This window comes from Vulpes vulpes, chromosome 2 (assembly GCF_048418805.1).
Source record: "Vulpes vulpes isolate BD-2025 chromosome 2, VulVul3, whole genome shotgun sequence".
NCBI lineage: Eukaryota > Metazoa > Chordata > Mammalia > Carnivora > Canidae > Vulpes > Vulpes vulpes.
Window position 1 is genome coordinate 65,621,017 of NC_132781.1, and position 68,903 is coordinate 65,689,919.

The following is a 68,903-nucleotide window of genomic DNA, read 5'->3' on the forward strand; positions in this document are numbered from 1 at the left end:
ATGAATGATGTCTAAACAGGCCAGCCTTCCAGTACAGAAAGTAGGGTAGAAAAAGGTAGAGAGAAGACAATGGATTCAGAGGGGCAAATAAAGGTGCACCACAGGCAGAGAAACTATAATGAAATATCTCATTTAGAGAGAAAAAAATGGAAGAAATCTTCTCTTGTTAACAATATATACTATAAAAACCGTAAGAAATATAATTCCATTGCCCAGACACCATTATATGGTAGGATTAATTTTCTAGTCTACTTATAGACAGAGATTAGATATTTTAAAAATTATATTTGACTCTCCAAATCATTCCATATTATTCTCCACTGAATTGCAATACTCTTGTTTGGAAAATTGACTTTAGCTCAACCAGTGAGCCTAACTGGTCTAAAGACAATCACAGGCAGGGAAGAGGATAAGGTCACAATACTTATCTTCTTACAAGTTTGCCTCCTGTGACCTTCACAGAAGGTCATTGATCTGCTCAAGCCTAATCACTCTGCGTGACTCTCTCTTTCCTTTGGTAACTTCTGGCCTAGGGGTGATAGCTCAACTGCTACAAAACCCTGGGTTCCTGTGTTCTACCTTGTAATTCCCACATCTAATCCTTAGTAAATAGTCCCTTTGTAAACAGTTCCTCCTTGAAGTTAACCTGTTTAGTTGTGCCATCTATATCTTTTTGGGACTCTGATTGAAAAATACTGAAACTCATTCTCTGACCCAAGACTGGTATTTTGAAACTCATATTAGAGTCTGATTCAACTGTACTGAAGGAGATTATACAGAAAGTTTGGACTTTAAGAACACTTGCCACAGGACATTATAAAGGTCTAACAGACAGGACTTAGTTTAATTTCCCATTTGGAAAGGAGATGGGTGTTTGTTTTTGGTGGCACATGGTTATGCATGTTGAGGATATTTTTGGAGCTAGAGGTGTGTCTTTGGATATGTGCGAGGCAACTGAAGAGTAGATTATAGTGAATATCCACTGTGGTTCTATTTTATGCCAATAATTTTAATTTTCTATTCATAAAGTAATCTGAGTTAGGACCATTGCCAATTTGGCAACACTATTTTATTAGAACAAAGGAGTATAAATAGGGCATAAATTAACCTATGTAGAAAATAAAAAGTAACATGAGTATTTGAGATTTTGGCAAACCACCCGAAATTAAAGGCCAATAGCCAGGTAAATTGGATCAAGTGCAGTCAAGTTTAGTAGAGCACTGATATTTGCAATATTTATGGTTTAACAATGTTCTTTTAATCATTATGTGGTTTTTGATATGATTATTTATTGAAGTGACTATTCATATATGAACTATTGCCTCTTTTCACACTTTCCCTACCCGTATTAGGGGTCCTTGATACAGATAGGAATGCTACAGCTAAAATAAATTATTGTCTATTCTCTTTAGATAATCTTAATCCTAATATGGTAACACGATATCCTTTTTGAAAAGATTGCATCCAGTCAAAGAATAATTGGTTAACATGACATAACAAGTTAAAAAAAACAAACCCGAAATGGGGCCCTCTCAAAACCTACCTTTCCCTACAACACCCAGAATTCCTCTGGGGGCACTATTTTTCTTTCAGATTGAGTTTTTTTGAACATTTTATAAATGTATTGTGCATTTTATTCAAGTCTCAGTACTTTTGCTTATGCTACTGCTTCTTCCTGGAATGAATTTTCTTTGTTATCCTGGTGAAATCTTAATTATTTGTGAATTCTTGGCCTTCTGTAATCTCTCTGCCAAGCAGAAGCATTTATTTCATTGTCTCTCTTCCCTTAGCCTTTTTTTCCCCATGTCACTGGAGGAGCATCTACAGTTTCCTCTCCTGCTATGTCTTCCTGCTAGTGGAAAACAATTAATCATTCCATCTTCTAACCTTAGAACTCAGTACAGCACTTAAATACAATAGAAATTTTAATGCACATATGAATTAAATGTATTCATATTTTATTTTATTTTCATAGTCAACTGATTACTTTATCATTAAAAGTCTATACTATCTCAGTATTTGGAAAATTGAGGTTTATTTTCCCTTTCTTTTTTCTCAATAAAAGAATGAGACAATGGTGGTGACATTGGCATTTGTTCTGAAATTGTCTTGATTAGATGAATATGATGTGAGACTCATTTCCTATTGAGTAATTCAGTAATAAACAAACCCAATCATTGGTGAACTCCTCTAAGGTGGAGAGAAAGGGATAGGCCTGTCCACACACAGTTGATCAAGCAAGGCTGAGTAGAGGAACTGAATGAGAAAACTAATGAAGAAAAGCCCCTACCCTTTCCATGCTCTACTATGGATATTTAGTCCTGTACTTCAAGCTACTTAAACAAAAGACTGATGTCTAGACTTTCTTTTCCAACTTTAGCCCTCCTTTTTTTTTCCCATTTCAGGTGTGTCCTTTCAGACACAAAAATATTATAAGGTGACACTTGATACTGAATATTCTCCCTTAAATATTTTCAGGGAGGTCATATGCATTCTGACAGCCTATTTGGGGGGGTTCCATTTTTAATGATTATTTTCCCACACTTTCAGGTATTCCACACATAGCGCAGGGTCTCATTCTTACTTGTGTATTTTGTTTTAACTTTATTAGACCCAACAAACTAAGACTTGCCAATAGGTAGAAAAACATATTATTGTATTTGGGATGGTAACAGGAAGTTGTGGCTTCCAGAGATCAAAACAGCCTTGTTTGTGACGTTAGAAGGAAACCAAAGGAGTTGTTCACTTAGGTCCAGTTTTAAACAAGCAGAACAACATATTTTACCATAATATTTTTGGTCATTTATAAATGCTTTTGGGTGAGTCTGCTGTTCTAGGCATTATGCTAGATGCTTTGAGGAAAAAAGATGAATAAAAACAAAGTTATTTCCTTAAAAGAGGCTCAATAGAAGTTAGCCTTTTCCTTTATTATAATTAAAATCATTTTGTAACTTCCAAACAGAGATGTATGTGCCAAACACAACTTGCTAAAACTTATTTAAATAATCATTGTCAGGTTCTATGGTTCAATTTCACCACTTAAGCTCATTTAACTTGGACACTTCTGGTATTAGAAGTGTCTTTTATATTATTATCCACTAAATCATTAATATTGTTAAATATTCATTCCTATCTTTTTTTTTTTTTTTTTTTTAGAATGAGGCATTATACAAAAAAAGAGGTAGGCAAGTTTAGAAAAGACACCAACTCTGGCATTGTATTTTTGACTGGATGTTGAGTGTGAATGCCTCCTCTCAAGCAATTTAGATAATTTATATATATTCTGCTTCTGGTTAGCCTTCTAGATTCAAAAGCTGCAGTCTTTCAGGTCTTTAGTTTAATGACTTATCAAGAATACATCAGTGCTGGAAAACCACCAACCTAGAAGTTAAAGATGTACTTTAAAGTTTGTTAGTTAGTAGGTCTGCTTATAACCTAGAACTAGACTGATTGGGCTCACATTCCAGCTTAGGCAGTTACCAGTACATTACCTAGGTTAAGTTACATAAGTCCTGTTGAAAACAAACAAAAACACCTCAAAAATAAATAAGTGGGACTATATCAGAGAAAATGTTTGTAAACCACTCATCTGATATAAGGTTAATCTTCAAAATATAGAAAGAACTCCTATAATGCAAACAAAAACACTAATACCATGATTTTTTTTTTTAAAGCATTTTTTTTTAATTTTTATTTATGATAGTCACACAGAGAGAGAGAGAGAGACAGAGACATAGGCAGAGGGAGAAGCAGGCTCCATGCACCGGGAGCCCGACGTGGGACTCGATCCTGGGTCTCCAGGATCACGCCCTGGGCCAAAGGCAGGCGCCAAACCGCTGCGCCACCCAGGGATCCCTAATACCATGATTTTTTAAATAGGCTAAGAACTTGAATAGATATTTATCCAAAGAAGATATATAAGTGACCAAAACACCTCAAAACAAAACTCTGTATCACTAACTATGAGGGAAATGCAAATCAAAACCAGAATGAAATATACCTCATACCTGTAGGGAAGGTTATTATCGGAAAAAGGAAAAGAACATTGGTGATAATGTGGAAAAACTGAAACTCTTGCACACTGGGAATGCAAAATGGTGTAGCTGCTGTTATGAAAAATAGTATGGAGCTTCCTCAAAAAATTAAAAACAGAACCACCACATGATCCAGTAATCCCATTTCTGGATATTTATCCAAAAGAATTGAAATTAGGATTTTGAAGTGATATTAGTACTCATATTCATTGCAGCACTCTTCATAATAGCTAAGACATTGAACCAACTAAATGTCCATGAACAGATGACTGAAAAGAAAATGTGGCATATAAATAGCATTTCTCACAGAACTAGAACAAATAATACTAAAATTTCCATACAATCATAAAGAATTCCAAATAGTCAAAGCAATCTTGAGAAAGAACAAAGCTGGGGCATCCCTGGTGGCTCAGTGGTTTAGCATTGCCTTCAGCCCAGGGTGTGATCCTGGAGACCCGGGATGGAGTCCCGCATCGGGCTCCCTGCATGAAGCCTGCTTCTCCCTCTGCCTGTGTCTCTGCCTCTCTCTCTCTCTGTGTCTCTCATGAATAAATAAATAAAAATCTTTTTTAAAAAAAGAACAAAGCTGGAGACATCACAATTCTAGATTTCAAGATATAATGCAAAGCTATAGTAATAAAAAAATATGGTACTGACATAAAAAAAGACACACAGGTCAATGGAACAGAATAGAGAGGTCAGAAATAAATCCACATATATATGGTCGATTGATCTATGACAAAGACATAAGAATATATAATGGGGAAAAGAAAGTCTCTTCAACAAAGGGTGCTGGGAAAACTGGACAGCTACATGCAGAAGAATGAAACTGGACCTTTTCCTACATCTTACACAAAAATAAACTCTAAATGGATTAAAGATCTAAATATGAGACCTGAAACCTAAAAAAATCCTAGAAGAGAACACAAGACAGTAATTTCTCTGACATTGGAAGTAGCAACATTTTTCTAGATAGTCTCCTAAGGTAAGGGAAACAAAAGCAAAATTAAACTATTGGGACTACATCAATATAAAAAGTTTGTGCAGAGTGAGGGACATCATTTACAAAACAAAAAGGCAACTTACTGAATGGGACGAGATATTTGCAAATGATATACCTGAGAAGGGGTTAATATCCAAAATATATAAAGGATTTATACAACTCAACACCAAAAAACCCAAATGATTTGATTAAAAAATGGGCAGAGGAACTGAATAGACATTTTACCAAAGAAGATATACAGATGGCTGATAGACACAAGAAAAGATGATTAACACCACTGGTCACCAGAGAAATGCAAATCAAAACCAAATGAGACATCACCTTATCCCTGTCAGAATGGCTAGAATAAAAAACATAAGAAATAACAAGTGTTGACAAATATGTAGACAAAAAAACCAAACAAACTGTTGTGCACTGTTGGGGGTGGGAAACAGTATGGAGATTCCATGAACAATTAAAAAGAGAGATACTATATAATCCAGTAATTCCACTACTGGGTATTTACCCAAAGAAGATGGAACACTAGTTTGAAAATATATATGCACCCTATGTTTATTGCAGCATTATTTACAATAGTTAAGATATGGAAGTGTCTGGCCAATAGATAAATGGATAAAGAAGATGTGATATACACACACACACACACACACACACAGGAATACTGTGCAGCCCATCAAAAAGAATGAGATTATGCCATTGTGGTAACATAGATGGACCTAGAAAGGATTATGCTGAGTGAAATAAGTCATAGTGAGAAAGATAAATACGATATGATTTCACTCATATATGGAATTCAAAACACAAAACAAATGAATAAACAAACAAAAAGCCGAATCAGACCTGTAAATACAGAGAACAAATTCATGGTTGCCAGGAAGAAAGGGAAGGGAAGAATGGACAAAATCAGTGAAAGGGAGTAGGAGATGCAAGCTTCCAGTTATGGAATGAATAAATCATGGGAATAAAAGGCACACATGGGGAATAGAGTCAAGGATGCTGTGATAGGGTTGTATGATGACAGATGGTAGCTCCACTTGTGCTGAGCATAGATAGCATGACATACAGAGAAGTTGAATCACTAAGGTAAGGGAATAAAATTTAATATTTTAATAAAATTTAATATTTTAAATATTTTAATTTAATATTTTTAAAAAAATATTTTATTTATTTATTCATGAGAGACATAGAGAGAGAGAGGCAGAGACTCTCAGAGGCAGAGGGTGAAGCAGGCTCCATGCCTGGAGCCCAATGTGGGACTCGATCTGGAACTCCAGGATCATGCCCTGAGCCAAAGGGAGACACCCAACTGCTGAGCCACCCAGGCATCCCCACTAGGTTGTACCCTTGAAACTAATGTGTCCACTGTACTCAAACAAGTTTTTTTTTTTTTTTAATTTTTATTTATTTATAATAGTCACAGAGAGAGAGAGAGGCAGAGACACAGGCGGAGGGAGAAGCAGGCTCCATGCACCGGGAGCCTGATATGGGATTCGATCCCGGGTCTCCAGGATCGCGCTCTGGGCCAAAGGCAGGCGCCGAACCGCTGCGCCACCCAGGGATCCCTCAAACAAGTTTTTTAAAAGAAACCTTTTAGGGCAGCCGGGATGGCTCAGCGGTTTAGTGCCGCCTTCTGTCCGGGGCGTGATCCCTGGGGACCCGGGGTGGGTCCCGCGTCCAGCTCCCTGTATGGAGCCTGCTTCCCCCTCTGCCTGTGTCTCTGCCTCTCTCTCTCTGTCTATATGAATAAATAAGTAAAGTCTTAAAAAAAAAAGAAACCTTTTAAAAAATTAAAAAAGGTTACAGTAATACCATTCCTTTTGCTGAGATGAAATAAGTATTCATATTTTTAAAGGTTATGATGTAATGTAAATTTTCTGATGAATATATTTTGAATTTTGCTTAAGAAAAGTGGGTATATTAATATAATAAAATACTATCCAGCCTTAAAAAAGGAGGGAATTCTGAAATATGTGACAACTTGAATGGACCCTGAGAACATCATGCTAAGTGAAACTGGCAATCACAGAAGGATAAATACTACATAATTCCAATTATATGAGTATCTAAAATAGTCAAATTCACAGACTTAAAAAGAATGGTCGTTTCTTTCCAGGGACTGAAGGGACGGATAGGGAGCTTCTAGTCAATGGGCATAAAATTTTAGCTAAAATGAATAGTCTTTAGAGATCTGCATTGTATCTATAGTCGACAATAATTCATTATACATTTAAAAATTTGTTAAAAAAGTAATTTCACATTATTCTTAAAACAATAAAATAAAAATGAACAAAAATTATATGAATCTTTGTATTGTACTTCCCTTGTCTGCAAAATGGACGTATAAATAGTGGCTACTTTACAGGCTTGTTGTGAAGACTAAAACATACATGAGGTGCCATGAAGAGGCTACGGCACAGGCAAACACTCTATAAGTGTTATCTATTATTATTATTATTATTTTTTAGATCTTTATTTATTTATCCATGAGAGACACAGAAGAGAGAGAGAGAGGCAGAGACATAGGCAGAGTGAGAAGCAGGCTCCATGCAGGGAGCCCAATGCAGGACTCGGTCCCAGGACTCCAGGATCACGGCCTGGACTGAAGGCAGGAGCTAAACCTCTGAGCCACCCGGGCGTCCCCCATTACTATTTTTACTTGAGTGTAAGAACCTGCTAATTATACCAGTGGTTTCCTATTATGACACAAAGAGATTGGGTACAAAGAAATGTTCGATAAATAATTCCTTCAACAAGTATTTTGAGCGCCCATATGTTTTAGGTGCTATCTAGGTCCTAGGGATAGAGCCAAAGAGAACAATATAAATTTCTTAGTCTTAAGAGTTTTCACTCTAATGGAAGAAACTGAAAATAATTTTAACTATTAATAAATACTCTGAAGAAAAAGAAGGCAAGCTAAAGGATGGAGAGTGATGAGAGATATTAGGGAGACAGATTGTTTTATTTATTTTTTAAAAAGATTTTATTTATTTATTTGAGAGAACCAGAGAGAGCATGAGCAGAGGGAGGGGCAAAGGGAGAGGGAGAAGCAGGCTCTCCATTGAGCAGGGATCCCAAAGCAGGGGTTGACCCCAGGACCCTGGGACCATGACCTGCACTGAAGGCAGAGGCTCAACCAACTGAGCTGCTCAGGTGCCCTGGGACAGACTGTTTTAGATGGAATGGTAGGGACTCCCTTAAGGAAAGGATTTTTGAGCATAGACATAGGTGAAGTGACAGAGTAAGAGCTGGGAAGATCAATGAGAATTCTAGAAAGTGGAAACAGCAAATGTAAAGGTGATGAAGCAGAACTGAATTCAGGGGTCAAGAGCACGTAGGAGTGACATCTAGTATTCTGAGATAAGGTGGGAGGAGCCAAATAATTTTGGATTAATAGTAAATACATTCCATGGGTCAACAGAAATGATGGAAATCATGATTAAAAAATACTCCAGGAAGATAAGGACCATATGATCCCTTTTTAAAAAGATTATTTATTTATGAGAGAGAGTGAGAGAGAGAGAGAGAGAGCATGAGTGGGGGAGGAACAGGGAGAAGCAGACTCCTCTCTGGGCAGGGAACCAGATGTGGGATTCAGTCCCCAGACTCCGGGAGCATAACCTGAGCTGAAGGCAGACACTTAACCAACTGAGCCATTTAGGTGCCCAAGAATCATATAAGCCTACAAATAGATGCAGAAAAAGCATTCGACAAAGTACAGCATCTGTTGAGGCTAAAAAAACCTCAACAAGGTAGGGATAGATGGAACATATCTCTATGTAAAGGCCACATATGGAGGACCCACAGCTAATATCCTCAATGGGGAAAACCTGGGAGCCTTTCCCCTGTGGTAAGAAACAAGACAAGGATGTCCATTCTCACCACTACTATTTAACAAAGTACTGGAACTCTTAGCCTCAGCAATCAGAAAACAAAAAGAAATAAAAGACATCCAAATTGGCAAGGAAGAAGTCAAACTTTCACTATTTGCAGATGATATGAGACTCTATGTAGAAAATTCAAGGACTCCACCAAAAATTTGTCAGAACTTACACATGAATTGAGCAAAGTCACAGAATATAAAAATCAATGTGCAGAAATCTGTTGCATTTCTCTACACCAATAATGAAGCAACAGAAAAGAAATAATGGAATCAATTCCATTCGCAATTTCACCAGAAATAATAAGATACCTAAGAATAAATCTAACTAAAGAAGTAAAAGATCTATACTCTAAAAACTATAGGACACTTATAAAATAAATTGCAGAGGACACAAAGAAATGGAAAAGCATTCCATGCTCATGGACTGGAAGAAGAAACATTGTTAAAATGTCTGTACTATCCAAGGCAATCTACACATTTAATGCAACCCTTATCAAAATATCCCCAGCATTTCTCACAGAGCTAGAACAAACAATCCTAAAATTTGTATAGAATCACAAAAGACCCTGAATAGCCAAAACAGTTCTGAAAAAGAAAAACAAAACTGGAGGCATCACGATTCTGGATTTCAAGCTATATTACAAAGCTGTAATCAAGACAGTCTGATACTGGCACAAAAACAAATTCATATATCAAAAGAATAGACTAGAGAACTCAGAAATGGACCCTCAACTCTATGGTCAACTAATCTTCAACAACAGAAGGAAAGAATATCTAATTGAGAAAAGACAGTGTCCAAGAAATGTTGGGAAAACTGGCCAGCCACATGCAGAAGAATGAAACTGGACCACTTTCTCACATCACACACAAAAATAAATTCAAAATGAAAGGCTTAAATGTGAGAGAAGAAACCATCAAAATCCTAGTGGAGAACACAGACAGAAATCTGTTTAACTTTGGCCATAGCAACTTCTTACTCCACACATCACCACAGCCCAGGGAAACAAAAGCAAAAATGAACTATAGGGACTTCATCAAGATAAAAAGCTTCTGCACAGTGAAGGAAACAATCAGCAAGACTAAAAGGTCTTGGAATTCCTTCCTTTCCTATGGAATGGAAGAAGATATTTGCAAATGACATACCTGATAAAAGGTTAGTATCCAAAATCTACAAAGAACTTATCAGACTCAACATCCAAGAAACAAATAAACCAGTTAAGAAAAGGGTGGAAGACATGAATAGACACTTAAAAAAAAAAAAAGACATCCAGATAACCAATAGATACATGAAAAGATGTTCAACATCTCTCATCATCAGGGAAATACAAATCAAAACCACAATGAGATACCACCTCATACCTGTCAGGATGGTTAAAATTAATAACACAAGAAACAGGAGGTATTTGTGAGGATGCCAGAGAGGGAAACCCTATTGTGCTGTTGGTGGGAGTGCAAACTGGTGAAGGTCCTCTGGAGAACAGTATGGAGGCTCCTCAAAGTGTTAAAAACTGAATTACCCTACAATCCAGTAATTGCACTAAGTATTTACCCAAAGGATAGAAAAATACAAGATACAGATTTGAATGGATACATGCACTCTGATGTTTATAGCATCATCATCAACAATAGCCAACCTTATGGAGAGAGCCCAAATGTTCATGGACTGATGAATAGATAAAGAAGAGGTAATAAATAAATAAATAAATAAATAAATAAATAAATAAAAATATAAAATATGGTGGTATGTTTTATATATATAATATAATTATAATATATTATTATAGAATCATATTATATATTATTATATAATTATTAATTATATATAATAAATATATAACATATCTTATATATTATAGAATATTACTCAGCCATCAACAAGAATGAAATCTTAAAAAGAAAAGAATGAAATCTTGCTATTTGCAATGATATGGTTGAGCTAGAGTGTATTATGTACGTGAAATAAGTCAGTCAGAGAAAGACAAATACTTTATGGTCTCACTCATGTGGAGTTTAAGAAAGAAAACAGGTGAACATATGGGAAGGGGGAAGAAAAAAGAAGAAGGAGAGGGAGAAGCCGTAAAAGACTCTTAACGATAGAGAACAAACTGAGGGTTGATAGGGGGAGGTGGGTGGGGAATGGGCTAGATAGGTGATGAGTATTAAGGAGGGCACTTGTGATGCACACTGGGTGTTGTACGTAAGTAATGAATCACTGAATTCTATTCCAGAAACCAATATTACGCTATAGGTTAACTACTGAAAATTTAAATTAAAATGTTGTATTTTGTACCTATAAAAAATGAAATAAATAAACAAAAATACTCTAGGAAGTACTAAATGTTATGGAAATTAAGGGCCATAATTAGATATATTTGTAAGAAAGATTTTAGGATATTGAACAGAAGGACTTTTTCTGTTGTTCATAATTGAAAAAAATAGCTAAGTAACACCCTTCCTATGAGAAAGTCTGAAAAGATGCCAAAAACTGGGGCCAGACCCTGTTCCCACCAAGTGTAGATACACTATGAGGTGAAATAACTTGTTCTCCTAACAGCACTCAGCACCCAGTTGTGAATATGTATAAAGAGAAAAGAGTGTAAAAGACAGCAAACTCCTGGAGTGTTCACAGATAAAGCCTATTGGGAGAAACATGTGTAAAGATCACGTGTGTGTGTGTGTGTGTGTGTGTGTGTGTGCAAGAAGGGAGATTGGCCTGTCCTTCCTTAGCTGGATGGATGATAAACTACTGAACACACAAGTGTACCTGGATCTGTTATTTTAGAATCATGTGGGAAGAGTCTTCTTGGAGAAGTTAAGCACTTGCCACCCAAACTTGGGGAGCCACTTGTGAACCAAACATGGCTGCTCACTTTTAGTCTTCAGATTTTTAAAAATATTTTATTTATTCATGAGAGACAAAGAGAGAGAGAGAGAGAGAGGCAGAGACATAGGCAGAGGGTGAAGCAGGCTCCACGCAGGGACCCTGATGTGGGACTCAATCCCTGGTCTCCAAGATTACGCCCTGGGCTGAAGGTGGCGCTAAACCACTGAGCCACCCAGGCTGCCCTTGTCTTCAGACTTATGAAGAAGAGCTCACTGGAGTAGCTCACACTAACAGAGCAGGAAGGGACTACAGTCTAGAATTTGTTACTGACAGGGAGTAAATAGCCTCCTCTACTCAACCCTGGTGTTCTGTGGTTCTTGAAGTTTCAGAAAGTGATCTCCCTGGTTACCACAGATATATGTAGAACAACATGAAGGAAAGGAAAGAGGGAAGATAGCTCCTAAGTGAAGGAAAATTCCAGCCAGAAAAGGAGTTAGGGGCAGAACTTGTGTCATAACCCAAAGTGGTCATGGTTGATTCTCTCTGAGGATTCCTCAATGACTGAGAGGGCTAGGGTAAAGCTGAACACCATCCAAGGAAAACTAAACACATCCTCAGCACAGTGCTCTCAGTAGTAAAATCTATTAGCCATAGACAAAACCAGATTGAACCAGAGAAAGACCTGGGACGCGACTGCAACCAAAACATGGTTGACAAGGTAAGATTTCTTACTCCTATCACCCCTCTCTGACTCCAAAACTAGAGGAACTAAGTAGTGAGGAGAGAGGATCCAGACCTTCCAACTTCTCTACTCCAAGCAGCTGGCAACACGGTTTAAGCTTATGTTGAGGGGAAAGAAAAGGTGATCGTATTTACATCAGATTCCCAATTGAAGTTTTAAACTAGACAAAAATCCTAATAACTGAAATTAGTAGAAGATGATGCAATGTGCCAAGATTTTACAGAGAGTTATGAACTGGAGATTCAACAATTATGGTTGGAAGCCTTGATTGAAAAAAACTATTTGGCGTTTATGCTCCTGTTGAGATACATGATACAAGTAGCCAAGCAATAAAACATAATAATACAAACCACATCAGATCTACTAAGGAGTCAAATGCACTAATCTAAAATCATAGTCTCATGGAATCTTCAAAAAAATTTAAATGTAAAATTTCATCCAATTCTTCAGTTTAAAAGAATATTTTGTTTGTTTGATTATTTATTTATTTTAGAGACAAGGAGAAAGAGAGCAGAGGGAAGGGCAGAGGGAGAGGGAAGGTGTGGAGCCCAGCATGGGGCTTGATCTCATAACCCCGAGATCGCTACCTGAGTTGAAATCAAATTATGTCCTGATCTAACTGATTGAGCCACCCAGGCACCCCTAACTCCCTTTTTTTTAAGATTTTATTTATTTATTCATGAGAGATAGAGAGAGAGAGAGAGAGAGAGAGAGAGAGAGGCAGAGACATAGGCAGAGGGAAGCAGGCTCCATTCAGGGAGCCTGACGTGGGGCTTGATCTCCAGGATTACACCCTGGGCTGAAGGTGGCTCTAAACCACTGAGCCACCAGGGCGGCCCGCCCCCAACTCCTCAGTTTGGCAAAGTATTGATTCTGTCAACTGTCTTTTTGGTTTAACAAAGTACATGTGATCTTCCCTTAATCAGGCCTTTGTCAAGGCTATGAATTCAGACTATTTCCTATTCCGTTCATTTAAAGGTCTTTGGAGAGAAGTGATATTTTGGAAAGTCCATCTAGGGAAACTAGAGTTCTATGAGTACCTCTTAAAAATGTTTTTCAAAGATTAATTGCAAAAAAACTGCTTTAAAATGAAAATGGGGGCAGCCTGGGTGGCTCAGCAGTTTAGCGTCGCCTTCGGCCCAGGGCCTGATCTTGGAGACCCAGGACCGAGTCCCACGTTGGGCTCCCTGCATGGAGCCTGCTTCTCCCTCTGCCTGCGTCTCTCTCTGTGTGTGTCTCTCATGAATAAATAAATAAAATCTTAAAAAAAAAAAAAAGAAAATGGATCCAGAAATCTTCATTCACTAACTAGTCTGTATTGTATATTCTAACAAATTAACAGTAACAAGATTGTTTTAGCTTGTTTTGTCTATTAATTATAAAAACCTATCTCTGGTTTTTACTGTATGTATCATTATGTATTATAAACCTTAGCAATACCTCACATCAATACCCAGAAAAACTATCCCCAGCATCATGAAGATAGTTATAGCAGAATATTTTACTGAGGATTTAAAAAAATATTTTATTTATTTATTAATAAGAGACACAAAGAGAGAAGAGACAGAGATACAGGCAGAAGGAGAAGCAGGATCTCTGTGGGGAGCCTGATGTGGGACTGGATCTCAGGAACCCCGGTATCACCACCTGAGCCAAAGGCAGATTCTCAACCACTGAGCCACCCAGGTGCTCCGGGTAACTAATTCTTTAAAAAAAAAAAAAATGTATTAACATGATTTCTTGCCTACTTAACTACATGACAGATTTCTTATCCCAGTCCCCTTCCTCAAAAATACTTCCAAATACTTGTGGGAAACAAGCTTGAAATAAGGATTCTTCCTTGATGAAGTTAAGGGAAGGGGAAGGACAAGAAATTTCTTTGGCAAACGGTTCCATCTATGGCCAAATGTGTTTGACTACTTTGCTTCAAGTATACAAGAGTCTTTGCAGAGAAGGCCAGATGTTCAGAATGGGAGTGGTACTCTCCAACCAGCTGAAAGTGCAGGAAGTCATCTGTTGTCATTTGCCCCCTTCCCTTTAAGTATGATTGCAGCCTAACAGCAATACCAGAAACCCTGAGTGCAATGCTGGGTTAAAAGCCAATGCTGGGCTAGCTGGTATAGTCTTCTCCATTGAAAAAGTTGTGGATGAAATGGACTGAGAAACAACTACAACATGATGACACTCAATAGAAAAGGCTTGGGCAGCCTGGGTGGCTCAGCAGTTTAGAGCCGCCTTCAGCCCAGGGTGTGATCCTGAAGACCCGGGATCGAGTCCCACATCAGGCTCCCTGCATGGAGCCTGCTTCCCCCCTCCCTCTGCCTCTCTCTCTCTCTCTCTCTCTGTGTTTCTCATTAATAAATAAATAAAAAAATCTTAAAAAAAAAGAAAAGGCTTAGAGGGGCAAAAGAAAGAATTTCAGAGACAGGTACTGACCGGTTAGTGAAAAATAAATCACATTTTGGCTAAGAAAATAAGACAGAGAAAAGGAGACTCAGTGATAGCTAGTTCTCCAGCAGCATTCTTACATGATCTCTTCTTACTGGATAGAGTCCAAAGGTTAATTATACTGGTGCTCTTTGTTTTCTCAGCTTGAAAAAATTAAGGTGCATGAGTACCTTCAAAACAATACATGATGGGAGGAAATGGAGCCACAGATAACAATAGATGTGTCTACTCTGATAACTTGCTCATTCACTTGTTTAATATTGGTCAGTCTGTAATGCACAACCCAATAAATTGACCAATAAAAGGATTGCTTTAGCATTACAGAGACATAACCTAGGTATAACTTTGAGAGCTTCCATAAATTAATTATATTATTATATATAAGCATCCATATATTACCAGACATAAAAGAACTTGATTCAAGCTAGGGGATATTTAAACAATGATAAAAATCATCCATGACTAGCCACACTGGCACTAGACTTCTTTACTATACTCATGCTTATGGCCATCAGATGCCTCATTGCCATGACGCTGCTAAGTATTGGAAGGACTATGCAATAGTTTTTTGGGTAGTAAAAATATCTGTGGTCAACTTGTTATTTTACTAGTTATGCAACGTAATGTATTTACTGAGATTTTCCAAGAGATTCAAGGCCACAAATATATTCCTCCTGACTCTGCTTCCACACTGCATGGAAGGACACGGGAGACAGACTGCCCTGATCTCAGTCATGAAGAGGAAAACTATGAATACATTTTCTTTACACCACGGTTTAGAGTTAAAGGATTACAAAATAAAATTTATGATTTTAGACAAACAGCAATGAAGAAAATAAATATTTGAATGAAAGACAAACTTTTGCTCTAAAATCCTTTTTTTTCCTCTTAGAGATCAATAAACTTAAAGACAATCGACTTTGCCTTTGTATCCTACAACTCTAAGAATAACTATTAAGAAAATACCTAAATACATGAAATGCTCCATTTGGTGGATAATTCAGTCTGTTTCATTCCTCCTTCTTTCTCTATTCTTCAAATGTCCACTAAAGTATAAATAATAGCATGAAATTTGATGACACATGCAAATGGTCTTTGAGCAGCCTGAATGAAGGTCATTAACATAGGAAGGATGTACTTAATGATTATCTTTTGGTTGATATCCACTCATCTTCTCTTTGCATATCCTTAATCTCTAGTTTTCTATAATTCTAGCATATATCCATAGGGTTTTAAAAAAATCATGAAAGTCCTCTCATTTTCTGCATCTACATCTTTAGGTGTGCATAGCTCTAAGTATACACGACCATAGGACCATATAAAGAATTTATTTGAGTTTGGAATCTGGATTTTAGTGAAGAAAAAAAATCATGAGATTCTGTTACAATGAGTCTGACCAGGTCTTGGCCCAAAGTTATACTCAGGAGGGATCTGTTTTTCCTTGAAAACAAGAATCTAATAAAAATTTTCATCCAATATGAGATAAAATAGGGGCACCTCGGTGGCTCAGATGGTTGTGTCTGCCTTTGGCTAAGGTCATGATCTCCATGTCCTGGGATTTGGCCCCGGGTCGGGCTCCCAGCTTATCCAGGAGTTTGCTTCTCCCTCTCCCTGTACCTCTCCCTGCTTGTGCTCTCTCTGTCTCTTTCTCAAATGAATAAATAAAATCTTAAAAAATATGAAATAAAATAGAATGTAGCATTATTAAGCCAATATTAACATCTTATTAGTGAGGATTTTACTTTTTAATGGCTGTATAATAGGAATATTTTAATTTTATAACCTGGAAGTTTTTACTTCACTATTGCTGCCTCTTTATTTTTGGCTAAATTGTACTTTCAAGTGAGTAGACAGAAACCTGGTACTACATGCTCGATAATTTCAAGCAAATGTACACGCTATTCTTCAATGTTAAGTGATCCATTGGCCAGAATAAAAAGGGTAGATTTGATGCTCTTTCTAGTCCCAAGAAGTATGTCCCAACATAGGTGTTTCTTGAGTTACTGCTAAAGAGTAATTCTAATTCTTGGTAGCCTAATCCCACACTTCGTACAGACCCCAACTTCCGCATCCATTTAGATGAGCCACTAGCTAAATGGATGCGTGGTAATAATATTCAACAGTATAAATAAATAAACAGATAGATACATAGATAGATAGATGATAGATAGTTAGATAGATAAATAAATAAATAAATAAATAAATAAATAAATAAATAAATAGCAGTGCCAATCTGCCTTCTTTATGATGAGTTTTAGGACTGGTCACACATGCCCTCTTCCTCCTTCCTTCCCATTCTCTTTCTATGCATATTTTTATGATCCCATATATGTTAAGAATATGGTTAGTATCTGTTAAGAATTCAATTTAGTAGGGATGCCTGGGTGGCTCAGCGGTTGAGCGTCTGCCTTTGGCTCAGGGCGTGATCCCGGGTCTGGGGATGGAGTCCCCCATCGGGGTCCTGGCAGGGAGCCTGCTTCTCCCTCTGCCTATGTCTCTGCCTCTCTCTCTCTGTGTCTCTCGTGAATAAATAAATAAATAAAATCTTAAAAAAATAATTTAGTCTAGTAGAGTTGAGATACAAAAATTCTAGCTCAATACAGTAAGCGTCAAGATGCCATGAGAGCACAGAGAAGAAACACCTACTTTCATTAATGGGGATTAAGGAGGTGATTTAAAGATTATACCTAACACAAATACACAGATATCTGCATATACATGTATGAACAGACATTTTTTTAAATACATTACTTACTTTTCAGAAGTAAGACAGTAATGACTCATTGTTGGCTGATATGCCTGTCTCCAGTATAATGAAAGAAATATACTATCTCAATTGGGGGTTAATATCTATAAACAACTTGACTTCTCTAGAAAAATGATGTCACATAATTTTAAGATATTAATACTCTTCTAGTCTCTACTGTATTTTCAACAGCTGACTTTTAGTCTATAACAAAGGAAAACTTTCATTATATGCAGGATATAGTGGAAAGCATGTTAGATAAATTTGAAAAAAAAATATAGGTATCACTCCTGGTTTGGTGGATTATAAAGTATGTGATTTTGACTGTTATTTAACTTAATTAAATCTGTTTCTTCACTGAAAACATGAAGGAACATGAAAACATGAGGAAGCTGAGCGATATGATTTTAACATTTCTTTTTAGATTTAAACATCTGGCTTTATACAAATTTGGTTTACATTAACATTTTTAAGATAGTGCAATCTTAAGGCAATAGCTTTTAAGTTCCCACTCCTAGAAAGTGCTTATAAATTATTTATGTTCTCCCACTCCTTATAAAATTCGACTTTGTCCTACTACTCACACAAACAGTTCCCACCACACTAGCCAAGACCTGTCAGACTGGTTCTATTTAGATCATTAGTGACTTCTTTCTTCACCTCAATCCAGCCCACAAAATTGCTGATATAGCCTGGATGTACACACTAGACTGCAGACCTCGGTCTCCACTGGACTCTCTCCTGCTGGTCAGCAATGTATCGGTGAGTTCCCTTTTCTTTGTCTTAAGTTCACTTGTAGTTTAAAATACCATGAACCACACCAGGGAATGTGTAGATCTCTAATTTCTCATTTGCTTAATACAGAAACATACTTTTGATGTTTAACATGAAATGTGTCAAGAAATACCTTTCTCTTCTCTCTATATTACTGCTCCCTGTCATCCTAGGTTTCATCCTCAAGTATTTTTCTATATTCTTTCAGATGAGTTCAACAAAAGATAAAGGTATATCCAGTTTGACAGCTGTCTTTTTAGTTAGCTAAGTTAGTTTCAAGCATAGAACGTGTTTTTAATTTGGACTTTGTTTTATTGAGAAAATACTCTTATTTTCAGAGGTATATATGAAAAAAATAAATCTGAGATCATGCAGATCAAAATTACATTCATTTCTGTTTAAATAGCTTAAATTTTTAACAAACTGTAGAGGTTTGAAAGAATAAGAAATAATTTAAGAAGACAATATGATTAAATTATTATAGTTGATTTAAAAAATAAACCCAATGATGTACTTGGCCACAATCACTTCTCTAACAGGTAAGTCATAATTATTTTGAGGTTGTTTTATTCAAAGTTAGAAACTAAGCAATAATAAGGTTTTCATGTACTAGTTTGGCTCTGAAAAAAAATTTTATCTTTGGCTAAAATTTTATTTTCTCTCATTTATATATTGGTATATCATTTAAAAAAATATTCTACTTTGAGAAGGAAATGGTTTGGAAGTGTACAATTTCCAGTGGAATCATAATAGGGAAAAACACTCAAGTTCTGTCATTGAAAGAAAATTCCACATACTTATTATGAAAAGTTTAATACTCTTCTATACATGTTAATGAAGCAACTAAGAGCTACAGACCTAACAAATTTAGTCAGTTGCTCAAGGTACCCTGTCTTTTGTGAGTACTTCTCTATAATCCATGGTGATTTTTCTGTCCCACTGTTTTTACATTAACTTTAAGAATATTACTATAGAAAAGAGTGGTTTTAATTTAAATTTATAATCTCTATCAAACTCAAGATACTAAATAGATTGCAGGCTTTGTCTATGCTAGCTATGAATGAGTCTAGAATTTGTGTAGAAGAGCTATAATAGAGTGCATTTTTTCTGAGAATAGTCTCTAATTTGAAGTAAAAGATGTATCTATTTTTTAATCCTACTTTAGAGTAGAGGGAAGATATCTCTCAAGGAAAAAAATAAAGAAACAAATAACTCCTTCTTGATCTATAGCTGCACAAAAAGTGGAGCACATCTACGTTTGTCAGTCTAGGAGATGTTAAGAGAATGGGTTAGGGTGGAAAGGGATTAAATTTACTGTGAACATTTGCAGGACCAAGTGCACCAACAGGAGTGCTTTGAAGAAAGAGGTGTAATTGGAATATGTAGACAATTTCTTTTTATTGACTCATAACTGGGAAGACATATAAGAAGCACTGAGGGGTTTTATCAAATGGCGTGTTCCTTCCTCTTTCCCCAAATTTCTAAGAGCCCCGTCCCTTACTTCACCTGTTCTAAATGAAAACCACCATTTTAGAATTTTAAAGTAAGAAGAAATTTGGACCAGGTAAATAGTATTCTTTATATGTTACCATTTCCTCCAAACTCTTACTTTATACTATCCTTTCAGCATGAAGAGAGTAACATATGGATTTTATGAAAATACACAGAGCAGAAGGTTAAATAAAACGTTATCAAGAATAAGTTTATAGGGAAGAGATTTGGGAATAGAAGAATATATTTATTAAATAATAAATTTATTAAATAAATATTTATTGATGATTGGGATATATGTTAACTCTAGTCCTCAGCAACCACTGAATTAAAGATAAGCAGACTGAATTTATGGACAATATCTACACAAATTTAGATACACAAAGATGATCTGAGTAATATGCAAAGTTTTAAAAATGGACAACTTTAATTTTTACTCAGTAGGGTGAAATCTACCACTCAGTCTATGTGTGGCCCATGGACCACCTCCATTAGAATCACTGAGTTCTCATTAAAAATAAAGTCTAGTTCTCATCCTAGAAATTCTCATAACTCTCTGGTTCAGGCATGGGAATCATACTTTTAAAAGTACAAGATAATTCTTATTCACACTAAAGTTTGAGAAGAACTGATACAGTAGTATAAAGCCATAAAAAAGAAAGGAACTTGAAAGACAGAAGGAAAATAAAGCAGAAATGAAATAGGCCAGCTTTTAAAAGAGGTAGCCATTTGTTTTATTTAAATTGGTATAATTATATCTTAATGGGTGGTGATCTCTCCCTAGTCACCTTTCCCTCCAAGGGAGAAGACTATTCATTTATGCAATGTAGTGATGATTAAGGAAGAGAGGATAATTTCAGGAAGTATGGTAAACTGAAGGGAGGATAAGACATGATTTGAAGAGTTTGTGTCTAACACGGAGGATCTTAATTTGGATTAAAATCTGTTTATAGGGGCACCTGAGTGGCTCAGTGGTTGAATGTCTGCCTTTGGCTCAGGTCGTGATCCTAGGGTGCTGGGATCAAGTCCCACATTAGGCTCCCTGCATGGAGCCTGCTTCTCCCTCTGCCTGTGTCTCAGCCTCTGCCTCTGTATGTCTCATGAAAAAAATAAATAAAATCTTAAAGAAAAAAAAATCTGCTTACAGGGAAACTTTAACATAAGGCCAATCAAGCATATGTTCCCCCTCGCTGCCCCCCACTGGAAGTCAGTCAATAGTGATACAGAAGGATTGTATTGACATATTGACGTTTAGACCCAGAGCTGCTATGGGATTCTGCTCCAAGTTTTGACAAGGCCTCACTTCTCCTTCAGCTACGATCAGTCCTGGTCCATGTAACAACTTTTAGTGAGTTCTCATTGTATACTAAATTTTGTGTGGAAGAAAACTACCTGTTGAGCACCTGTTATGTACAGTACATTTTGTAAATCCTATCTAATTTAATTTTGAAAATACCTTGAGAAACACTTCCTGTGATTGCTCCATTTAAAAGATGAAATCAGTGCAGCTCACATTGTCCAGTGTTAGTAAGCGTTGGATCTGGAATCTGACCTTGGCCTTCCTGGCTCTAAAGTCTATGGTTTTGCTACTGGAACACATTGTCTATCATGTGCGGGGAGCTAAAGGAAGAGTCTTTGGAAAGTTTCTGTCAGCATTCTGACAGAGAAAGGGAAAATACACACACACACACACACACAACACATGCACACAGATAGAGACGTAGAGGAGTTGTGTATGTATGTCTATGTAGGCATAAATGGGTGTATAGTGTCTAGGCAAAGAAACAGATCGTGTGCAGATTGATATGAAGTAACGTACATACATGCTGAAGGAGGAAGATGTGGTGGTGGAATTTTACTTTCACTGATAGGTTTTTAGAAACATTTTAAGGAATGCTTGGACGGCCCTTTTTAAGCTTTTTTACAACTGTATTTAAACAAGGTGAAAATATGACCTAAATTTGCTGCACTCTTTCAAAGGTGATCAGTGACTGAGAGTATTGCGTATCAATTGCATCCTCCTTGTTTTCTAAAGAGGATTGCAACATTTGCTATTGTGTGAAAATCAAGTTCACTTAGTGCAGCATATCATGGAAGAAAATAAGGGTTTGTGGTAGCTGGAATTGTCTCGATGGACCTTATTGTTACTTTTTCATTGTTGTCTGCTTTCCTCCAAAAATATGTTATTTCTGCAATACAGAGAGGGAATAAATAGAAATATTCAAGAAAAAACAGCAACATCATATACTTCCATATCAGCATTGAGACTTACAAGTATGCCTGATGTGTTTAGTACTTGAGAGAGGGTGACATGGGCAGCTGTGGAGCAGGTCTTCTAAGATGGAAGGTGGTAAAATGGGTGCTCTGGGTGCCTTTCATGGCTTGGTCAGCATTAGGTGTTAGAGGAAATGCACAAAGAACTTCTCGAAGCACACTCCTTCACACATATTCTCATAGAAGATGATGGGTGAGAATTAGGAAGAATGCTCTCACCGTTTCAAGCATCATTAAATACGTTTGAAACAAGTGGATTAGAGAATAGGAAAGTTTTAAGAGGTTGAGGGGGAAAATGGGTGTAGAGACACCAAGTCATGCCAGAATCTGCAAGCCCAAACTTCTCGCACTTACATACATGGTCTGTGCGGTTGGGCAATTTGTGAGATTTTTTTGAATAGTAATTCTGAGATAATAGAACTAAGCTTAGGGGAACCCAAAGTACCATATATCATCACTAAATTCTATCCTGCAATCTTTCATCTGTAGATGTCAGATGATATCTCTTTTTCAAAGCTACAAAAGTAGATACAGAGGAATTTGGCCCTTTGTTTAAAGTCAAACTGTGAGTCAGTGCAGAACAAAATAATAATTGCTGTCATTTGTTTTACATGTTCTATGTGCCAACTACTGTTCTAAAACATGGTGTTTAATCTTTAAAGCAACCTATGGTTATGTTATTATACCCATTTTATAAATGAGGAAATTGAGGTTCAGATGGTAACCTTATTTGCCCAGAGGTAATATGTGACAGAACTGGGAATTAATCTATGTCTATCTGACTCCAAACCTATGCCCTTAACCACAGTGTTGTACCATCTTCATGTCCCCTGTATCCACCTCAGTGTTTCCACTGGTAGGATGCCTTAACTGTCTCATTGTGTCAAAAGATACAAAAGTTATATTTACAAAAAACAATGCTCTTATTCAATGGATAGTCTTCTCAGTAGACTTTCAAGGCTGGTAGGCAGGAAGTATTGCTATCTGTATTCTATAAAGTAGGGGATACAACCTTCAAAGATTAGGTAATTTGCATGTGGTTACAGGAATGTGTGAGTCAGTCATACTAGAGATGAGATAGAGTCTGATCTTCCTGTTCCCCTGCAACCTGAATCCAATACTGTCAAGTAGAAGAGTTACATTGACACAGGAAATATGTTCCTACATGACCCAGGAAATACTATTGTTATTGTTATTACCATTACATTTGAGTATGTATAGAAATATATGGCCTTTTAAAAATTAGTTGTTCACTTTAAAAGCTTGTCAGGTTGCATTAGCAAAATTCAGAGAGGGTACATATAGTAGGAAAAATATGTATATATTCCATATAGATGATTCCACTATTTATTTTCTTATTTGGTACTTATCAACAACCCTTTAAGGTAGATAATTTTAATATTACCATGAATTTTTACATAGGAAGCCAAAGATTAGGAAGACTGAGATTTCCAAATCTCTGAGTAAGTGATTCGTAGAGCTGGAGACATACTCCAGAGGTATGGGAACATACATCTTTCTCAGCTGAATTCCTTTTTGCACATAAAACCTAATGTAAATCCCTGACAGATCATGTGCAGATTGATATGAAGTATCATGGAGCAGAGTTGCTCTGGGTCGAGTGGCACTAAGGCTTGGGAGCCTCACTTCTCTATCTTCTCCTTATCCTCTTAGGCACACAGGAGGCAACTTGAGGGATTTTTCATCCCACTTTGAAAACAAATTAATTTCTCATCATGAAGTAGGAAATAGTGACAACAGCCAACATTTGTTGAGCAGTTACTGTGTGCCTGGTCTGATGCCAATTGCTCTGTGGGTGTTTTTTCATTTAACCCTCAGAAGAACCCTATATTTAAGCCTATTAGCCCCATCTAGAGATGGGGAAATGTAGACTCAGAGAGAGTAATTTCAGAGCCACCTAGTGAGTGAGAGGGTGAGAGGCAGAGCCAGAACTGAATCTAAACTGATGCCAAAGCCCAGACAGATCTTTATCTCCCCTAAGAAGTAAGATGGAAGTCATTTGCTAAAAGTCATAGAGTATAATCAAAAGACTATCTTAAACTCAGCTGCTAGAGAATATTAAGTAAGGATATTTTATCATCTTTCCCATATAAAGTATAAAAAAATTAGTTTCCCAAAGATAATTTTTTTCAAAGATAATTACATAAAAGTGGCATTTACCTTGATTGCAACTCATCTGTTTTGCATATTGCAATAGCATCCGATTTAGCTATGTATGAGGGACAAGAAATTTAGGGTAATAGTGGTTTATAAAAAATGGAATTAATATAAACAAGTCTGGAGGCAGGCAGGCCTGTAGGGAGATTCGCAAAGTAAATCTAGGCTTCTACCTTTGCGCTGTCCCATCAGCAATGAATATGTGTCCTCTAAATCATGGCTCAACGTGATTGCCTGAGCTCCAACTAGCACATACGCATTCTAGCTATGAAATGCACATCAAGATTCTACCCTCTGGAATAGAGACTCCATTAGTCAGAAATTATTCACATGGTAACTCCTATGGACAAGGGATTCTATTTTCCAAGATGGTCGTGTGCTCAATCAAATATCAAACCAAATCAAAAATCAAACATTGTATTATTTAGAAAAAATATTTGGGGTAGACACCTATAAGTATCTACAGACATATTAAGTTTGAATGATGAGAAGTATATCCTACTGTGATCAGCAGTAGGCAGTAGATAGATATATGGGCCTGAAGATTTGCCATGTAAATTGAGCTGCGGATATGAATTAAGGCCATGAACACTGGTAACTGAAATTATTTCATTCTTTTGGATAAAATAATACCTCTTTTAGAATTTTATGGTTCTAATTTGGTATCGCATTCAAAAGTTAAGACTCAATACTTCCATATATTATAGGCCAGCAACTGGGGCAGGAAATTTATTGATCAAGAAATCTCACTTCTGGGGCAGCCCTGGTGGTGCAGCGGTTTAGCGCTGCCTGCAGCCTGGGGTGTGATCCTGGAGTCCCGGGATCAAGTCCTACATCAGGCTCCCTGCATGGAGCCTACTTCTGTCTCTGTCTCTCTCTCTGTCTTTCATGAGTAAATAAATAAAATCTTAAAAAAAAAAGTTTATGACTTCCTTATATGAAACTTGTATTATTTAAAATCACTTGCAGTTCCTTATTTTGTTCCAGTCATCTGGCATGTGGCAATCAGAAAAATGACGCATTTGAAAAATTACGTTAAAGCTAATTGTTTAGTAAATGTTGAATTTTAATTATAAAAATGTTAAGCATTTTTAAGTTAGGTGAGGCATGGAATACTAACTCTGGTGGAAATTAAAGAGCATCTAGATCATTTAAAGTCCTCATCATTTTTTAACAGATGAAGAAAATGAAAGCACATTTCAACATCATACAAACTGAGGGTTAAGGGATGCTGGAACTTATGTGATGTTGAATATACTTTCAGTTTTCTCACCTAAGAAACTTCAGACTTTGATGAAAGGACGTAATCCTTAAGCTAAAATCTTTAGGACTAAGATGTAGGTCACTGGTCTTACAGTTCAGAGCTATTGCTACTATATAATGCCGATTGTAATAGGAGGCAACTAAACGAAGTCATGAGAAAGATTTGGTAGGAAGACATGTAACATTACAAAAAGTTTCTGAAAGTCTATATTAGCAGCCTCGAAAGTGTCTCTGAGCTTAGGTTTCTCAGCTATTTTTCTTCTGATAACACCTGCCACCACATACATACATACTCTGTTAATTTTTATTTTTCTTACATGTTTTCAAGTGTGTATAATTCCTTATGACTAGCTGCAATGGCATCCCTTCTCAACATTTCTGTGGGAAACCATTGCTTTTAAAGTTCCTTATTGAGATCATGCCAATTTATTATCTTGAAGTAGAGTTTGAGGAAAAGAAAGCAAATAGAATTAAAGCAAGTAGAATTAAAGATGAAATAGCTCAATTTATAAGTCTATAAACCCATACATAATTACTTAATAATATCTTTAAACTTTGTTGTACCATATCTATCTGAGATTGTACATTTCTAGAGGTCAGGCAAAGTGTCAACCTGAATCTCAGTTTGTAGATTCCTGTGTTACACCGTATCTGGCTGGGAACTTAATAAATACCTTGATGATCACACAGTGGAGATCAGAGACATTCCTTACTGTTGAGGTGCCACTGATACTTGCCAGTAATATAAATCATATATTTAACAAAGTCTTATGATTGCATACATGATCTTCACAACTTCCTTTTAAAGTAGGTGGAAAGAAAGATATTATCACTTGAGTTTTATGGTTGATTAAATATAGGAATGGGTAAGCTGTGGGCTTTGCTTAACTTAGCAGTTAATGAGTGGTAGGGTCTTCTGTCACAATGTTCATTAAAAACTTACTACTGTACCAAATAATACTCTATTTTTGTGCCTACAGTTTCAATAATCTTTAAATACTTTATAATGTGAAGATACCATTAAGGAGTCATTTTAATAATAATTAAGGAGTATTGTCAGATATTTAAAAATATTATCATAGAGATTGGTATGAATGATTCATGTTGCCCCTTCCCCCACACTATCAAATTGCTTTTATTAAATAGTAATTAATGCCATTTGCCTATATTGAAGGAAACACTAAGAGTATTATAAAACTAATTTTTGTTTCAATATTAGGAATATTGTAGAGAATATAGTTCATTACATTACATAGTTTTTTTTTTTTATGAGGAAAAGAATTGTATTGTTACTGAATAATTGCTCATTGTTTATCTTATGGTTGCCATGAAAAATGTACCTGAACGGGGTTTGCTTGTTTGCTTTGTTTATTTTTGTTTTTGAGTCGGCTGCTGGAAAGCTACAAATTCTGTGGCTTGACTTAAGGAAATGTCTAGATGGGAATTAATGTGGTTTTAGTATTGCTCATTCATATATATATATACACACACACACATATATATATATACACACACACACATATATATATACACACACACACATCTTTACTCATATGTATATATCTCCTTATAAGTAGTTACCTTAAGCTAATCTAGAACAGGGTGGAATATAAATTAAAATATTTATAATAAAAACAATGGGTTTCTTACCACTTATCTTAGTGCTATAAAGAGAAAATGGAAATGGTTTTCTGGTAATTAGACAACTACCTTGTTGTAATTGTAACTTTTCTATGAGAACCATTCATAGTTTTCATTCTTGAGAATGCACACATAGTTCGGTCCAAAGGCCTGGCTGATGTTATTAGACACTTTATTGGTATGTTTGTATAGCAATTAATAGGACAGAAATATGTTCTTTGCAATTTTATGAGAAGTAATTTGTATTTCTTTAAAAAAATAACCCAGCAATGAAAAGATATGATCTATTCACACATACACACATTTTAGTTCCACCCTGTATATTTTTATAGTCTCATTCAACAAAATATAAGAAAGATTAAAGGTCTCTCCAACGCCTGCTGGTTTGAGTCTTTCACAGAGGAGAAAGTACCTGAAGTATTTGTGTGGATAGGAAAAGCAGGCACAACTCAATAAGCTAAAGAAATAAGCTAGTTGCAAAAATGTAACGAAAATTGAATATTTATTAATTGACATTTTAAGTCCTAAGCACTGATTTAGGGGATTAACAATGTCATAAGGTACTAGGTTGTTACTTCATTGTAGTATCTTTCTTCATGCTTTTGTTTTGATATTATAATATGCAGACATTCAGTAACCTCAAATAATCATGTGTTTCCTGATATTAATGTGCCCTCATTTGCATTTGTCACTTTCTATACTATGATAACACTTTACAGTGGATAGATCAAATAACAGTTGGAAAATCATGTATTTTAAGCACAGGTGATATAGAAATATTAATTACAAAACTTGACATTATATAAAATGTTTTCTGGAGATTGGGTTTTACTTAAATAGTAACTATAATCCACAATGTCCCACCTGTCTTTCCTTGTGTATAATATGCCAAGATAAGGCAAACCAGAAGTGCTTTGAGAGATATGAAAACCCATATTGTGGTGTGGACAAATGGTCAGTTTAATCTGGTTTAGTCAACTTCAATTCAATTCCTTCTATGAACATATCTTGAGCATGTGATTGGAGAATATAGAGATAAGTAAGGCTCAGTCCCTGTCCTTAAGACAAATGCCAGGCTAACTAAGGCCAACTTGGGTTTCTAGTAGTCTCAGACATTGGCTCCATCATTTCTAGAAAGACAGCTTACTGTCTGGAATGGAGAATGATTTAGAGATTATGAAGACAGAAGAGAAACCTGTTATTAAGTGATAGGACAAGTTTTAGTGAGAATTCCAGAACAAAATCAGTGGCAATGGGATTGGAGACAGACTACATTAAATTTGCCATGCAGATGAGACTAGAAAGTGAAAAGATTATTATGGCTTCCCAACACAATTAGCATTGACTTGCAGGCTATTGCTTAAGTCAATCATCAGTAAACTATGGTCCACCACTTGTTTTTGTACAGTCTTGAGATAAGAATGATTTTTATACTTCTATGGCTGAAAAGAAGAAAACTATTCATGACAAGTGAAAATTATATGAAATTCAAATTTCAGTGTACAGAAATAAAGTTTTATTGGAACACAGCTGGGCACATTTGTTTGCATATTGTCTATGGCTGCTTTGTGGCTATACGGGCACAGCTGAGTCATTGCAAAAGAGAATATGTGACCCAGAAAGCCCGAAATAGTTACTATCTGGAACTTTATAGAAGAGTTTGCTGACCTAGATAATAATGCTTTGGAACCACCGGCTTTATAGATATCATGTACTTTAACATGATAAGATGCATGTTTAAAAACATCTTAGCTGGACTGGGTTGACGAAACCTGTAGTCTAAGAATATCAGTGCTGCTTGCCATTACAGAGGATGAGCAAAGAGTTTGAGATCCACTGTTAATCAGTCTACGATGGTGGTGTTATGTGGGGGTTTGTTCCAATAAACTTTCCTCTGCAGCACTCTGAGCCATGACTTACTCTCCATGCTTGCCAAGGGGTGTATTTGCCTTAGTATCTTTTTTTTTTTTTTTGCCCTTGCCTTTTTGTTGTAGTTGCTATTTTTCTTTTTCAGTACTCTTATTTTTATTTTTAAAGATTTTATCTATTTATTCATGACGGATCCACAGAGAGAGGCAGAGACATAGGCAGAGGCAGAGGCAGGTTCCCCACAGGGAGTCCGATGTGGGACTCGATCCCAGGACCCCGGCATCACACCCTGAGCCAAAGGCAGACATTCCACCCCTGAGCCAGCCAGTTGTCCCTCGTACTATTCTCAAAATGAGACGTTAAGAAGTGATACTGATAATACAACTCTGAGCACGTTACTTGTCTTCTGGCAATTTTAGGCTTATAAAAATATACCCATATTTTAACTGCTATATTCATCATTTAATCACACATGTCTTTAAATTGAAAGGAAAAATCATAGAAAAAAAGACATTTGACACCATCAAAGCTGTAAGAATTTATCCAATCTGTCTGAAGGTGATTTTACCTGAAAAGATTAAGTTTCAACAGGGTTTATATACAGGAGGGGTTAATCGAGGGTATATTGATATGTAATATGGATTTACTCCTCCATTTTACCTATTTTTTTGAGCACACTTCTACCACATTACCAGAGTATTGAATCTCTTTCTAAGAGAGGAACAAAAAAAGTAATTAAGAAGCAGTGTGATTCGGTTTGAAAAGCAATGCCATACAGACTGGAAAGGGAAGGGATAATGTTTCAAAGGACAAACACCTCAGTAATGTGGTCATTACCATTATTATTAATAATTAAAATAATGATCATAATAATAATAGTCCTTGCTGATGATTTTCTGCTTGTGAGTTCAAAGTAATAAAAAAAACTTCATCGTTTTTATCTCTACATAGCTAATCATGTTAGGTGGGGTCTGAAATTATCATCTCTGGTTTAGACATGGAGAAAATAAGAGAGAGAATTGAATCTAGTGGTATAAGATTATACAGTAAGTAAGTTGGTGGCAGGACTTAGAATAAGACTCTCCTAATTGTATATCAAAGTGTTTTTGATGGATTTTTTTTTCTTATCCCATGCTACCCATCTTGTCTCCTCAAAGCCACCAATGACAGCATCACTAAAATAGTTGTGAAAGGTGGGGGTCAGGAAAGGAGAACACATCAATACCTTGGATATAGTTGTGATGGGAAATCCAAAAACAAGATGTAAAATCTTCTTTTCAATTGTTTTTACCTTTTTAAAATCTCTCTTTTGTTCAATTCAAAAGCTGTAATGATTCTGGTTAAAAAAAAATGAATCCACAATCATACAGAAAGTAAATAAAATTAAAGTTTCTTTCTTATTTCTGCTCTTACAGTTCTTGCTCTTAGTAATTTTGTGTCTGTATTTATTTTGCTATGTACATACACAGTTTCATTATTTAAAAAAAAAACTGGAATATACAATGCATATTCTTCTGCAGTATTTTTTCCTTAAATAAATCATTGGCTATTTCCATGTTAATATTTCTAAATTTATCCCATCATTTACCAGCTGCTCTGTTTTACTTTCTGTCTTGATTAAAAGTTATAGAACAATTAGAACTTCTGCCATATTTTACAACTCTACACAATGATCATACATTTTTGAAAATTGTAGCACATTTGCTACAATTACAAATTCATATTCTTTATCTGGCATGTTGTGATGTCAGTTGAAAAGCTCTTCCCTTCCCGTATTTCCCCCAAAGTTTTGCTTACATCTGCCATATGCATCTCCTTTCTCTGCAACAGGTGAATGGCAAGCATTCCGAGAAGAAGAAACAGGGATCAGTTTTTAGGTTTCTTAGGCACATTTGCACATAAAAAATTAGTAACTCCTCATGGAGCGATCTTTTCATCTTGCAATAATTGCCATTCTAGGATCAGGTGTTTGTAATATCACTCAAGGGAGCACTGAAGATTGAAGAGATGGAGGAGAAGAAGATGAAATGTCCTTGGCTACAGTCCCATTGGAAAATCACAAGAACAAGGCAGGAGACCTAAGTAGAGTCTCTGGAGCCTTTCCCTAGATCTCAGTGCCTTCAGGAGGAGCAGAGTCATGTAGCAGGAATGACAATATGACTTCTGTGACAATGTTCCCGTAGAACAAAACATCAAGGCAGAGCCAGGGTGTGATGACGGTGTGATAGGGACCAAAATGATATCACATGTTGGTCCTACATAACCCAAAACAGAGTCCCCTTGATTCTTGTAAGCAAAAATTATTTATTGCAAAAATAGCTTTGCAGTTTGCAAGAAGTTTTCACACTCACGATCTCATTCAGGATCCCACAATCAATCCTGTATTTTAGACACAAGGGCTATACTGTCCCTTATTAACATATAGAGAACTTAGCACAGCATTTAAATGATTTGTCCAAGTTGCACAGATGCTAAGGAAAGAGCTGGATTCAGAATCTTTCTGGTTCTGATTGAAGTCCTGTGCTCCTCCAGGATAGTACTACACTTCCTCCCAGTCCTCACGTAGCGGAAGGTGCTCTGAAGATAAGCCTACATGCCAGGGATTGTACCAGGGTGATAAACACCTCAAGAAATGTAAAATAACAGCTTCATATTCACACTCCTTAGCCAACTCTGACTTATTATTCTTTATTCTAGCTTTTGAGTTCGCCTAGTAACTATTATAACACAAGGGAACAGCAATCATACTAATTAAACAGAAACCCAGCTGACCAACAGTTTTCAGTAACATGTTTTTGAAGGCAGAATAAATGGGAGAGGTTGAGGGAATCTTACGCAGAAAGGATTTCCTGTAGCGTTGCTGAGGTTTAGAGTGCAAGCACTCGGGTTCTTCAGAAAACAGCTCTGGTTATCTCTTATGTGTGTCCTCAAAGTTTGTTTGTAAATAAATCAGACAAATAGAGGGTAGAATTAGAAATTCTATCCGGAACAGTATGGCTCAAGCTGTAACGTATTTTGTAGGCCATTTAAGATTTTAGAGTGGTGGGATGCCTTGGGTGGCTCAGTGGTTGAGCATCTGTCTTTGCCTCAGAGTGTGATCCCGAGGTCCCAAGATCGAGTCCTGTATTGGGCTCCTCGCAGGGAGCCTGCTTCTCCCTCTGCCTGTGTGTCTGCCTCTCTCTGTGTTTCTTTCATGAATAAATTAATAAATAATTTAAAAAAAAGATTTTAGAATGGTAAAAACAGGCTTTAAACATTGGCATAGCTCCAACTGTGCTACACTTAGTATTTTGGATAGCCAGCTCAGTAAATCACAGCTAACACATACATGGTACTTTCTACATGTCACACACTGTCGACGACACTTTATACAGAGTAATTTATTTAATCCTTATGACAATCCCATGAGATGGGTACTACCATTATTATCTTCACTTTATGGAGGAGGAAATAGGCACAGGGATGTCAGATTACTTGCCTAAGGTCAGGTAACCAGAGCCAGGACTGGCTTCAGCACACTGCAAACCAGGATGTGTTCTAAACCAAAATGGGACTCTACCCCGAGCGTCCTGAATTCCCCGGACATATCTGCTTTACCTAAGGGGTAGGTGGAGTGCACCATGTGATATAACCCATTTATTTGCTTTCTTGCTCAGGCCAGCTGTGGTGAAGAAGAGGAAGAGAGTTTGTTTGGAGCCCTGGGTTATTGGCCTCATCACCTTTATCTCCCTGATTGTTCTGGCGGTGTGCATTGGACTTACTGTTCATTATGTGAGATATAGTAAGTATGAGCTGCCCTAGCACCATGTGATTTCCCCCAAATATTTCTTCGTGTGCACTCCTGTTTTGATTTTGTCTCAGGCTTATTCATTCATGACTGCAACTCATTTGCATAGCTAGTTCAAAGAATCCTTTACCTGTCTTGTTTTTCTCAATCCTCACAAGCCAAAGAGGATTTTTTTCTTCTATCTTTGATGGAGCAATGTTTCCTGCTGGGAATAGCATGCTAGATTTTATATTCATTAATAAGCGATAATCAAATATTACATAGGAAAAGACCATAGGAGAGGTAGCGTTGAGTTGTTTGAGGATGTAGGGCAATCGCCTTGATTTAAAATTATTCCAACTGTTTGAAATCCTGAGAGCCCCCAAGTTAATTACATCATCAAGGATCATAGAAAAGTTGACTCTATTCTGTACTAATAAGCTGGAAAAATGCTCATAATGATATATTGTTTAGTAAGTGCCTATTTCTGTTATTTTAAATCTCATCTTGGGTTGTACTGCATGTGATTAAAGGAGATAGGATATGCTGAGAAGGTTAATTATAAAGAGGTTAACTCTGTGGTAATCAGGTATCTCACAACTAGATGAACCATGAGTGCTCTGTTATTAGAAAGGTCCCCAGGGTACTTTAGGACTGTTCTTCCAGGGTGTAATAACCTTTCTGAAGTTTCCCTCTACTCTGCCTCAAGTTATAATTAGTTGACTCTACTACGACCTATTGGCTTAATATCTCCCTTAGTGACTAGCTAATGCTTTGATGTTCAAGACACTGTAACCAAAGAAGCTAATTACTTGATTCTAATTTAATTGGGAATTTGCACAAGTTGCTCTCCTGTAAAAAGACATAATGATCTGTAAATTGGTTATCTTCTTCCACTAGCAGACACAATCTCAATTCCAATCTCAATTTCTAAAGCAAGGTAGATCATTTTTGGGTAGTTTGAAGAAAAAATATTTAAAGCAAAGACTTTTTTTTTGGTAGAACTTACCCACACACAAGTCTTTAAACTTTGGAGTATCTACATTTTGGTTATTTCTCTGGAACATGTTTTTAATTAAAAAGAAAAAAAAAGTGGCTAAAATGACTTTTTAATTCTACAGTTCTGTTATGAATATATCATCTCATTATACTGTAAACATCACTGTTCCTCTCCACAGATGCCCAGCACTGTATTTTGTTCATTTCTGTATTTCCAGAACTTAGCAGGATCCTGGCACATATTAAATAATTAATATGTATTGAATACTGAATGATAAAGATTAGTGAATCGTACTATGATATTTTCATGGGGGCATACTTCAGTTTGCCTGGCTTCACAAAGGATCCCCTAGTAAAGCTAGAGGTCTCATTACCTCAGTGAGAGAAAATGTTTCTTACTGCTTCTCCCTTTGCCTCTTCCCAAGCCATCTTGCTCACACACATAACAATGAAAACCTGGCAAGATTTTTCCAGTAACCTGCTTCTGGGCCCTATTGTTTGGATGATCAGTGCAGCATTATGGCACACCCAACATCCACTGCCCACACAGCACACCTGAATAAACAATGATTGTTGTGATACGTGTTACTGTCTTGCATGTGTGATCTGCCCTCTGTTTGGAGATACAAAGAATAGAGTGAATATAGCATATAAGCATTTAGGAGTTGGCATAGCTCGATAACCAAAGTAAACTAAAGAGTTACAGAAATAGATTAAGATGGAGGTAACTCATCTTGAAAAAAACCCACCAATTTGGCATAAAGCCCAGGGCAGCATAGAATTGTGTGTGCAGCTGGTGTTCAGGGGCCTTTGGGGCTGCATTTCTGCCCCTCTGAGAATTAAATGACAGAAGGTGACTCTATTATGAGCAACATCCATGTAGGTTACAGATTCACAAACTTTTTAGAAACTTATCAGCAAACTAATGTTCATCCTTATTTTTCTTACTTTTCTGTTAATATTTCCCAGTAATATTTTCTGGCAACTACACATGCCATATAATTCTGGCAACTGGGAATATGTTTTGACTTAGTGACCTGTTTGAGTCTATTGAGCAAAGTAAAATATTGACTACAGACAAGTTGTTCATTTGGTTGAAGCATATGAAATTGTTGGTATTTGACCATTTTTGACTTATATAAATGGCAGTTTCAAATATATCGATCTAATAATTTAAAAGAGAACAGGACCAATATGTAAGAGTCAGTTCTTCTCTCTAAACACTAACTTTTCAGTGAGGGATTAGGTCCCGCCACCTGCAGCATCACATGGGAGTTTGTTAGCAATGCAGATTCTTAGGCTCAATTTAGACCCAGTGTTCAATATTTCCGTAAATTAAAAACCTTACTCGAGATTATGTGTATTTCCAGGGTCTTGCCTGCATTTCAGGTCTCTCTGGCCATTCAGGTGAGGGCCATTTAATGAAAGGAAGGTAAGGAAAGAGGGAGAAAGGCAAAACCTCCTTAGCCTCTCACTTTGGTGGCTAATTCCCAGGAGGCCCTGACCTTTCAGGCTGCCATCCATCTCCTGTTTGCATCACTGGCCATTTCCTAGCCTTATCAAATCCTTTCCTACTCGAACCAAATCCTTTGGATGGCCAGAATGTTCTTTTGAAAATTTCCAGTAGTTTTTCCCACCCCAAGAAGTGGTATGTAAAGAGAATTTGTGCTCTGAGAGCTGGACCTTGACTTGAAATCCAGTTCTGTCTTTTCCGGCTATGTCATGTTATGGCTGGGCAATTTACTTACATTTTGGAGACTGTAGTCCTTATCTGTTAAATGTGGACAATACTGCCTTCTCATGAGATATGGTAAATTAAATGGGATACGTGAGTGTACTTGGGACACAGGTGCCCAGTGTTAGTTTCCTTTTCCTCTTGGGTTCAAGTGATGATGGAAAGAATGAGAAGCAAGAGAGAAGAGGAGAGAAATTGAAGATGGGTGAAGTACATTCCATTATCCTATATTAACTACACAAACTGTCTGGATCACCATTATATGTCTTTTTTTAAAAAGATTTTATTTATTTATTCATGACAGAGAGAGAGAGAGAGAGAGAGAGGCAGAGACACAAGCAGAGGGAGAGGGAGAGAAGCAGGCTCCATGCAGGGAGCCCAATGTGGGACTCGATCCCGTGTCTCCAGGATCACACCCCGGGCCAAAGGCGGCACCAAACCACTGGGCCACCGGGGCTTCCCACACCATTATATTTCTAATACTCAATACAGAATCATAGAAAAGATAGTCAGCATTAATATTTGTTGAATGAATGAATCTTAGGGTTCCATGCTTTCTTCATGTATAGAAGGGTGATGAATGATGCATTAATTTTCAGTGGGCCAAAAATGTGGGCTGCTTAAAATGGGTACAGAAAGTGCAGCCAGTGGCAAGACAAGACAATCCCTGTGGCTGTTGGGAGAAAATAAATGGAGTGACCATAACTGACCATAGCCAGGTAAAAACCAAGTGTCACTTTAAGGTTATGTCAGATAGTAGGTCTAGCTCTCTAACTGAACACCAAGCATTTTCATCTTCTTTACCCCAAATAAATTTTCTTATATGACAGTTCTTGTGGCCAGAATTGATATGGTTTTATGGTTTATTGAATTGGGAGAAATCTATTTTTGGAATATAAAAGTACGTTTATTCTTGGGAAACTTCCAAGTCCATTCTTGTTTGTATGCTCAGACGGCATGACTTGCTGCCTCTCATGCTAATTCAGAAATGGATAACACATGACTAATTAGCCTGCAGGAACACCAGGCATAACTTATGGCTTTTACACTCTAAATCTTATGATGATGAATGTTGGTGTCTTTTATTCTTAGATAACCATGAACTCAGGGCAAGATGATGGAGATGTTGACTTGGGGTAGGGCCATTCTCTCTAGTCTCAGTCTTTCTAGCAACCACCAAACATAGAAATAATGATGCTTTACACACATCTGGTAAAACGTATGATGGTTTTCTCCCCTCTCTTCATAGATCAAAGAAAGACCTACAATTACTATGGCACATTATCATTTACAAGTAACAAACTGTATGATGACTTTGGAAAAGAGGCTTCTAAAAATTTCACAGAAATGAGTCAGAAAATTGAATCAATGGTAAGCACATTTTCCCTCCATTTCTAGGGCATTTGCTATCACTTTATATGGTATTTTTTGGTACCTAGGTTTCAAAACATGCATTCAATTGATCTTGCATACCTTTGAAAAATGGGAAGCAGCCCTGCCAGAGAAATATAAAACAAAAATGACAATACATGACTTGGGAGAGTATGCCTTGCAAGGTTGAACCAAGTGAACTTTATCCCTTACTACATGTCCTTCCCACTCACTCTTCCATAGCTAGTGCTATAATCTTGATCAGCAGAGTCCAGTTCTGGGAATGTGAGGGTGACCCAAATATGACTGCTGTATCTCAGAGAAGACACCTTTGAGCACAAGATTGAAACTATTCAGACACATACTTGACTAGTATTTTCATATTCAAATTTTCTGACCTGGGGATCCCTGGGTGGCTCAGCGGTTTAACACCTGCCTTCAGCCCAGGGCATGATCCTGGAGTCCCAGGATCGAGTCCCACATTGGGGTCCCTGTATGGAGCCTGCTTCTTCCTCTCTCTCTCTCTCTCTCTCTTTCTCTCTCATGAATAAATAAATAAAATCTTTAAAAAAAAAACAACAAAATTTTCTGACCTTGGATTACTTTTGGGTACATAAGTCTATAGGAGACACATGGATACTCATCTCTATATTTAAGGCTTCAACATTCATCCTCAGAGATGAATTAAATGTTTTAAAAAGTAGAAAAATGATCAGTATAGGCCAAGAGAACAAGCGCCTGGGTCATGATTTCTAATCACCATCAGATTACTTAGAGAATCATTTGGACTTTTCCTGACAGTCTGTGAGGTAATTAGTGGTATGATGTGATGGGAAACAGCCTAACCTAGAAGTTGGGATACTTAGTTTTGGAGCCATCTACTACCGATTTTCATTCTTTCACGAAGTTTGTGAAAATTAAGGCATTCAACTAATTTCAAAATTGTCTTCCATTTTCCATATCCTGAGTAAGAAAATAATGGAAGTTACCCACCTAAAAACTACTTGATAGACTAGAAGTCTGAGGATTTCAATACCTTGATAAGAAGGAGCTCAAATTCTGGTTGAATACAAATTCAGTATGTATAAGCACTGAATCAGGGAAATACCTGAATAAACTCTTTTCTAGAGCTATATATATAAAATAAAGGAAAGAAAATGGAACTAATATGGTCAAGAAAAGATGCAACTATTTTCCTTGTCTTTTATGCCATTCACTAAAATAAATTTTATAACATCCAGAATGATTTATGTATAAAGGAATAGGACTCTAACACTCTTCAAAATTAACAATAATTTTGAAATTATTTGATTAAATAGAAGCCCTTAAATAAAAATATCCAAGTGAATGTGGTCATTAGGGGACTCACTTGTACTATGCTGATTTGTCCCATAATTGAAGTAACTCCCCTTGGGCACAAAGAAAGAGGAGTCAACAAAAAATGTGAGTAAAAGGGCTCATTGTTTCTGTAGTCAATCACCAGCTTGCTGTAACTGTGTTTGGTCAATAGTCACACACGGAAGTCAAGAAATCAAGTAAACTTGACATGTTTAACTAAAAATTTAAGTTGGCTAGAATTCTTAATTGTAGTAGTAAGAAATATCTCCACAAGATACACTTTTCTACCTTATTAAAGTAAACCTTACAGGGACGCCTGGGGTGGCTCAGCATTTGAGCATCTGCCTTTGGCTCCAGGTGTGATTCCAGAGTCCAGGGATTGAGTCCTGCATCAGGCTCTCTGCATGGAGCCTGCATCTCCCTCTGCCTGTGTCTCTGCCTTTCTCTCTGTCTCTCATGAATGAATAAAATATTTTTTTAAAAAATGAGATAAACCTTACTTACATAACATATTAGGCTAAGTATCCTAGTTCACACAGACCTTTTTAAGACCATTCTGAGTCCTGAATTAGGTGCAGGTTATGCCAGGATGTTCAGCAACTTTTTCACTGGTTTTAAGAACCATGTGACACTTGTCACACACTCATGTCTATGACCCAACCATCACTTGGCAGAATTATTTCATTTCTTTTGTTTATCTATAGTAGAAGTAAGTCTGTATCTCAGGGCATGAGATATAGACTTCCTCTTAAAATAAACGTGTTTATTCTTTTTAGCATCTTTCTGAGTGTACCACAGCAAATAGCACTCTTGGCCTCACTACTATCGTTCCCAGAAACTGTAACTCCTAAGACAGGATTCATCTGAAATCACTGAGTAGAATACCAGAAAAGATTCTTCGAGATTTTTCAAGTTGAATGCATTGTAAAATGTTGGTTAATGCTTTCCGATTTGTTTTTTGTTTGTTTTGTTTTATTTTTAAATTTTCCATAGAGCTTAAAATGACTTGCAGGAAATTATTCTTGTTGACTTATTTTGAATATTTTTGGAACAGGTGAAAAATGCATTTCATAACTCTCCATTGAGGGAAGAATTTGTCAAGTCTCACATTATCAAGTTCAGGTATGTAGATCTAAAATTACAATTTCTGAATATAAGTTAAAAATAAAACTGTTAACTTGGTCAGTAATAAATACTATTTGAAATGTTAATGATATGATATAATTCAATTAAACCAACACTCATTTGACAACTGTTCTAAGACATGGGCTATAAATTGCTTTACTAATTCTCTAAATCCATAAGAAAGCATTTGCAAGGTGATGGATTTCCAGAGACAGAGGTATATTATTGAATTGTATTTTTGGAAACTAATTAGCATAAGTAGGAACCTAAACCGTATTCCTTAGTTTAATAGCCAATTGTCCCCTATATAAAATGATTTAGTAGATGATATTTGTCTTAAACTCTTAGTTGTTCTCTTTATCAGTTTTATTTTTTCTTTTCTACCCCTTTCTGCTCCAAATATTTACCTAAGAAAATTCCAGATCTAATAATCAACATCAATAAATAGAAGTTCAGAGCATAATATTTTAAGCAAAATACTATATGAGGGTCTTAATTAATATATTGTCTTAATACAAATTATTTGTATTTTTCAAAAATAGAATGAGAGCTGTTTCCAGTATTAGTTCAATGACAAAAACTCCAAGAGTTCCTTCTCAATCTATCACTTAGCTGACATCTGTGGTGTTACTTTGACCACTGTCTTCTGAAAAGTCTATATTCTCTGGCATTTGAAATACTATTCTCTCTTGGATCTGTATTTACTTCTCCAATCCTTAAATTTCCACTCTCTCAAGGAGACTTCATGCACCCACGTGACCTCATATGTTACTGAAATCCAAATTTCTATTTCCAATCTAAACTGCTTTTTTTGATTTCCAGAACTATATACTTGCCTATGCACATCTCCACATGGAGATTCCACAGAAAGTTCTCTAACTCAGGTAAAACCCAACAACACCAATGGGAAACTTGGACATCATCCTATACTCCTCCATGTTCCGGGCTTCTCACATTTTATGAATAACTAAGTTCTACCAGTTTTACCTTCCAAATCACTTTCCAATTTGTTTACTTTTTCATCCCAGTAATCTTTCTACTCAGTATTTCTTCTGCAATCAATAGAAAGAAATGCAAGTTTGTAGGAAAGATGAAATCAATCTTAGAGATGCTGAATTGAGATAGTAGGAGACACATGAGCCTAAAATACAGGTCTTACTCAGGGAAGGAAAAAGGAACTGAGTTCAAGATGAGCCTTTGCTCATTATCAACTCAAAATACTGAAAAGTGTGGAGGTAAATGGAATTTCTCAGAAAAAGGGTAAAGCAAGGAAAAAAATGATGATGAAGAAAATCTGAAGGGGCAGCCCAGGTGGCTCAGTGGATTAGCACCGCCTTCCGTCCAGGGCCTGATCCTGGAGACCGAGGATCGAGTCCCACGTCAGGCTCCCTGCATGGAGCCTGCTTCTCCCTCTGCCTGTGTCTCTGCCTCTCTCTCTCTCTGTCTCTGTCTCTGATGAATAAATAAAAAAAAATCTTAAAACAAATCCGATGAAAACAAAACCTAAGTATTTGGTGTTTGGAGTTGGGGGAAAATTGGAGCCTACGAAATAGTTAGGGAAGGAGAAGGGAAAAAGAGAAATCATGAGAAAGGCACCACTGACATGAAAGACAAAAAGTTTCAAGCATGGAATAGTCAGCATTGACAAAATACACCTGAGAGACCAAGTAATATGATTGGAAAGAATTCATTGGATATGTTAATAAGGAAGCCATTTAGTGTAGAAAAAAAGACTCAGTGGAATGGAAGAGGAGGAAGCAGTTTGCAAGGAACTAAATATGAGGCAGAGTGTAATTTACCCTTTCAAGAAGGTTTGCTGTGATAAGAAGGTGAGACATAAATTGAATAGCTGGGGTAGAGAGAAGGTTTTGTTTGTTTTGTTTCTATTAGCCAGTATAGGAATAGTTTAAGAGAAAGAAGAAAGAATTGTTGTACAGAGTTGCTTAGTCAGTGAAAGGGGGTGAGATACATAACAATAATCTCATTAAAGCCCTATTTGGGGGGATCCCTGGGTGGCTTAGCGGTTTGGCGCCTGCCTTTGGCCCAGGGCGCGATCCTGGAGTCCCAGGATCGAGTCCCGCGTCAGGCTCCCGGCATGGAGCCAGCTTCTCCCTCCTCCTGTATCTCTGCCTCTCTTTCTCTCTATGTCTATCACAAATAAATAAATAAATCTTTAAAAAAAAAGTCCTATTTGTTTTTTTCAGATTACAAAAACAGTACAAACTTCTATAAAATTCAAATAACATGCTATTAAATAAAATAGAAAGCAAAACTCCCTCTCCAATAATTCCACTTCCAGAAATAACACATATTCTTAACAATTCATTGTGTTGATTTAGCCAATGACTTTTGATGGACACTTGGATTGTTACATATTTTTTTCTGATATTTAAAAACAAGGTTATGATAAACCTATATATAAATCTCTTTGCACACACAAGGGTATATTTGAAGAAAGCACTGTTTCAGAGAGAATGGATCATCAAATGGTAACAGATTTATAACTGGTAAATAAAGCTGACCTCTAAAAATAAGGTTTTAATTTATATTAATAATATATTAATACTAATAATATTATATTAATTTATGTTAAATGAGAAGTCAACACATTGTATGGTGAGGGCTATATCTCCGAGAACTAATTGTATGTGAAGAAAAGAGGCTAGAATAGAGAATGAGAAAGAGAGGTCAAAGATGATTCCAAGTAATTCATTCAAACAATGCTAAGGCTAATTAATGCTCTACCTTGAAAATATAATCACATGAAGTCAAGATAATTTGGTTAAGCTTCCTAATATCCTTACGACTAGAAGTTGTTTAGGAGAGCATGATGTTGCTTAGGAGATATCATTGGATTTAAGCCACTGGGAATTAAGCCTGAAAGCCAAAGCCAGAATTGATTTCATATTGACCATACGTTATATTGGATAGTACTGAATGGTTGACAAGAGAGTGTCTTTTTATATTAATAACTAGATATTTTGGTGTTAAGGGAGACTGTAAACATGCTAGCTTACTATCAGGGAGGCTGAGTTGGAAATTTTATATGTGGTAAATGATAGGAATATAGAAGAAAATAAGTTGTATCTTTTCAATTACATTATGGATTTGTTTTGCGTATGTGTTTTAAATGGATGATAAAGAAAAAATAGATTGTGATATTACCATAAATCTAATTATGAACTATATCTTTTAAAACCATATTTTTCTTTTTTTTCTTTTTGGTCCACAGTCAAGAGGAACATGGAGTGTTGGCTCATATGCTGCTGATTTTTAGATTTCGCTCTACTGAGGATCCTGAAGCCATCAATAAAATTATTCAACATGTTCTACCTGAAAAGCTGCAAGATGCTGTAGGACCCCCTAAATTAGATCCTGAATCTGTTGAAATTAAAAGTAAGTTTATTTCTCTTATTTAGTTTAATTCTCTTACATATAGAACAGCTCCATGTTACTTTTGGTCTTAGGCACTGATTTTTTTTTTTTTTTTTTTTTTAGGGGAAGATGGGAGGGACAAAGGGAGAGAGGGCTTGATGTAGAGCTTGATCTCATGACCTGAGATCATGACCTGAGCCAAAATCAAGTCAGATGCTCAAGTGACTGAACCAGTGAGGTGCCCCTTAGGCACTAATTTTTAAAAATTGTTTTGGATGTCCTTTAATTATGGAGTCTTGCCACAACAGAACATTTCTTTTGGGCTTAAATTGGTACTAATGAAGTATTTTAATACTACCCTAAACTTATGCTTCCTATGCAAGTCTGTCATTACCTCTGGGCCTGGGTTCTTTCCTGTATTGGGCCTTATACTTCAGCTATAGCATCCAATTATAAGTGAAGAAAATGGCTTTGTATATTCTTCTCCTTCTTCCTGTCACTTCCATTTTATGTTCTGAGGGTATGATGTGTGGAAAGGGTCGTGCCATCCACATGTTTGCCTTCAAGTTTCATTGATACATCTTGTTACAGCTTCTTCCCTTAAACCATTTACCAATGAAAAGTTTATAATGTATTTTCAGTTATTTTTGGTATATTTTACAACTAATTTAAAAAGTCTGAGTTTTTTGTTGAGGGTAGGGGAACAAAATAAGCAGGGATAGGTCCTTGTTACTAGAAAATAAGAAACAGTAGATCCTCAACGGAAGTAAAGTTTGGTTAAGAGTCAAGTTGTGTGCTATAGAACAATGCTAGTCAATAGAAATATTATGTGGACCAAACATATGATATTACATTTTCTAGTAGCCACATTAAAAAAGTGAAAGTAAATGTGAAATTCATTTAAATAATTTGATGTTTAACCCAATATATCAAAGTATTATTTCAACAAGTAGTAAATAGAAAAATTATTTCTAAGACATTTCATTTTTTCTTTTCTGTACTAAGACTTTCAAATTTAGTGTATATTTTATATTTATAGCACATTCAGTTTAGACTAGCTATATTTCAAGAGCTCACTAGACAAATGTGGCTAGTGGACACAGTAGTGGATATGGTATAAGTAGAAAGTAGGAACATAAGTTGCTAACATCAACGCTGTTAGACCTAACTAGAGACCCGACCTGATGATCACCTACCCTGCTTGCTTAGGAAGGAAGGCTTGAGTAATTAGGACCAACTGCATAACTTATGCAGCCTGGTACAAAATTTTGGACTCTTTTCAAAAAACAACAAAAAAATACTGTTAAGAGTATTAAAATATGACTTTTTTCTACAGTCTCTCTTGACTTGCCATGGTGTTTTTATTTGCTAATTAACACCATTCTAAGTGAAAAAATGAAAATTTTAAATTACTAGCAAGAATTGTATTATTCATCTTCATATTGTAAAATATCAATTACATATGTAAATGTAATTTCATCTAAGTATGCAGAATTATGAAAATTATACAACTGTATTTCATAGCTGACACATGCATGAATTTGGCTGCTAACAGATCAATGGAAACAGTATACACAGCTGGCTTGACAATTTTTGTTTCCCCTGTTGATATGTGCACATTTTACCAATACTATCTACCTTCAGCTTAAGTGAGGAAGAATTAAAAAGTCCTTCTATGTCATTATTTTCAGCAGAACCTATTGGCTTATAAAAAGACATAATGGGAGCAAGAAAGGATATAATAGGCTCACTTGGTGTGTGTCTAGTAGAATGCTTGCCTTCTTTCTGTGTTCTAAGCAAGTTGTGCTTCAAATAGGACTGACAGTGCTCCCTGGTTCTTTAGTGGTAGACATCACACATTTATCTTACTTTGAGTTTGCTGAACATTGTGGATTCACCAGGATTCTTGAGTTCATAGTGTATCATGAATGATACATGCACACGGAGAGCTAAGAATTCATGGACACATATTGTGTGTAACTCTTCTGCTCACACCATGCCCCATTATTCTATTATTCTATTTTTAAAGCACAAGTTATGAAATAAAAAATATCAAGAACTTTAAGAGTGTGCATTTAATGAAGTGCAAAGTCATGCTGAGTTCAGGACCCAATGTAGATACACATCCATTAAGCTGACCCTGTTAGTAATATCAACATGCAAAGCCAGAACTTTCTCTAGGAAGAGGGTGAGATAGAGGAGAACAGGTTATTTGAAACAGGGAGATTAGTGGTGATGGTATTTAATATTTAATGAGAATAAATGGTCACTTTCTTATTTGAGCCATTTCCCCCAAAAACAGCCAGAAGAGAAAGTCAGAAAGAAGTACTTCTAGAATATAGATTTCTAGCATATCAACACTTTTAAATACTGAAAGAAAAATTAACATTTACATTTTTGTATTTAGAATTCTTATTCTGCCATATGCAAAGAAAATAGTTTTGGTCTTTGAACTCTACTGAATCAGGACATTAAATGCATAGAGTTTTATGTATCTGTTGGTTGGCTTAGTGTTTGCATAGGGTTAGGGCCTGATCGTTGAGAAGTCAATAAGCTAAAGAGCCATGGGCTAGAGTTGAAAAGAGGGCAAATTGTCTTCCTAAATTTGCAGAAAGAAAAATTAGAAAAGGATAACATTATTTTTAAATGGGGGACAGATTTATAGACCTGCTACTCATGTGTGTTATACAAATGGGGCTATGCCTATGAATTCAGTAAAGGAAAAAATCTGAAATAATGGTCAGTAAACATATCATTACATTTAGGGAATCAATACTATGATTTAAAGTAGTATTCCCCAAAAGGAGGAAATACCACATCTCATTTTCTGGTATGAAACTCAGATTTCTGGGTTTCATCACAAAACTACTGAATCAGAATTACTGGGAAGAAGAACGGGAATTGCCAGTATAAAGATGCTCCCCATGTGACTATTATCCTCGTTAAAGTTTAAGAAACACTGCTAAGATCGTCCTTTTCCCAAGGAATGACCACACTGTCTACAATAAACTGTGTTGCTTTTTTTGTTTTGTTTTGTTTTTTGTTTTTACAACCTAGAGGTTCTGTCTTATAACAGAATTAACCACCTTTCCTATTTGAAGTACTCAGAGGCATTATGAAATTCTGATGTGCTGGGCCTGTTCTATTCACTATTTCTGTGTATTTCAGAAATCAACAAGACAGAAACAGACAACTTTATAAACAATTGTAAGTGTTATATATTTTTAAAAATTGCATTAACTGAATGTAAAAAGTTAACACTGGGTCATTTAGGTTTACTTTGTAAATACTTTGTGTAATGTTATAGGGTCGGAATAAAGTTTGGTCTGTGCTCAGCTCGGGATGCTTTAACTTATCTTTGAGGCACATTTTCTTACCAAAGAATAAAAAAAATTGGGAAAACTTTGGAGTGGATATATAGTTGCCTGTGACAGATGTGTAAAAAAGTGACTTGAACCATTGTTAAAGGGAGAAAAGACTCAATGTTCTTACTGCAAATATCTACAATATATTCTCACAGACATTTTCTAAAGATTATGTAAAAGTAATCTGTATGTTGGAAATTTTCAGCTACAGGCAGAAACTTATTGTTATTCTACACTAAATAAAATCTTCAAAAATTTGGACTCAGATAATATTTTCACTTATGTTTTAAAAGTACCGACTGCAAATATCTACAATATATTCTCACAAACATTTTCTAAAGATTATGTAAAAGTAATCTGTATGTTGGAAATTTTCAGCTACAGGCAGAAACTTATTGTTATTCTACACTAAATAAAATCTTCAAAAATTTGGACTCAGGTAATATTTTCACTTATGTTTTAAAAGTACCGACTCTAGGCCTGGTATTTCCCTTTCCCTAAAGCAAGGTACCCACCCCCCATGATCTAGAGGATACATTTAATAGGTATAAAATTAGTAGATAATATATTTATCTTAAAAGATGGAAAGAAGTACACTACTCACCAGCTTAGAATATTGGTTAATTCACAAACTTGATTAAACATGGGACCAAAGAATAATCCTGTTACCTAAATAGTGTGTATTCTTGCCACCAATATTTATTCTGAAACTCTTGTGTGCTAGTTGTGTATTAGGCAAAAGGGATATAAAATGGATGAGATATAATTCTTGCCTAAAGGAGCTCATGCTCTAATGAGACTAGATGTATGAACCTAATGTATGGATACATAATTCTAAAGCAGTAGTTCTCAAACTAGGGCAATTTTGACCCCTACAGGATCCCACTATGACATTTTGGTTATCATGACGGCAGGGGGAATGCTACTGGCATCTAATATGTATAGGCCATGGATTCTTCTAAATATCCTGTGATGCACAGCATAGCTTACCACAACAAAGAATTATCCATCTCAAGATGTCAAGGGTGCCAAGGTTAAGAAGCTCTTTTATAAGCTATATATACATATATATATGTTATATGTATACATATTATATGTATACATATATATTATGTGTATGTACTATACACTTCTATATAGTATACATATAATATGTATATAATTAGTACTGGTAACTATTAGCATATATACATGTATATACAGAGAGACATATATACATATGCATATATGTACACACACATATATAGAGATGATGATGAAGATGATGGAAGTATCATAAAAGCCATAACTAATCCAGTTTGGGGGCAGAGGAATTGTTAGAGAAGGCATCCCAGAGGAGGTAATGATTGACTTAAATCTTTAAGATGAATAGTTATTAAATTAATGAATGGCTATAGTTTAAGGAGAAGTGAGAACAAGAGAAAATGCTTGATACTATTGGAGCACAAAGTACAAAAATTTGAGATAGTAACACAGTTTGATACGTAAAAGCAACTGCTAAGTAAGGCATCACATCATCTCTCTTTGACAGGCTGTGGGACACGAAGGAGTAAAACTGCAAGACAGAGTCTCAGGATCGTTGGTGGGACTCAGGTAGAAGAGGGTGAATGGCCGTGGCAAGCCAGCCTGCAGTGGGATGGAATCCACCGCTGTGGAGCAACTTTAATTAATAGCACATGGCTTGTGAGTGCCGCTCACTGCTTTAGAACGTAAGTCCTGAATGACTGGCTTGTGAATGACTGGGGTAAGCAAGGTGCATTGGGACTTGGCAGGAAGGAAATACCTCATGAAGTTTGAAAGAGATGAGTTTAAAGGTTTTTATTTTTATTTATTTATTTGAGACAGAAAGAGAGATAGCATGCACACGAGAGAAAGCATGAACAGAGGGGGAGGGAGAAGCACGCTCCCGGCTCAGCTGGAGCCCAAGGTAGGGCTCAATCCCAGGACCCTGGATCCTGACCTGAGCTGAAGGCAGATGCTTAACCGACTGAGCCACCCAGGCACCCTGAAAGAGATGAGTTTAATATAAAGATAACATATACATCCCAAGAGTGGGACACTCATAAACCTTAGTAAGAGGTTTAATAGTCTGAAAATGGAAATGGCATCAAAGTACATGTAGATAAATTATCCACAATAATTTGTCAAAGGAAGCAGGAAATTTTTTAAAGATTTTATTTATTTATTCGTGAGAGACACAGAGGGAGAGAGAGAGAGAGAGAGAGAGAGGCACAGACACAGGCAGAGGGAGAAGCAGGCTCAATGCAAGGGAGCCCCACATGGGACTCTATCCCTGGTCCCTAGGATCCCACCCTGGGCAGAAGGTGGCGCTAGACTGCGGAGCAACTTGGGCTGCCCCGGAAGTAGGAGTTTTAAATAAATTTTAAAGCCATCTTTTGACTTTGAGCTTGATGTCAAAGAGCCATATCTCTCTGCTGTATATCTATCAGAGATGGGACTAGGTGGATGGTAGGTCAGTGGGGAAATTCCACATGGCAAGAAAGAGTTAAATATGAAGAAATTTGGTAGTGTTAAATTATACCACTAAGTTGACTATTCCATTCCTTGGAATACAACCTTCAACCCAATGCAAATGCAAAATGCCTATGTAAATAGGATAGTAATACTTTGTTATATTTATGTGTAGCCTTTGCAGTTTTCAGAGAAATGTGTATGTTTGTGGGTAGGGGACATGGTGCATAGAATACATTTAGTTCTTTGATTCCATATAGAATTTGCTTTCCATATGTCTCTTTGAATCACTGATTCCTAGAAATGTCAAAAAGTCCTAGGATCTGGAGTGAGCAACTCAAACGCAGAGTAGCATGTATCTCCTAAAAACCATGCCGCTATGGCATTTCTCTCTGATGTTACTCCTGGGCCTGATTCGCAGATTAGAAAGAGTTTGCTTTTATATATAGAAACTATAATTTTAAAAAGAAAACTTATATTGACACCAGCAGCCTAAATTGTTTAATATAAGTCATTACATTGGTAGAATGGTAAAGTGGAATTTATTCTTTGTACTTTTTTGTCAGGTATAATGACCCAGCCAGATGGACTGTTTCCTTTGGAGTAACAATAAAGCCTCCAAAGATGAAACAAGGCCTTCGAAGGATATTTGTCCATGAAAAATATAAGTATCCATCACATGACTATGATATTTCAGTTGCAGAGCTTTCTAGCCCTGTTCCCTACACAAATGCAGTACATAGGATTTGCCTCCCTGATGCATCCCATGAATTTCCCCCAGGCAGTGAGATGTTTGTGACAGGATTTGGAGCACTACAAAATGATGGTGAGTATCTGAAGAGCAATCAAACCACAGTGACCCAATCTGGTATTCTAAGGCATTTTCCAGCTAAGGATGGAAATGTCATTATGCCAGAATATGTTGGTGGGTTGGTTATATGGACCTGGGCAAGTCAGGCCCTATTTGTGGACTAAGTCATTTAAAAGACACATACATTCCTTCATTGCTTTAGGTTACTATCAGTATTACTATAGGAATGGTGCTTTGTAAGGTGTCTGAAAGAGTAAATATATCTGAACTCTTTACTAGGGAATAAACCACATAAGAGATTGGGGATCACTAATATGCCTAAATTGTGATGATTAGAGAATCAAAATTCCACCATTATCCCTACTGAAATTACATTCTAAGTTTTACTATAGGATGGAAGTCACTTAAACAACTTAAGGTACTCTCATAGGTGCCTAATTTTTCAATTAAAGTAGTTAGGAAATAATTCTTTCCCCAAATATGACTGTAACTGAAAACAAAATACATATCCTATATTGCCGTTTCATCCAATAATTATGAAAGATTTTCTTTTTTTAATTATAAATTTATTTTTTCTTGGTGTTCAATTTGCCAACATATAGAATAACACTCAGTGCTCATCCCATCAAGTGCCCACCTCAGTGCCCATCACCCAGTCACCCCCACCCCCTGCCCACCTCCCCTTCCAACACCCCTAATTCGTTTCCCAGATTTAGGAGTCTTTCATGTTCTGTCTCCCTATGAAAGATTTTCTTGAGGTTTATAGAATATATGTATATCTACAAATATAAAGACTATTTTTTCCCTTTAGGTACCAGTCAAAATCACCTTCGGCAAGCACAGGTGGATCTCATAGATACTCAAACCTGTAATGAACCCCAATCTTACAATGGTGCCATCACTCCTAGAATGTTATGTGCGGGCTTCTTGAAAGGAAAAAGAGATGCGTGCCAGGTACATAGTTTGACTTATTAGTATGCTGCATCATTTTTTGTTCACCTTTTATTTCGAAATCATTATAGATTTATAGAAAGTTTACAGAGGGGTCTCATATATGTTCTTCACCTCCATTTCCCCAAATGTTATGTCTCACATATGTATAGTATAGTATAAAAGCTGGGAAACTGACATTGGTGCAATGTGTGCTTCTAGTTTAATGGCATTTTGTTACATGTGCAGATTTGTGTAACCATCACTGCAGCTGAGAACTATTCCATTGCCAAGAAAACCTCCTTTAGAGGACTAAGCTTCTGATACCACTCTGGCTGGGAGAGCCTTGTTACTATCACCCTTGCAGCCTCCACTGACATCATGGGGTAGTGGCCTCATTACTGTTGGTAGTGAGGAAAGCCCTGACTTTCCACTAGGTTTCCTCTGAAATCACCCTAGTGAAAGAGTTAGGCCTCATTTCCATTGAGTTATAGTCTATGCTCCCCAGCTGGGTACCACGGGAAAGAGAGGAGAGTTTCATCATTACCTGACAGAAATGAAAGTCGGTTTCCAACTCAGCCTCCTCTAACACCCAGAAGTGGTGGGGGATTGGGCCTCCTGACAGCCTGGTAGGGGTAGAAATCTAGGCTCACCATTTTGCCTTTGTCGATGGGGGTTGGGAAGGGTGCCACAGTTCTTTCTGTGTTTGGCTGGAGTAGAGAAGATATTGTCTAAAAGTTTTGTGTCCTCCATTGGTTGCCCCCTTTTTGTTTCTTTGACTGGAGAGAGAAAGGTTTTCTTGGGCTTCTTTTTCATTTGCATCTGTTGGCAGGTTGATAGATTGATGTTTTTCTAAGCTCTGTGTTCAGGATAAGTGGAGCAAAAAAGCAAATTCAGGGAGCTCACTGTTGAGTCATTTCTAAGTTTTCTAGCTCGCATCTGGCTTCTTCTAAATACCTTTCAGAGTTTTTATATTTATTGCTAAGTCCAATGTTTTAAAAATTAATTATTATCTTTTAAATTTAGCTTAAACAAAAAGTATCTATTCAATGTCTTCATCCACATTGCTGATAGAATCAAGGCCACTACTGATTCCTTGGGTACACCCTTTAATTCTCCTATAATTTTAATTTTGTGATTTGATAGATCTTATGTTTAATGTGCACTCTTAAGCCTCAAATTAGTTTTTGAAATTACATGTTATTCTGTATGTTTTCCAATCTAGGTTCATACAGTGGTATATCATTCATCTCTAAGAATTTTTTTTGGCAACTTTTCATGTTTTTTTTCTTCCTCGCATACACACTGCACCTGTTTTTTGCTTTCACTGGCTTTATTTCCCTTAATCCGTGACTGATTTCACCATTGTCCTTTCCCAACTTTTACCTCTGGGTCAGTCAATTCAGCATTGTTCAATACGCTACATTAAACTCTTTCACCCACTTGACCTTTCTCCAGACGAACACTGAAGATTAGACTTAATTCATTGCATTTCTTTGTCTGCTCTGATGCCCAGATTATTCTTCCCTGAAGGAAGACATGGAACAATATAGACTGGTTCCATTACAAAATTCTACAGAAAATTCAAGTTGATTCTGTGAATAAAAATACTAAAATAAAACCAATTTCATAAAAGATTCACTTGAAAATACACCTATAATCTTCATTATTTGCAGATTCTTTTTTTTTTAAATTTTATTTATTTATTCATGAGAGACACACAGAGAATGACAGAGACATAGGCAGAGGGAGAAGCAGGCTCCTCGCAGGGAGCCTGATGCGGGACTCGTTCCTTGGCCTGGGATCCCAGCCTTAGCCAAAGGCAGATTCAACCACTGAGCCACCCAGGAGTCCCTATTTGCAGATTCTGTACTTACAAATTCACGTATTTGCTAAAACTTGTTTGTAAATCCCAAATCAGTCATCAAGGCACTTTTGTGATCATTCAGGAACACATGCAGAGTGGCAAAAATTTTTAGTGACCCAATGTGCATGTTCCCACCTGAGGTCAAAAAAAGAGATGCTCTGCCTTCTTGTTTCAGCTTTCATACCATACAATTGTGTCCTCTTTTTTGGTCTTTTTAATGCCATATTTTCCACATTTTTGTGCTTTTTGTTGGTGACTTTGCTGTTTAAATAGTCTCCAAGTATAGTGATGCAGTAAGGTACAAGAAGACTGTGATATGTCATATGGAGAAAATATATGTGTTAGGTAAGCTTCACTCGGGCATGAGTTACAGTGCTGTTGGCTATGAGTTCAACATTAATGAGTTAATAACAGATCTTAAGTAATGTACCTTTATATAGGAACATATAGAAAATATAGCTATGTATTGATCAGTTGATAAAATATGACTAGAGGCTTATGGAAATCTAACCCTTTATATCCCCCAGGAATGATGATTCAGTATTCACTAATTCAGGGTTTGAGGCAACTCCATAAAAAATAACTGCTGCGAAAGCAAGAATCACTTGTATTTTATTTGGTTTCTTAACAGTCAGAATCATAGTTTAGCTATTCTAGATCTTCTCTTATCTTGATCTCTTTCATCCTACTTGCCAGTTGTGATTTTGCATTTGTGATAATCATTTATGATCTTCTTTCAAATATCTCAGCTCTTATTTATGGTAAATTTCAAATGTCATAATAATTTCATCTGCAAATATGTTCTCTACTCTATAGTACTACTTCAATGATGGTATTAGATGTGAATGTTCCTTATAAATTTGAGGAATTAAAGAGAAGGAACCAACTTTAACTCTGTGATTATAAAACCCTGCTTTCCTATCTCTGGAAACCAATTTTTTCCTATCTCTCGGACAAGTCCCCCCCCCCCCCCCCCGCCCATTTTATGTCTAGTGTCCACCATTTTTTAACTTGACCAGTTCCATATATTTTAAAATCTCAAAAATCATTATTAACATCATATGCAAAAGTCTTTACTTGGATTTCCTACTTTCTCACCTCAGTGCCATTTGGCTACCTCCTCTTTCTAAAATATGATTCTTCTTTGGGTTCTATGATCCTCAAATATGTTGCTTTCCTCTCCTATTTCTCCCACCACTCATTTCTGGTTCCTTATTTTGGTTTATTTGTTCGTTTGTTTGTTTACTTATTTAATTTTTCATGAGACACCCCAATCTTACAATGGTGCCATCACTGAGAGGCCGAGACACAGGCAGAGAGAGAAGCAGGCTCTCTTAAGGGAGGCCGATGTGGGACTTGATCCTAGGACCCCCAAGTACCTGAGCTGAAGGCAGATGCTCAACCACTGAGCCAGTCAATGCCCCTGGTTCCTTATTTTGGTATCTCCTTCTCTCCCTTTCTTTAAGACTCACTATCCATCAGGACTTATAGATCTTGGATGAAATTTTTCTCCATTCTCCATATACTAAACTATCTTTTCTCTGAATTCAGCTGTCCCTTTAATAACTTCCAGATCTGTATAATCAGAATTAACCTCTTGCCAAATTCAGTCTCACATTTCTACCTACTCCAAAACTATTTTCCTTCATATGTTTAAATTTTTAGCAGAAGACTAAAAATTGTACATGTGCCATCCAAACTTAACAAGGCATCATGAAACATTGTAGGCATACATTGAAGATATTGTGGGTTCCAGACTACCACAATAAAGCAAGTCAACTAAATTTTTTGTTTTCCTAATCCATATAAAAGTCATGTTTACACCAGGCTGTAGTGTATTAAGTGTGCAATAAGCACTATGTCTAAAATAACCAATGCACACATGTAATTTAAAACTACTTTATTGCTGGGACCCTTGGGTGGCTCAGTGGTTGAGTGTCTGCCTTCAGCTCAGGGCATGATTCCGGGGTCCTGGGATCAAGTCCCACATCAGGCTCCCCACAGGGCATCTGCTTCTCCCTCTGCCTGTGTCTCTGCCCCTCTCTCTGTGTCTCTCATGAGTAAATAAATAAAATCTTTAAAAATAAATAAGTAAGTAAGTAAGTAAGTAAATAAATAAATAAATAAATAAATAAAAATACTTTATTGCTAAAAGTTGCTAATCATCACCTGAGCATTCAATGAGCAAAAGCATCACTTTTTGCTCTCCGAGGATATTATCTCAGTGTTGATGGCTGTTGGGTAGTGGTTGCTGAAGTTTGGGGTGGCTGAGGCAATTTCTTAAAATAAGACAATAATGTAGTTTACCACACAGATGAACTTTTCTTTTCATGAATGATTTCTCTATAGCATGCGATGCTGTTTGATAGCATTCTATCCACAGTAGAACTTCTTTCAAATTGGAGTAAATCGTTTCAGACTCTGCCACTGCTTTACCAACCAAGTTTATTTAATATGCTACAGCCTTCGTTGTAATTTTAACAATCTTCTTCACAACATCTTCACCAGAAGTAGATTCCATCTCAAGAAACCACTTTCTTTGTTCATCCATAAGAGGAAATTCCTTGTCCATTAGTTTTATCATGAGATTGCAGCAATTTAGTCCCATCCTCAAGCTCCACTTCTAATTCAAGATCTTTTACTATTTGCACCACATCTGCAGTGACTTCATCCACTGAGATCTCAAATCCCAAAGTCATTCAGAAGGGTTGAAATTTTGACCTCTTCCCATGAATAACAAATGTCCTTAGAGGCATCTAGAATGGTGAATTCTTTCTTGAAGATTTTTAATTTACTTTGCTCAGAATCATCACAGGAATCGCTATCCATGGCAGCTATAGCTTTACAAAATGTATTTCTTAAATAATAAGACTTGAAAGTCAAAATTACTAATCCCATATATTAGCAGGCATGAAAACAACTCATTTGCATCTTTCAATTAAATAGATTTAAATTTTGTTATCTCTTGAATCTTCTGTTTCTTTGTCCTAATCTACTTCTGCCTTCGTATGGGCTTGAGTTTCAATTATCAAAATGATTTATTTGTATGGTACCCGAGGGCAAGGCCCATATATTCACACTCTTTTTACATCTCCTACGACTTTGAGGGTATTGGTCAACATTTGTTGGCTAACTGATTTTAAAATTACTGACACATTATTACAAATTCAGTTCCCATTAGTATTAATTGATATTTTTACTTGACCAAAAGAAAATACACAAGGAAGTTAATATAATGCAGGGGAAAAGAATCTGGACTTCTGAGTTAGATTGCTCTGGATTCAGATCCATTTCTGCCATTGAATAGCATATGCCATCAGGCAAATTACTTAAGTTCTGTAAGTTTTGGTTTCCTCATTGCTAAAATGGAGAAAATGAAACCTCACTCTACATTTTGTTGCCAGAATGACATGGGTTAATGGGATAATATGTAATTAATTAAGGTCTCCATAAAGTACTGAATATGTAATGGATGATGAGTAATAGAGACCCCAAGATTTTTTTTTTTAAGATTTTCTTTATTTATTCATGAGAGACACACACACACACACAGAGGCAGAGACACAGGTGGAGGGAGAAGTAGGCTCCATGCAGGGAGCCCGATGTGGGGCTTGATACCGGGTCTCCAGGATCACGACCTGAGCCAAAGGTAGAAGCTCAACCGCTGAGCCCCCCAGGCACACAGAGACCCCAAGATTTTGAGGAAAGATCAGCCTGTGCCTTGTCTTTATGAGCTATATAAAGAAACCACCTTCCAGAGTTCACAAGGCATAAACAACTGGAATTTGTAGTTTTAAATATGTATTTACTAAATTCTGTTTTATGCCAGGTTCTATGCTAAGCACTTTATACTTACTGTCTTAAATAATCTTCAAAATTATCCTCTGGGGGTAGGTATCATTAGAAGCATTACGAATATGTAAATTAAAGGTCTCAGCCTGCTGGAAGAGCCAGATTTGAGATTTAAATCCAGGTGTCTGACTCTAGTGTCTGCCTTTTATCAGTAATAGACTCTACCCTTCTTCTGGGAGCTATGTCACACTGATAAAGCATATAAGGAATTATCTTTTCAGATGTACTGGATAAGAGTACTGTTCTCCAAAGAGATGGTGCCTTTAATCTCAGTGTATTGACCCCCAAATGTAAGCCAGTACTCTAAGTAGTGGACCCTCCTTATGTGAATTACTGACACGGGGTATCGCTTTTGCATTTGAGCACACTGGAAACTTTAGAAAACCGTCCCTTTCATTAAACTCAAGCTAGAAAAAGAAAAAAAATACTGCAGTAATGAACTGAATTATTAATTACTAATCTCTCTCTTCTCTTGTAGGGTGACTCCGGAGGACCACTTGTTAGTCCAGATGCTAGAGATATCTGGTATCTTGCTGGAATAGTGAGCTGGGGAGATGAATGTGGGCAACCTAATAAGCCAGGTGTTTATACTAGAGTGACTGCTTTCCGGGACTGGATCCATTCCAAAACTGGTATCTAAGAGAAAAACTTAGCAGAATGGAACTTATTTTTTAAGTGTGGGCCATTCTCAGAGATACAGAATTGCAGAAGTCTTTGCATCAAAAGTTTGGCTAATTGACATAAATTTCTTATGCATATATACAATTTGAAGTGATTCCGTCTTTGATTTACCCAGCTTCTCTCATTTTAGGAAGTCTCCATTTTCAAGATGTAGGACAGAGTAAAAGGAAGGGTAAAAAGGAAAGAATTACATTTTTATGTACAGAAAAATATTAGGAGTTTTTTTTTCTTAATGGAATGAGGAAAACAATCCCATTCAGGATGACAAGTCAAGCAAACAGACCCCAGAATACCAAATACTCAAGATGGAGAAAGAATGAGAATTAAGAAAATGCACAGAAACCAAGATAAAGTTTTATTTTCATTTCTAACTAACAACTACAGAGATCAATGTGGGGATGATTCCATTTTTCTGTGGCTTATAATAATTATACAAATGCTGTATAATGTACTTGTTCTAAGTTAAAGCAAGTAATACATATTTAATATTGCACAGTTGAGAATATCAATATATAATTATAAAAATAGCATCCATTTGCTTGATGTTATAATAGTTCATGAAAAAGAGGAAGATGGGAAAATAATACTACTCAATGTATTGCAAATTCTTTTAAAATTGGAGGCCATGAAAATTCACTTAAGAACAACCAGTATACCTTATGTGTTAAGATTTTTTGCTGTTGTTGAATAGAAGAGAATGAAGAGAGAATCAGTCCAAACTATTGAATGACGCAGGATTTTCACCAAGTGGCTTCTGTATTCAAATACACAGCCTTGAAAGGAATAAGGTCCAGGTGTTAATGTGTAGTTAAAGTCATGCAAATGGAAGCCAGACCTCCTATTTTTAGATGATGGCACTTCTTTGCCTGTTGCTGCATCCGGCCCATGCTTGGACCCAGAGACCTTTTAGACTTCTCTGGGCTTAGATGGGAAGATATAGGAATTTATCCTGGAAGCTGCCTCCCTGCTATGTCTAGTATAATACTGAATTACTAACCGCTTACAGGTAAAACTGAAGAGTAAAAGCCAGATGTCAGCCACTTTCATAATTTCAATTTTGGTAAATAACTACTGAGCAGTTAGAGACACAACAGGCAAGTGATCTAGGTCATTATGAATTTAATTAGAACTCAGGCCAGCATATATGAGATTTCACTAAATTTTTCCAATACCCTTGCCTCCTTGTATACAGCTACTCATCCAAGTTCTGTATCTGACCATAATCACTTTGAAAACTGACAATAGTATGAAAAATTTGGCTTTAACCGACCCAAGTAATATTGGCAGATGAACTGGTAAAATTTAGGTGGTTGGCTAAAATAAAATGAAAACTGCAATGAATTGACAGTGTGAAATATTTTGCATAAGTTATTTTTGTTTTATGTAATAAATATTTTGGGGAAAACAAAATTGAGGGAAGTGATGAATTTTAAACAAAGATTTAAGTACATTTCAAACTGAATTACTCTCAGTATTCCATTCCAAATGGATCCCCTGTTTCAGGACATTCTGCAGTTGGGCCTGTAGGTGGCTCCTGTAAGTTGTAGGAAGATAAAGATCTTCAAGTAATAAAAACTGTAGTAGAAATTCTATATTAGGGTCTTATAAAACCAGACGAACACAATTCCTCTTTTTGAAGGCATTTAAAAATGAATACATGTAAATTGACATCATGATAATATTTCCCAGATTTCTGGAGGTGAGTTTCCAAACTAAAAATTTGTAACCTGTATTATGAGTAATTTCTTCTGCAAACAAACTTGAAGAGATTTAAATTAAGGAGAAATTTTAGAAGTTTAATTTAATAGTGGCATCAGAGTCCTCAGAGAACTATTTTTGATACATTCTTTTACAAAAGATTTGAGAAACAGGTTGGGTCACAGTGAAAAAATGAGAAATAATTCAAACTTTATGTGCTCAGAGAAATAGATAACACAGTGTGTCATATTTTTAAAATGACTTCTTTTGAACATGTCTATTTAACCATCTCCTTGGAGAAAGCTAAGAAGTCGTGACTGGAATAATATTCATTAATTGTACAAGAGGTAAGCAGTTCCTTCTGTATCTTTTATCGCTTCTCACTGTATCTAGTAAAGTGCTCTGTATTCTAATAAGCTTTTAAGAGTTGTTGTTTTATTTTTGTATTATGCAGAAAACATAGCTTTATTATTGTTCACACATGTATTTTAAGAAGCTAAAATCCAGATTTTATATTAACTGTGTGACTTAAGCCAGCTGATTAAGTCCCTAAGCCTCAATATGTACTCACTTATAAGACAGGGATAATGATATTTACTTCAAATGATTGATTATAGGAATTAAAATGAGATAATGTTTGAAAGTACTCAGCACAGTTCTTGGAACATAGTAGGTTCTCAAGAAACGGTAGCTATTATAACTATTGTAATTAAACTATAGTTTGTTTTAAACAATTGGTACTTGATCATAATAGTTTGAATAAATATCTTTGAAATGAGATAATTAGACTAACAGAATGGTCTGGCTTCTTATTTAACTCCTCCTTGAAGGAGTTTAATAATAATTTAATTATTTAATAATAACTCCTCCTTGAAGGAGCTATTGACTCCCTCAAGTAGATACAGCATCCTCTTTTCTGAAATTCCTTATCATCTAAAAAAACCTTTTTATAAAAATTTTCAGATAATCATAGATTCACATACAGTTGTAAAATATAATACAGAGCAATCCTTTGTATCCTTTATCCAGTTTCCCACAATGGTAAACATCTTCTTAGCTATAGTATATTATCACAATCAGGAAGTTGACATTGAGATAATCCATCAATCCACCAACCGTATTCAGATGTTTGTGTGCTTTTAATTTTATGTAATTTTATCATGTGTGGATTTGGATAACTACCACCACAGACAAGATACAATATAGTTTGATCTCAAGGACCCCTCCAGTTGCTCCCAGCCATCTGGCTCTCTCCCTATCCCTGTCCCAGTCTCTAACTCCTGGCAACCACTAATCTCTTATGTATCTTTTAATTTTGTCTATTTGAGAATGGTATATAAATGGAATCATACAGCATTAAACCTTAAGAGGTTAGCTTTTTCACTCAACATAATTCCATTGACATCAATCCAAGTCGTGTGTGTCAGTAGTTCGTTCTTTTATTGCTGAGTTGTATTCTATGTTACAGATGGACCAAAATTTGTTTAACCATTCACTCACTGAAGGGCATTTGAATTGTGTACAATTTTTGACTATCATGAATAAAGCTACTATAACATCTGTGTGTTGGTGTGTAGGTTTTTGTGTGAATATTCATTCTTCTGGGATTAATGCCTAGAGTGCATTAATGGTCATACGGTAAGCACATGTTTAGTTTTTTAAGAAACTGCCAGATTCTTTGAGCTGGCTTCTTACCATTTTTTTAATCTATCTGTACCTATGCTCTCTCTCCATATTTTTTAGATATGTGAATATTTATTCATATGATATTAATATTAATACATATTTTATCTATGTGAATAGATCTGATTTCAACAACTAGACTAAGTCCTCTGCAGTAGGGACCATGACTGATTCATTTTTATAATCTTCACAGTTCATAGGAAAGTCTATTATTTATGGCACATACTCAATAAAAATTTATTAAATAAATAAAGAGTGATGATAGTAATAAAAGCAAGCAAACTCAATACATGAAAAATATTAAAAAGGGAATTACTTTGGGTAGAAAAATTAGTATTGCCTTCATGAATGTATTATTCCATAATATTTATAATTTTGGATTTTACCATAGTATTTCCAAGTATTTCATGTTGCTTGATGTATAATATTGCTCTCCACACTTTCCGGATAGTCCACAATCAAATATAGACTAAAAGACATGGATTATATGATGATCCTATCCTGTGTCTGTTTATTTCCTGATACATAATGTCTTTAATGGTTTTCGAACACATCTGTATCAATTTCTACACTGTACTTGTGGAATGGATTCCAGTATAAGTCTATACTTCATAAATATTTCTCATTCTCAATTTTAATAACCATGACTATTTTTTTATCCTAATAAAGTTTTTAGTGTACAACTCTCAAGGTGGAGTAGAAGACAGAGCCTGTGAAATGCAATTAGAAGATGTTCCCAAGTTGACACTGATCCATTAATCTATACCACTTTGGCACAGCTGTAGCCAGCTTAAATAAACACAATCACTATAATGACTGCCCCACACATACCTTTGACTCCTATACTTCTCTTTTGCTTCACTGACCTATGGCACTTGCTTTTTAACCACAACCCTGATCAAATCCAAATCTCCACCTACTCTTTTCCTACACCACGCCATTGAACATGTATGGAGAAAAACACAAAACCACACCGACAGGTCTAACTTCAAACTCATGATCACAAATCTCCAGTACACTCTCAGCGCTTCCCCAACATCATGTGACACTTCGCTGTTCACCCTTCTATTCTTCCAGATGTCTATTTCACATCTTTTCCTCTCCTCCACTCCCCTAACACCTCCTTCCTCATCCCCACTCTCCACTGATGATCTTAGTTCTCACCTTCCCTGAAAGTCAAGCATCCTGAGGAAACCTCCCCCCACCTCTACTCACATGTCAGCAGCTGCTCCTGCACACTTGGCCTTCCTACCTGTTGCCCCAGGTGCTCTGAAAGGCAATCCCTCCACCCATACACTAGATCCCAGCTTCTCTCACCTACTTAAGTAATTTGCTCCAGCAACTCTTCCCTCCCTTTCCTACATAGTCAGCTATTTTTTTTTTGTGACTTCCTTGATCTTAAGCAAACAACAAACATATATAAATCCCCAAAATTATCTTGACTCCACTTCTCCACCAGCTGCTGCTCCAAGTCTTTGCAGGAAAGCTTTTTGAAGAAATCGGTCTATATTTACTATCTCTTAATACCTCTCCTTCCCTTATCCCTTAAGCACATTTCAATCAACCTTTGGCTCCATCATTTCACTAAAACTGCTCTGCAAGGACATTAATAGTCTCCATGTTGCTAAATCTAATGGTAGAGTTCTCATCTTAAATGTCTCATCAATAGCATCTTGCACAGTTGATCTCTGCTTCCTCCTTCCTAAACCTTCCTTTTCTTTCAGGGCACCACATATTCCTGATTTCCTGCTACACTCAGACTTTGTACTCACAGGCTAGTCTCATTTTCTGGTTGCCCTCCTTGTCCTTAACCCCCTAATGTTTGCTGACTCTAGGGCCAAGACCTTGTTACTTTTTCTTGGTGATCTTCTTCAGTCTTATAGTTTTATTTAATTTTTAAAAAGGTTTTATTTATTTATTAGACACAGAGAGAACAAGCAGGGGGAGTATGAGAGGGAGAAGCAGACTCCCTGCTAAGCAGGGAGGCTGACATGGGGCTCAACCCCAAGACCCTGGGATCATGACATGAGCCGAAGGCAGATGCTTAACTGCTGAGCCACCCAGGTGCCCCTGTGTCATGGTTTTAAATACCATCTACATGATGGCATTTCCAGGTTTTTGTCTTTAGTGCAGACCTCTCTCCTCAAATTCAAATTTCTATGTCCAATTGCCTATTGGTATCTGCATTAAGACGTCTAATAACCCTTTCAAACATAATCTGTCTAGTTTCCAAACGTGTTATATCCACTATCTGTCTCTGCGCAGTCCAGGGCCGTTCTTCCAGTTGTTCAGGCCCTAAACCTCTGAACTCCCATCTTTCACATCCCACATCTAAAAATTTTCTAGTATAATAATATTCTCTAGAATTTTGTCTAAACTCAAGCTCACTTGTCAGTTTGTAAATTAAACACCCGCTTCCTTTTGAAAAGAATATTATTTGCTACTTCTTCCATTCTCTGAAACTTCAAAATTCCAGAGACATTAGCTTCATTAGTTCAGTAATCATTTTCAGCTATTCTTGTTACTGTGGAATAGAGTTCATTCTGGAAAAATGAATATGGAAACATTTATAATAGCAGAGTAGCTTCCTAAAATCTTTCATTCCATTTGAGCTTCTGCCATTTAATTCCTGTTCGTGGTTGTACAAGGCAGCTTAGTTAGCCTATAGTTTACTTTATTGGTTCATTTATTGAAATATAGATGCCACACAATGCTACATTAGTATCAGGTGTGCAACATAGTGAGTTGACAAGTTTATACATCATGCTATGCTTTCCATAAGTATAGCTACCATCTGTCACCACACAACACTATTACAACACCATTGGCTATATTTCCTATGCGGTACCTTTCATCCCTGGGACTTATTCATTCCATACCCAGAAACCTGTATCTGCAGCTTACTCTTAAGACATCAGTTGAAAAAATCAACTTGTCTGGGCATTTAGTGGCACTCAAGAATTGGTCTCTGGTTTTCTCAGCTGCTAAAATTTATATTTCCAGTACAACCTTTTCAATGAATTCCAGTCTCATATGAACAATTGCCTATTCAACAGCTCTGTATAGGTACCTAAAAACCCTCTCTAATGCAGCATGTCTAAAAATGAGGTCTTGATTTCCAATTTCAATTCCACATATTTTTCTGAGTGTTACCATCTCAGTGGCATCACCATGAAACCAACTGCTCAGGCACCAAACTTCCCACTACATTCAATCCATCAGCAGATCCTGCAAGCTCTATTTTCAAAATATACCAAACTTCAACAATTTCTTACTACCTCTTCTGCAGTCCCCAAAACAATTTTTCGCACCTGGATAACTTCAAAAGCCTTTTAAGTTTCTGTCTCTTGCTCCTACTCAGCACTGACATTCAATTTCTTGCTTCACACAGAAGTCATTCAGAGCCTTTCGAAATATGTTTGATCATATCATTTTCTTTTTTTTCTTTTTTTTAAATTAATTTTTATTGGTGTTCAATTTACCAACATACAGAAAAACACCCAGTGCTCATCCCGTCAAGTGTCCACCTCAGTGCCCGTCACCCATTCCCCTCCAACACCCACCCTCCTCCCCTTCCACCACCCCCAGCTCATTTCCCAGAGTTAGGAGTCTTTATGTTCTGTCTCCCTTCCTGATACTTCCCAACACCTCTTTTCCCTTCCTCCATACTCCCTTTCACTATTATTTATATTCCCCAAATGAATGAGAACATACACTGTTTGTCCTTCTCCGATTGACTTATTTCACTCAGCATAATACCCTCCAGTTCCATCCACGTTGAAGCAAATGGTGGGTATTTGTCATTTCTAATTGCTGAGTAATATTCCATTGTATACATAAACCACATCTTCTTTATCCATCATCTTTCGATGGACACCGAGGCTCCTTCCACAGTTTGGCTATTGTGGCCATTGCTGATAGAAACATCGGGGTGCAGGTGTCCCGACGTTTCATTGCATCTGAATCTTTGGGGCAAATCCCCAACAGTGCAATTGCTGGGTCGTAGGGCAGGTCTATTTTTAACTCTTTGGGGAACCTCCACACAGTTTTCCAGAGTGGCTGCACCAGTTCACATTCCCACCAACAGTGTAAGAGGGTTCCCCTTTCTCCACATCCTCTCCAACATTTGTGGTTTCCTGCCTTGTTAATTTTCCCCATTCTCACTGGTGTGAGGTGGTATCTCATTGTGGTTTTGATTTGTATTTCCCTGATGGCAAGTGATGCAGAGCATTTTCTCATGTGCATGTTGGCCATGTCCATGTCTTCCTCTGTGAGATTTCTCTTCATGTCTTTTGCCCATTTCATGATTGGATTGTTTGTTTCTTTGGTGTTGAGTTTAATAAGTTCTTTATAGATTTTGGAAACTAGCCCTTTATCTGATATGTCATTTGCAAATATCTTCTCCCATTCTGTAGGTTGTCTTTTAGTTTTGTTGACTGTATCCTTTGCTGTGCAAAAGCTTCTTATCTTGATGAAGTCCCAATAGTTCATTTTTGCTTTTGTTTCTTTTGCCTTTGTGGATGTATCTTGCAAGAAGTTACTGTGGCCAAGTTCAAAAAGGGTGTTGCCTGTGTTCTCTTCTATGATTTTGATGGACTCTTGTCTCACATTTAGATCTCTCATCCATTTTGAGTTTATCTTTGTGTATGGTGAAAGAGAGTGGTCCAGTTTCATTCTTCTGCATGTGGATGTCCAATTTTCCCAACACCATTTATTGAAGAGACTGTCTTTCTTCCAATGGATAGTCTTTCCTCCTTTATTGAATATTGGATGACCGTACATTTCAGGGTCCACTTCTGGGTTCTCTATTCTGTTCCATTGATCTATGTGTCTGTTTTTGTGCCAGTACCACACTATCTTGATGACCACAGCTTTGTAGTACAACCTGAAATCTGGCATTGTGATGCCCCCAGCTATGGTTTTCTTTATTAAAATTCCCCTGGCTATTCAGGGTCTTTTCTGATTCCACACAAATCTTAAAATAATTTGTTCTAACTCTCTGAAGAAAGTCCATGGTATTTTGATAGGGATTGCATTAAACGTGTAAATTGCCCTGGGTAACATTGACATTTTTATAATATTAATTCTCCCAATCCATGAGCGTGGAATATTTTTCTATCTCTTTGTGTCTTCCTCAATTTCTTTCAGAAGTGTTCTATAGTTTTTAGGGTATAGATCTTTTACCTCTTTGGTTAGGTTTATTCCTAGGTATCTTATGCTTTTGGGTGCAATTGTAAATGGGATTGACTCCTTAATTTCTCTTTCTTCAGTCTCATTGTTAGTGTATAGAAATGCCATTGATTTCTGGGCATTGATTTTGTATCCTGCCACGCTACCAAATTGCTGTATGAGTTCTAGCAATCTTGGGGTGGAGGCTTTTGGGTTTTCTATATAGAGTATCATGTCATCGGCGAAGAGGGAGAGTTTGACTTCTTCTTTGCCAATTTGAATGCCTTTAATGTCTTTTTGTTGTCTGATTGCTGAGGCGAGGACTTCCAGAACTATGTTGAACAGCAGTGGTGAGAGTGGACATCCCTGTCTTGTTCCTGATCTTAGGGGAAAGGCTCCCAGTGCTTCCCCATTGAGAATGATATTTGCTGTGGGCTTTTCGTAAATGGCTTTTAAGATGCCGAGGAAAGTTCCCTCTATCCCAACACTCTGAAGGGTTTTGACCAGGAATGGATGCTGTATTTTGTCAAATGCTTTCTCTGCATCTAATGAGAGTATCATATGGTTCTTGGTTTTTCTCTTGCTGATATGATGAATCACATTGATGGTTTTACGAGTGTTGAACCAGCCTTGTGTCCCGGGGATAAATCCTACTTGGTCATGGTGAATAATTTTCTTAATGTGTTGTTGGATCCGATTGGCTAGTATCTTGTTGAGAATTTTTGCATCCATGTTCATCAGGGATATTGGTCTGTAATTCTCCTTTTTGGTGGTATCTTTGGTTTCGGAATTAAGGTGATGCTGGTCTCATAGAATGAATTTGGAAGTACTCCATCTCTTTCTATCTTTCCAAACAGCTTTAGTAGAATAGGTATGATTTCTTCTTTAAACGTTTGAAAGAATTCCCCTGGGAAGCCATCTGGCCCTGGACTCTTGTGTCTTGGGAGGTTTTTGATGACTGCTTCAATTTCCTCCCTGGTTATTGGCCTGTTCAGGTTTTCTATTTCTTCCTGCTCCAGTTTTGGTAGTTTGTGGCTTTCCAGGAATGCGTCCATTTCTTCTAGATTGCCTAATTTAGTGGGGTATAGCTGTTCATAATATGTTTTTAAAATCTTTTGTATTTCCTTGGTGTTGGTAGTGATCTCTCCTTTCTCATTCATGATTTTATTAATTTGAGTCTTCTCTCTCTTCTTTTTAATAAGGTTGGCTAATGGTTTATCTATCTTATTAATTCTTTCAAAGAACCAACTCCTGGGTCTGTTGATCTGTTCCACAGTTCTTTTGGTCTCGATTTCATTTAGTTCTGCTCGAATTTTAATTAACTCTCTTCTTCTGCTGGGGGTGGGGTCCATTTGTTGCTTTTTCTCTAGTTCCTTTATGTGTAAGGTGAGCTTTTGAATTTGAGTTCTTTCCAGTTTTTGAATGGATGCTTGTATTGTGATGTATTTCCCCCTCAGGACTGCTTTTGCTGCATCCCCAAGATTTTGAACGGTTGTATCTTCATTCTCATTAGTTTCCATGAATCTTTTAAATTCTTCCTTGATTTCCTGGTTGACCCTTTCATCTTTTAGCAGGATGGTCCTTAACCTCCACGTGTTTGTGGTCCTTCCAAACTTCTTGTTGTGATTAAGTTCTAATTTCAAGGCATTATGGTCTTTGAATATGCAGGGGACTATCCCGATCTTTTGGTATCAGTTCAACCCGATTTGTGACCCAGTATGTGGTCTATTCTGGAGAAAGTTCCATGTGCACTTGAGAAGAATGTGTATTCAGTTGAGTTTGGATGTAAAGTTCTGTAGATATCTGTGAAATCCATCTGGTCCAGTGTATCATTTAAAGCTCTCGTTTCTTTGGATATGTTGTGCTTAGAAGTCCTATCTAGTATAGAAAGAGCTAGATTGAAGTCACCAAGTATAAGTGTATTATTATCAAAGTATTTCTTCTGTTTGGTTATTAATTGGTTTAGATATTTGGCAGCTCCCACATTCGGGGCATATATATTGAGGATTGTTAAGTCCTCTTGTTGGATAGATCCTTTGAGTATGAGATAGTGTCCCTCTTCATCTCTCACTATAGTCTTCGGGGTAAATTTTAATTTATCTGATATAAGGATGGCTACCCCTGCTTTCTTTTGAGGACCATTTGAATGGTAAATGGTTCTCCAACCTTTTATTTTCAGGTTGTAGGTGTCCTTCTGTCTAAAATGAGTCTCTTGTAGACAGCAAATAGATGGGTCCTGCTTTTTTATCTAGTCTGAAACCCTGCACCTTTTGATGGGGTCATTAAGCCCTTTCACGTTCAGAGTTACTATTGAGAGATATGAGTTTAGTGTCATCATATCTATTTAGTCCTTGTTTTTGTGGATTGTTCCACTGAACTTCTTCTTAAAGGGGAATTTTAAGAGTTCCCCTTAAAATTTCTTGCAGAGCTGGTTTGGAGGTTACATATTATTTCAGTTCCTGCCTGTCTTGGAAGCTCTTTATCTCTCCTTCCATTTAGAATGAGAGTCTTGCTGGATAAAGTATTCTTGGTTGCATGTTCTTCTCATTTAGGACCCTGAATATATCCTGCCAGCCCTTTCTGGCCTGCCAGGTCTCTGTGGAGAGGTCTGCTGTTACCCTAATATTCCTCCCCATAATAGTCAGGGACTTTTTTTCTCTTGCTGCTTTAAGGATCTTCTCCTTATCTTTGGAATTTGCAAGCTTCACTATTAAATGTCAAGGTGTTGAACGGTTTTTGTTGATTTTAGGGGGGGAATCTCTCTATTTCCTGGATCTGAATGCCTGTTTCCCTTCCCAGATTAGGAAAGTTTTCAGCTAGGATTTGTTCAAATACATATTCTGGCCCTCTGGCCCTTTTGGCGCCCTCGGGAACCCCAATTAAACGTAGGTTTTTCTTCCTCAGGCTGTCATTTATTTCCCTTAATCTATCCTCATGGTCTTTTAATTGCCTGTCTCTTTTTTCCTCAGTTTCCCTCTTTGCCATCAACTTGTCTTCTATGTCACTCACTCGTTCTTCCACCTCGTTAAGCCTCGTTGTTAGGACTTCTAGCTTGGATTGCATCTCATTTAATTGATTTTTAATTTCTGCCTGATTGGATCTAAATTCTGCAGTCATGAAGTCTCTTGAGTCCTTTATGCTTTTTTCTAGAGCCACCAGTAGCTGTATAATAGTGCTTCTGAATTGGCTTTCTGACATTGAATTGTAATCCAGATTTTGTAACTCTGTGGGAGAGTGGGCTGTTTCTGATTCTTTTTTTTGAGGTGAGGTTTTCCTTCTAGTCATTTTGCTCAGTGCAGAGTGGCCAAAAACAAGTTGTATTGGGAAAAGGAGAAAAAGAGAGAGAAGGAAAGAAAAGAGAAAAAAAAAAGAGAAAGAAGAAAAAAAGGGGAAAAAGAGAAAGAAAAAGAAAGAAAGGAGAAAAAAAGGGGGTGTGTGGTGGGGGAAGCAATCAGAAATCAAGAAGAAAGAAAGAAAAAAAGCACAAAACAAAACAAAA

General features: G+C 36.7%; 1 protein-coding gene across 1 annotated transcript; it reads left to right on the plus strand.

Moving 5' to 3' along the window:
• The first annotated feature begins 18,350 nt into the window (after positions 1–18,350).
• On the plus strand, positions 18,351–60,110 carry LOC112923645 (transmembrane protease serine 11E-like). Its single transcript, XM_072743497.1, has 10 exons — positions 18,351–18,439; positions 32,824–32,948; positions 36,917–37,038; positions 39,431–39,498; positions 42,734–42,897; positions 46,045–46,083; positions 47,773–47,950; positions 49,280–49,539; positions 50,336–50,478; positions 56,652–60,110. The coding sequence occupies exons 1-10, from the start codon at positions 18,432–18,434 to the stop codon at positions 56,811–56,813; spliced, it is 1,269 nt and encodes a 422-aa protein (XP_072599598.1). The 5' UTR covers positions 18,351–18,431; the 3' UTR covers positions 56,814–60,110.
• Positions 60,111–68,903: the final 8,793 nt, after the last annotated feature.

What these genes read in the sequence shown, in the direction of transcription:
- LOC112923645 (XM_072743497.1), top strand. An exon ending in TCTCACATTATCAAGTTCAG is followed by an intron (nt 39,499 to 42,733) that starts GTATGTAGATCT and finishes TTTGGTCCACAG; the next exon opens with TCAAGAGGAACATGGAGTGT. An exon ending in TGAATCTGTTGAAATTAAAA is followed by an intron (nt 42,898 to 46,044) that starts GTAAGTTTATTT and finishes TGTGTATTTCAG; the next exon opens with AAATCAACAAGACAGAAACA.